General features: G+C 27.3%; 9 protein-coding genes across 14 annotated transcripts in view; 4 read left to right on the top strand and 5 right to left on the bottom strand.

The window, feature by feature from the left end:
• The first annotated feature begins 2,539 nt into the window (after nucleotides 1–2,539).
• On the top strand, nucleotides 2,540–9,040 carry M6 (neuronal membrane glycoprotein M6). 2 transcript variants are annotated; one of them, XM_011501290.1, is made up of 4 exons: nucleotides 2,540–3,131; nucleotides 7,361–7,680; nucleotides 7,955–8,105; nucleotides 8,428–9,039. In XM_011501290.1, the coding sequence occupies exons 1-4, from the start codon at nucleotides 3,128–3,130 to the stop codon at nucleotides 8,742–8,744; spliced, it is 792 nt and encodes a 263-aa protein (XP_011499592.1). In that variant the 5' UTR covers nucleotides 2,540–3,127; the 3' UTR covers nucleotides 8,745–9,039. The 2 variants fall into 2 exon arrangements, with proteins under 2 accessions (XP_011499592.1, XP_011499585.1); XM_011501283.1 differs by lacking the exon at nucleotides 2,540–3,131 and adding an exon at nucleotides 5,171–5,312 and having other exon boundaries at nucleotides 8,428–9,040.
• Nucleotides 9,041–12,440: 3,400 nt separating this feature from the next.
• Nucleotides 12,441–15,173, bottom strand: PIG-L (phosphatidylinositol glycan anchor biosynthesis class L). Its single transcript, XM_011501272.1, has 7 exons — nucleotides 14,949–15,173; nucleotides 14,366–14,526; nucleotides 13,954–14,299; nucleotides 13,797–13,878; nucleotides 13,310–13,506; nucleotides 12,906–13,036; nucleotides 12,441–12,637 (listed from the first exon to the last, which is right to left on the bottom strand). The coding sequence occupies exons 3-7, from the start codon at nucleotides 14,273–14,275 to the stop codon at nucleotides 12,494–12,496; spliced, it is 876 nt and encodes a 291-aa protein (XP_011499574.1). The 5' UTR covers nucleotides 14,276–14,299; nucleotides 14,366–14,526; nucleotides 14,949–15,173; the 3' UTR covers nucleotides 12,441–12,493.
• A 774-nt stretch (nucleotides 15,174–15,947) lies between these two features.
• On the top strand, nucleotides 15,948–21,564 carry LOC105363519 (uncharacterized). Of its 2 annotated transcripts, none has more exons than XM_011501261.1 (4): nucleotides 15,948–16,140; nucleotides 16,238–16,425; nucleotides 21,135–21,264; nucleotides 21,346–21,564. In XM_011501261.1, the coding sequence occupies exons 1-4, from the start codon at nucleotides 16,066–16,068 to the stop codon at nucleotides 21,394–21,396; spliced, it is 444 nt and encodes a 147-aa protein (XP_011499563.1). In that variant the 5' UTR covers nucleotides 15,948–16,065; the 3' UTR covers nucleotides 21,397–21,564. The 2 variants fall into 2 exon arrangements, with proteins under 2 accessions (XP_011499563.1, XP_011499555.1); XM_011501253.1 differs by having other exon boundaries at nucleotides 15,956–16,140; nucleotides 21,099–21,264; nucleotides 21,346–21,558.
• A 3,818-nt stretch (nucleotides 21,565–25,382) lies between these two features.
• Nucleotides 25,383–35,732, bottom strand: LOC105363509 (popeye domain-containing protein 3). The gene is made up of 9 exons (XM_011501241.1): nucleotides 35,713–35,732; nucleotides 34,276–34,776; nucleotides 33,440–33,801; nucleotides 32,763–32,920; nucleotides 32,469–32,571; nucleotides 32,250–32,390; nucleotides 30,562–30,727; nucleotides 27,044–27,073; nucleotides 25,383–25,699 (listed from the first exon to the last, which is right to left on the bottom strand). The coding sequence occupies exons 2-9, from the start codon at nucleotides 34,496–34,498 to the stop codon at nucleotides 25,632–25,634; spliced, it is 1,251 nt and encodes a 416-aa protein (XP_011499543.1). The 5' UTR covers nucleotides 34,499–34,776; nucleotides 35,713–35,732; the 3' UTR covers nucleotides 25,383–25,631.
• Nucleotides 35,733–41,291: 5,559 nt separating this feature from the next.
• LOC105363500 (S-phase kinase-associated protein 1-like) lies at nucleotides 41,292–41,945 on the top strand. Its single transcript, XM_011501230.1, has 2 exons — nucleotides 41,292–41,570; nucleotides 41,675–41,945. The coding sequence occupies exons 1-2, from the start codon at nucleotides 41,292–41,294 to the stop codon at nucleotides 41,882–41,884; spliced, it is 489 nt and encodes a 162-aa protein (XP_011499532.1). The 3' UTR covers nucleotides 41,885–41,945.
• A 421-nt stretch (nucleotides 41,946–42,366) lies between these two features.
• Nucleotides 42,367–53,830, bottom strand: LOC105366521 (DNA-dependent protein kinase catalytic subunit-like). The gene is made up of 9 exons (XM_011504993.1): nucleotides 53,729–53,830; nucleotides 53,411–53,664; nucleotides 52,874–53,331; nucleotides 51,297–52,816; nucleotides 50,431–50,492; nucleotides 45,491–49,574; nucleotides 43,107–45,388; nucleotides 42,528–42,751; nucleotides 42,367–42,444 (listed from the first exon to the last, which is right to left on the bottom strand). Exons 1-9 carry the CDS (start codon nucleotides 53,761–53,763, stop codon nucleotides 42,367–42,369), a joined length of 8,997 nt encoding a protein of 2,998 aa, XP_011503295.1. The 5' UTR covers nucleotides 53,764–53,830.
• A 6,259-nt stretch (nucleotides 53,831–60,089) lies between these two features.
• On the bottom strand, nucleotides 60,090–61,929 carry LOC105366514 (leptin receptor gene-related protein). The gene is made up of 6 exons (XM_011504980.1): nucleotides 61,922–61,929; nucleotides 61,788–61,805; nucleotides 61,295–61,369; nucleotides 61,027–61,222; nucleotides 60,644–60,786; nucleotides 60,090–60,416 (listed from the first exon to the last, which is right to left on the bottom strand). The coding sequence occupies exons 1-5, from the start codon at nucleotides 61,927–61,929 to the stop codon at nucleotides 60,673–60,675; spliced, it is 411 nt and encodes a 136-aa protein (XP_011503282.1). The 3' UTR covers nucleotides 60,090–60,416; nucleotides 60,644–60,672.
• Nucleotides 61,930–63,366: 1,437 nt separating this feature from the next.
• Nucleotides 63,367–67,928, top strand: TER94 (transitional endoplasmic reticulum ATPase TER94). The gene is made up of 11 exons (XM_011501218.1): nucleotides 63,367–63,567; nucleotides 64,558–64,917; nucleotides 65,007–65,199; nucleotides 65,282–65,650; nucleotides 65,720–65,968; nucleotides 66,045–66,209; nucleotides 66,283–66,405; nucleotides 66,485–67,006; nucleotides 67,090–67,251; nucleotides 67,325–67,479; nucleotides 67,594–67,928. Exons 1-11 carry the CDS (start codon nucleotides 63,551–63,553, stop codon nucleotides 67,682–67,684), a joined length of 2,406 nt encoding a protein of 801 aa, XP_011499520.1. The 5' UTR covers nucleotides 63,367–63,550; the 3' UTR covers nucleotides 67,685–67,928.
• Nucleotides 67,929–70,006: 2,078 nt separating this feature from the next.
• The window catches only part of Atg18a (Autophagy-related 18a), a 7,981-nt gene continuing 5,898 nt past the window's right edge, over nucleotides 70,007–72,089 (bottom strand). For 2 of the 4 annotated variants that reach the window (XM_011501176.1, XM_011501187.1), the window contains one exon: nucleotides 70,007–70,419. In XM_011501176.1, the coding sequence (XP_011499478.1) occupies nucleotides 70,304–70,419 (116 nt within the window). In that variant the 3' untranslated portion in view covers nucleotides 70,007–70,303. Of the gene's footprint in view, nucleotides 70,474–72,089 lie in introns of all 4 variants that reach the window. The other 2 variants (XM_011501196.1, XM_011501205.1) reach the window with 1 other exon arrangement.

Raw genomic sequence — 72,089 nt, 5'->3', positions numbered from 1 at the left:
TTTGAAAACTTTTTCCACTTATGCAACTCATTTTGTACTTTTAATTTAGAAAATGTAATATAATAAAGCACATCCTTAAGAGCTTATGCATTATAAATATTAGTATTTATTGGATACTTGAAAATTTGTAAGAGAATCGACCCATGAAAGTTAATATTTTCCGTTTTATTCATATATACATATATATATATATATATATATATATATATATATATACGTGTGTTTGCGCGCGCGTGTGTGTGTGTGCACGCGCGAGCGCGTTGAACTTGTTGCATTTCAATGCACTTAAGTTCAATTCAATATTATCTTTCTAGTTATATAGATTTTTAATTTATACTTTTTTTGAAAGATTCTTTTAAGATTCACCAACTAAGTTTACTCAAAGATTTTTACTTTCAACTTTATCTCATAAAGTACGATATATTAATATTTTATTTATTATTCCAATAGTATCTTTAATAAATTTTACTTTGTATAGTATAGTTTACAATATTACATATTTTATTATTTTTACATATTTAATTATACTAGATTTTTTACAACTTACATAAATTACAATATACTTTATGGTGTTTATTTTATTTCGTTCCACATAATTATATATAAGTAATTTATTTTTGAAGTCTAAATAAATTTTGTAAAAAATAATATAATTCCATGAATTTTAAATATTTAAAGTAATTTTTATTTTTAATTTAGATCAAATTAATAGTCTATGGACACTTTTTAAGAATTAATATTCATTAATTTACGTAAAAATAGTCACAACACCCGATATAAAATAATAATCCGAATATGTTCGTTAAATATACGTTGTTCAACGTATGCTACAATTATATCAATTATATAATACAGTTTAATACTTTATGTATACTGTTCCTTGCTCGTTACAGGCTTTTAATTAATAAAATTCACATTGTTTACATATGCTAATACTCGAAATATGTGCTTATAAATTGACAAAAATCAAGTAAATAGGAATACAAGTAAAACATTATTTTTATGTGTGTGCATACATATTTTTTTGCAGTATATTTCTTTTATTATATGATTCTTAATAGTAATAAATTTCCGCAAAAATGGTTAGCATACAATATTTCCAAGTATTAATTGTATCTACAATTTTTTGATTTATTTATATATATATATATTCATATTAATATTGAATAAAATAACCTTTTTTATACCAGTTTCGTACTTATTTCATAATCGTATGCATAATTTTCATCATCCTTTTATTTAAAGTAATAAATTGATAAATAATTTAAACAATTTTCTATAAGATAAGCTATTAAAGATTTTATGAAATATAAGAAATTATTTAAAATAATAACGATTTCAAATATTTTCTGCGCAAAGCGTTAACAAATATAACCATTTATACAATTAAACATTATTCAATTGTTTAGAAGAATTATATTAAATATTCGAACCACAATATTAATAAGAATTTGAGAAAACTTGAAATTTAATGTAAATGTAATAAAATTTTATTTTTTAATTCATGAAAATATTTTTTTGAGAATTTTTTTATATACACAATCATTTTTTATAGTCATATTTATTAACGATTAATAATTTTTTTCAGGAAGAATAGAATAATATTTTATATTAGATTACCATAACATATTCTAAATTTGCTAAGAAAATATTTCTGATTTAACAACATATATTTAATTTCCTTTTAGAAATTATTGATAATGCATAAACTCAAAACAGTAAAAAATAAAGCTTTTGTTAATAAATTAGTATATGATTTTTATTTAACATATTTATCACGAAATATAGATATAAATGGATATTATTCTTATATTAATATTACATTTAAGAGTAAAAATAAACATGGATTCTTTTCAATAATTTTTTTAATTAAGATAATTACGAAATTATAAATTACATAAGACTATCTTTTTATATACTTATAGATGATAACGAGTTTATAGAATATAGAGTGCATCTGTGCGCGCGCATAATATATAAAATAAATAATAAAAATATGTCAAAGTTGTTTTTTAAACCTATGAAGTTTTTTTTTATTATTAAAATGTAATATATTTGAACAAATTATTAAATAAACGTCATGATGTTTGGATAATTTATCATGAATCGTTTCATTGTAGTTTTGCAGTAATAATATACTTTACGGCTATTCTTGCAAAACTGTTATTGAAAAATATGAAATTAGATTTATTATTTTTGCTTATGAACCGTTTTCATTATCTTTTTGTACAGTGAATTCTGGTCTGTCATAAAACTATAACATCGGTAATGTACTTTCTCTGCACTTGAGTTCAACGCTCCACGAATAATATAACAAATAACAAAAACGAAAAAAATATCATGAAAATTAAAACTTTATGTATCAGTTAAACCTGAAATTCAGACTCAGTCTAACGGGAATAATTCAACTAGACCGGGCGAGCATGGCTTATTCTCCTAACGACACAATATCTTAACAATATTATTCCTCCTCCACTTTCATATTAAAACCCGAGCGTCTAGCTTATTTACAGGTGCACAATTACATGTGCGCTTAATATCGTTCACTCGCTCCGCTGCCATCTTGGATTCCCTCATCCGGTACCCCATGTCGTTGTGTTTGTTCTGTCCGTAAGTCAGGTCGCGCACGCACTGGCATCGCGATAAACACAAGGCTGTTCTCCACGTAAGTCGGATGCATCATGAAAGGTGCCTTTCTTTCTCGGGCTCATTGACGGCCAGCAACCCAAGAGACAAGAACCACTGAAAAGAGGAAAGTCGCCCGTTTGGAAAAGGGCATCGATTGATCATCGACGCGCGCATACGTACGTCTCTTGCTGCATATAAGCGCGCGCGCACGCACACTGGGAACATTTAGAAAGTGATACGGGAGTAGGTGCGCGCGCGCGTTCCTGGGAGAAAAAGGAAGAGGGTATAGTGGAGGGCATCGACGACGACGTTGTGCGAGGAGAGCGCGCAAGGTGTATGCCATAACACATTAACAAGTAGAATTAAACTGCTGCCAAGACTGGCTCTTATTCGTAGCCTAACCTCCGTTTCGTACGCGACTGGCCGTTGTTGTTCCTGGAGGAGGTCGACGTACGCACGCACGCACAGGAATTAAGAGCTGCTCGAGTTATCTGGAGCCATGGGTGAGTCCATGTGCCGCATATGGCTGACTATAGCACGGGATCTCGGGACTGTGTGACCTTTTTGTTTTGACTTGAGCTTCCACGCCCTTATCTTGCGATCGCTTACGCGGGTCATCCGATTTCTTGTACTTTTTTTTCATAATTATCGTCGTAGTTATCCTCGTAATCGTCATCTTGCTTTTAAATATAATTGCATTCGTTGCTATGTTAATTTCCATCTACCTCGAATCTCGTTGGATTGATTCGTTAATGATATTTCTCAAGGGCTTTATTGAAAATAAAATACATGCTTTGACGCTTTATGATTTTTTCATGATTTAGGAACCTTCACTACGATTCATCAAAAAATTCATCCATGGCTCTTTATTACATACGTTTAAATAACATTGTAAATCAATTTCTTATTCATAAGATTACTGGGGAGATATTGCCGTGACTACACTTGTAATACAATCAAAACAAAACAAAACACCAATGTCTACCCACACAACAATACGATTATTCTAACAAACAAATAATTTTTATTTTCAATGTATAAATAAGTCATTAATTATTTAATATAATTAATTTGAAATAACGTAACGAAACTGGATCTATTTAATTTTATCCATAAATTATCAATTTTTAATTTCATTTTACATCATAATGTTAATAAAAATAAATATTTAATTAATTCTTATTACTATTTATAAGTTTTGATAAAATCCCATTTTGGATAATGAATTATTATTTCTCATTTACTACCAATTATTTTGGTGAGAATTTTTTTTCTTTTAAATATATAATGTGCAAATCTTGGCCAAATCCAAATTTTATACATAATAGACACATATACAACATGTTGCATATAAACTCTTGCTAATTTCACATTTTACTGTTATTATTTTAAAAATGTTATTTTATATTTGAATTTCTTAAATACTTTAATTTGAAAATAACTAAAAATTCATTTAATTACTGTAATATTAAATTTTAATGAACCTGATGAAGACAATTTTAAATGATTTAAAAATTGATTCAGTTATTAATTTATTGTTTATAAAAAGAAAATTGAATGTAAATTGTTTAATTCCTCGATTTAAATATTTAATAAATTGTACTCTTAAATAAATTATATATGTCATTACAAAAATTCTTATAGATTTTTAATATAAAAGTATTTCATAATGTAAAATAATTTAAAGTCATAGTTTTACATTATTTGTAAAAATCTACAATCAAATTAAATAAAATGATAATTATCTAATTAATCTTCATGCATTTTATGTAAGATAATAATTCTCTATTCTAGAAATTGTTCAATAACTATGGTAACCAACTATTATATCAAACATCTGTTATCATGTACCTATATATATATATATATATATATATAACATATACAGAAATATTCATGAACAACCCGTGAGGATGTAGTTTGTTAAGAGTAGAGTTTAGTTTAACTTTCTAAACATTAAATTAGTGAAATTAAATGAATAAATTAATAATTAATAATATTTTACAAATGAAAGTATTATTATACAATTATATATTATTTACGTTTAAAAAAATATAAACAATTGATGATTAATTAATGTTATCTTTATTTAGTATTATAAATCGCTTATAAAATGTATATATATGTATATATATATATATATATATATATATATATTTTCACTTTCTAAGTCCATTGTTAAAAAATTTTTTAATTATACTCAATATATCTAGAATTTCTTTATACATACGTTGTTACAGCTTCAATAATTTGTATAAATTATTTAAATTAACAATAAATGAAATGAAAATAGATTAAATACAAACAAAATCTATATTAAAAGCTACCAGGAGATCAGAACAGTTAAAGAGGAAAGAAAATAAGTGTTTGAGTAAATCATCTAGGGAGATAACGTGTAATCTTATCAAAATTTCTGGGAACATATATAGAATTAGTCAGCAGTTAACTCTTCATTTATCGACAATCCAGTAACTTACACAAACCTCTCCAATGTCACTTTATTCATGGTAAGAGTGAATGAGTTAATCATTGGAATAAAAGAGGTTTTACTGTGATCATGGGAAGACATTCTCGTTCTAATGCTAGTGAAATTCCTTTGAGACAAAAGTGTCAAAGTGTCATTAGTGTTGATACATTTTCAGAATATGGTATACATGCAAAATATTTGAGAGATTATAAATCAAGTAAGTTATTTTATATTGAATAACAATCTATGTGATACTTTATATTATATTGTTAAAGTGATTAAATTAATGTTTCTGAAATTTTTAAATAATTTTAATAATTTTCAATATCATGTTATTCACAATGTTATTATGTTGTACAAATGCTTGTTTTATTGTTTTTAATCATTTATTTGAGGTTAGGTAACTGGAAAGTAAAGAGTAGATTTTTTATTACATCAAAATATTCCTTATTTTTAGTTTTTAATTTATTTAGTACAAAATATGATAATAAATATAAATACAATAATGCTTTTATTTCTTTTATCTGTCAAATTATAAATTAAAGTTTAATTAGAAAATCTATTCTGTTATTAAATATTTGTTTAATGCGTAGACATAGGGTTGTAGCTAATTTAAATAAATAATCCAAACATTAATAAAAAACATTTATCCAAAAAAATAATTATTCATATTTTCAAAATTTAATCACTGATATCAAAGATTAAATGAGATTGGATAAGAATGAGCTAATATTTGATAATCCAAATAAGAATTTAAAATCTAGTTTTGTATAAATGATTCTATAATATAAAATGTTAAATTTTATATATAGATAGGTGGAAGTTGAATATTTTGTAATATTTGAAAATATTGCGTGAATTAATTGATTATGTAAAAGATATATTGAGATTTAAGTGTTATAAGAATATGCTATTAAATTTTTAATTTCATAAAGAATAAAAATATTTTTCCAAGAATATTTAAAATTTTTTTGAAGAGTATTAAAAGTTTTGAAAATTTTTAACATCATTTATAGAAAATACAATATTTTAATAAATATTATCAAAATGTTTAAATGTTTAAAAATAAACGTATACATCATAACTTTATAAATTATCTATAACCTCTTGTTATTGTGAGTGGAGGGAAACTTGTTATCAGCGAAAGCAATTTATGAAAAAATCTATACATTTCATCCCAAATCAACTTAGCGGACTCAACAGATAGATTGCAGAGGTCAATATTGTCTTATGCTTTCGGAAGAAATACTAAAAAAGCTTTCTTCGTATATTTATTTTCTATTCTACCCGCTTAATGATCGATCGTCTGTGTCATACCGCATCAGCGTATGCAATTCAATTCCACACTATGTGTATATATATATATATATATACATTCACATTACGTGAAAAACTAAAATTAACTTTATTATAAATTTAGTTTAAAAAAGAATGTATGTTTAATTTTTCTAATATTTAAATTATTCTAATACTTATATTAAAACGTTTAAGTTTTAAAGACTTAATATATCGTGTATAAACATCTTATAGCTTTGAATTATATATTGCAATTAAAAAACAAATGCGTTTAAAAGTTATTAAGTGCAAAAAAAGCTTTTAAAGATAATTCATTTTAATTAATATTACTAAAATACTCAGAACTTATTCATTTTAGAGTCTTAATAACAAAATATTAAAAATTAAACATTTTAAATATATGTTTTAAATATTTATGTAATATATAGTAAATTAATGCGTGTATTAAAAATATTCGAATTAATATAAACTATGCGTAAATTAAAATTAAAAAATTATACTTGAAAAGTAAATAATTTTTTACGTTAAAAAATAATTCTTAGAGAGAACAGCAGGAGGGTAGACAGAAACTACCGATATAAGTTTACAATTGGTATCTTATTTTTGAACATTAGATATCCCTTTGAATGCTCTTGCAATTTACATCTGTGTTATGAAAGATTTAATTCCATAGCCATTTAAAGCTATAAATATTATAGTCAGTATATTTTATACTATTTTATTTATACATCTGAATTGAGCTCTTTGAGCTAGAGTAGTTCGTGGAATAAAGTGCGTAATATGATTCGTTGTATGTTGCAATACGAGCCAATGTAATTGATCGATAATTTCGAGTCTCGTAATGTCCCTCCTACCTAACTAAACGCACTTCCACGCACGACAAATCTTGTAATTATGGAATACGTTGCGCTTAAAAAACAGACACCCTGGCAAGAGTTCGATGTTAATCTATCCTGCATAATCTCGTAGGTAACATGTGTAACGACTGCATGGCTCGCGTCCCGTACGCGACGTTGATAGCGACGATAATGTGCTGTCTCGGCGTCGGCATATTCTGCGGCACAATGTATCGGGGCGCGACATTCAGCGCACTTATGATGGACCAGGTTTTCCACCTGCGGCTCACCTGGCTCGAGGCCGTGCAGATGGTCTTTGCGATCATCGGGGCAAGTATGGCCGCTCTAGGCTTTATGATATTGTGCGTCGGTTGTCTCGCAACCGGAGCCACCAGAACTAAGGTCTATCGCGCCTGGAGGACCAGAGTTGGAGGCCGCATATTTTGCGCCGTTGTAAGTTCCCTTTGCTACATATTAATTATTTTATTTTTTTGTTCCTCGACATTTCTCCTTGTGATGATGAAATGAGAATTTGAATGCTTTTCATAATGAAAATTGCTTATCTGACAATAAAATTAATTAAATTCTCAATTCATTATTGAAACTATAAATTTACCTGTGGTATTCTATAGGTCGACTATATTGCATATGTTTCAATGTAAATACATGGCATTACATTATCAGGGTAAATATAAATATTAATATATACTCGTTCTTTTCTTTACAGTTTATGACCATCACTTACATTTTGCAATTATTCTGGCTCGTAATATTTGCATTTTTAGTGGTTACTACCTTGATATTTACAGTCTTCTGGGGTTTATGCAGTAATTCAAGGGTTCAGTCTCTTGATCAATGTATTGATTTAACCCAATTTAGTAAGTTATATGAATATATATTTTTTTTGCTAATTAAAATAAATCTTCATTATTCGCGATTATTTTAATAAATTCAAATCCAACATTATAATATCATTCAATAATAAAGATATAATTTTTAACATGGCTATAACTACTCCATTTCTTTTGCACACTGATATGTTTTTACTAAACGAACAATTTTTTACTAACGTATAATATAATATGATAGTGATATACATTGCATTATATATAATAATTTTAAAAAAAACGAAACAAGAATCAATGTAGCATATAAAAACTGGGAAAAATAATTTTGAAATAATTTGTACATTGTAAACAGGTTTCATGTTCCCGAACAATACGAGAGTCGACGACATGCAAATTTGTGGCTCTCAAGAAGTGAAACTCTTTTGTAAGGACTACGTAGAAAAGGCGGAGGTGATGTTTATCTTAGCGACGATCGCCACCATCCTTGTCATTCTCAGTCTAATCCACTACCTAATGTGCTTATCGGCCAACTATGCCCATATCCGCGACCACGAGAAGTTCCAGGAACTCCAGAATCTCCAGTATCTCCAGGATCCTGGTGATCCGGATTCCCCCCAGCCATGCATGGATACACTCGGCTCGCATCACCGTAGCAAGGACAGGTTCTAGGATACAGCCCGCGAGATCTTCGCCATGAACCCCTTGTAACATCATCGCAATTCGACGCTCGCGTTCTCCAAGAGCCGATGAGTCGACGATTGCGGACCTGGGCAATGTTGAGCGCACGAGATCGAGTGTTTTTTTTTTCTTTTTTTTTGTAATTTATCATAATTCGAAGTTACATTTATAAGTTAATTGCTTTCGATTTTTACGTTTTTTGTTACCATTTAATATTTATTCTTTCGTTTGTGGTTAGCCGAATTTTTTGACGCATTGACAACTGAGCTTTTGTTAAATAAAAATATTTGTTTCTTTATTTAATTGTTTATTTTAACGTAATTAAGCAATAATTTAATATTTTTATTTTATTATTTGTCTATATAGATGAAATGACTGTATATTCTCTGTTTTACCAGCATTATATGAAAATTAAGTGATATTAGAACTATATTTTTATAATACTCTGGTGAGCACTGGCAAAATAGATAAAAGTAGTTACAGAAGCAAATGTTTTGAACATCTTTTGCAGTGAAGGGGAAGGGGATAATTCACCAGATTTATAAAGACGTGATTGAATACGAAAGTATTACATTATAATACTAACTAATAAAGAATTCAAGCAGTATCATTAATACGTTTCATACGATACACATTTTGCAATATAATATCAATCTAAAAGTCATTGGTGAGAAGTTGGAATACATTTAACCAATGCACACCTATTAAAATGAAGATAACTAATAAAATAAAAAAATTACTCAATTTGCGTAAATTGTTTTAATTGTATATACATGTAGAGCTTAGGTAAAACAGAGAAAACGTGTATACTGTACGTCCCTCTACAAAAAAAGCTTTATTCAGTCGGTATTTTAATTAAAGTATATAAGAATTCATTATCAATTTAATGTATAAAAAGTACCAAAAAAAGAAAAATGTAAATCCTGAATGCTCAGACATGCCCACGTCCGCGCGCGGGGAGAGTCAACTCGCCACTTGGCGATCGGTCGATCTAATTATGGCACTATCATTATTGTATTTCTTATTAGGGACTGGAAATGTTAACATTCCCTATCCCCTGTCGACGGTCACTAAATGTCGCAGTGCTTGTTAACCGACCGGAGGATCTTGCGGGAACACTCTATGCCGTCCATTAATTCGCGACTTAGATGGCAACAGCACTATGAATGTATTTCGAAAGCCGATTTGCATTTGAATTTAAAGTGATATAAAAGAAAGCCCTCTTACCTATTGAGTATACAATATTACATATGATAAATAAGATATATCTAATTATGGTTATTATTGTTTTTTGTTTTAATTAATCTAATTTTTATACATCATGAGATAAAATATAAAGATATTCATTTATGCATTATAATACTTCTATAAAATTTGAAGTGATCGTTCCAATATTTTCAATAAAACTTTAGAAAAAATTACTTAATTGTGTAGATATATAAACAAAATTTAAAAATCGAGTTAATTAATAAAATAATAAAATTAATTATATATTTTTTTTACTGTTACTCAATTGGTAATAAAGGACTTTTACTGTCTTCTACAGAGAAAAGTAAAAGTCATTTGTTATTAACTAAGTAAATACTATAAAAAATATAATTTTACTTATAAATATTTAATTGGATTGGCAGATATCTTTGAAAGCTTTTTAACCAATATTACATTGTTTAATGAAAAAATTAAGCGATAAATCAACGTGGTAGAATATTTATGTACAAAAATAAGATATTACAAATGCTATATTTTATAGAAAATTACTTAGTTAGTACCATTTAATTTACTAATCACATCAAGGAGGCCATTATAATTTGAAATTTTGAAAATTTAACTAAATCTGGAAAATTAAATAGCAGCTTACAAAATATGCAATTATTAGTATTAATTAAGTTTGTTAAAAATTTATTAAAATATTGATTTTCATGTAGATCTTATGAAAAATATTCTCATCGCACTGTGCTGCTGTATCTAAAAGCAAAAGTATGATATATTTTTCAAAATGTCAGAGTCTTTAACATTCTCGTATCTATTGCAATTGAATCAATTAAATTTATTAAAAATTCATTGTAGCGCGTAAAAAGTATAACATAATGCATTTATATAGATTGTAAGACCAATGTTGCACAGATTCAAGATTATTCTTATTGTTCGATAAAAATTTATTTTCTCTATCGAACAACGAATTTATATTTTTCAAATGATTTTTTGCGTATTGATCTACTATTATTATGCACAAATATAAAATAAGAGAGTGCACAAACAGCAATTAGTAAATTTTAAAAAAAGGGTTGACTGCACAAAATCGTGATTTCTGTGTTCAGTATTAATTATAAGCGTGTAAAATTCAAATATTAACGAATCTTTACACGAAACATTCCAAGTATCAGTTCTACTTTATTTTTCTACGAGTATGAGATTTATACTATTATCTATGCGATAACTCATGTAGCTATAATTTACAATTATAAAACTTGGTTGTATTTTTGATGGCAAACAAGACTTTTAAGAATATTTTAATATATTTATATTTTATACTTAGTAATTTGTTAAGTATATACAAAACTTTGTAAATTGTTCTGCATATTGTATTCCTGAAGAGGAAACTGACTAAATTTTTTCGAACATATAATTGTTCAATAAATACTGTGTTTATAAAAAAATATTTTTTTGTTTTTTCTTTAATTTAGTAAACAATTGTGATTTGAATAAGATGTGTAATTTCTTTTATTTTTGAAAATTTCTTTTGTGAATTTTAAATGTATAATAATATGTTTTCTCCTAGAGTTTTTAAAATAATTTAAGATATTTAAAGTTTTGACAATAGTAACAAATTTTATTAATCCAAAGATTTAAAATGTGCCAAATTTTAAAAAATGTCAACATCTAGAAAAAGAAAAATTAAACATGCCACTTGCTCAAAATAAAAGGCTGGAATAAAACGATCTAATCTAATGCAAGTATTATAAATCAAAAATATGTAAGTAACAATGCGACATATCGATTTTAATTTTAGAAGTATGAAATGATTAAAAATATATAAATATATTATATCTTTACTCTGTTATATATATTAGTTTAAGAAATGTCTCTATTACTTTGCTAGAGAGACATTAAATTTTATCAGTTTCAACGAGCGTTTGTCAAAATAATTGTTAATTGGATTGCAAGTATTAGAACAAATGTAAATTAGCGTTGATGGATAAATAATAAAAGAAAATTTATCTCAAATTTATATTTATTATTGATACTCTCCAGAGTTTTATTTTAATTATTACAAATGATTATTTCTTAAATAGTTTTTATTTATACGTCAAAAAATATATAAAAAATAATTCTTTTGTATACTGTTATAAAATTTAAATTAATATGTTCAATATTTAAATTTGTAAATTTATAAATTATTATTATAAGTTGTTTTAATTTAATGTTTAAATTAATACACAAAATATTACGATTATGATTTGAATGTTTTGTAAAGCTCATTTTTTTCTGTAATAATAGAAAGATGTTATACATTTTAGTGCATTTATTTATGAAGAAATAAAAGGCAAATTAATTAAATTACGAATAATAAGAATTAATCTTTATTTAAAAAATGATCAAAAATATTTTAAATTGTTTATAAATATTTGATAACTATTATATTAACACTTAGTACAAACATAAAAACTGAAATTATTAATGCTTTGGTAAAGAAAGATTAATTATTTACAATATGACTTGTTCAACATAACTGTATAGCTTTAATCATCTTGTTCCAATTCTAGATCTAATTCAAGATCAAGTATATTAATTTCTTGAAGAGTATTAATTAAAGTATATCGAGAAAACATCATATATAATTTTCGGTACCATACATATTGTGATTTGTGTATCTTCATTGCATTCTGTAATTTATAAAAATATAGTTTTTTAATTCAGAAAATCACATAAAGTAATTGAACATGTACACAAGTGAATACGTTAGAAGAACATAAATAATTTTGTAATTTAATATTATAGAAAATGTATCATAGACATATAGTTTAAATAGTCATAGATAAAGCAAATATTCTCATCTAAAATTTATAATCTTCGATAATTTATAAAAAAAATAATAATGTAATAAGTAAATGAAAAAGCATTTTTTCTAATTTAATTTCGACAACTACTTACTCGAATATAATGTCGCTGTTGGTACGTAATCAAATACCAATACGAAGATGTTAGTAGACTGATCGGTAAATCCAAAAGTTGTGTATATTTTCGCAATATATTTACAGATTCGAGTGCATACAATTTACAATCTGAAATCAATTTTAACCATGTACTTGAAATTAAGTTTCGTTTCCTGGAAAAAAAGTTTTATAGTAATAAACTACATGTAAATTATACATAATGCACTAAAGCAAATTTCTCTATTTTCAACATAAAATTTTCATTTGTCTCAAAACACAAAATCTATTTACTAATCAATCTTTATTATTTTAATTAATTAAGAACTAATATAATATAAAAAGAACAACTTATGCATGCAAAATTTGATTTGGCAACTTAAAATTTATATATGGACTGCTTACAAGAAGGAACTTTCTTTTCTATACATAATGAAGCGATTGCATAGAAAAGAGAAATGTGATTTTTATGTCTACTAACTCCGTGCTTATCAAAGGTAACCACAGCATTAATTTTGTGGCTTTCTATATGTTGTAGGACACTCGTAGCCACTATTTCTTCTGGCCATTGTACTTTTGGATTATCAGGTAAATCTGTACACCTAGAAATTGTATTAGATCAAAATCTTATTCCAATATAAATTCTTTTTATTTTGCAATAAGTTTCATAATATGACGAAAACTTAGAAAAACCCAATATTACGTCAAATTTAAATGTAAAATTTAAATAAAACTTGAAATGTAAAAAGAATATATAAATTTATAATTTTAACCAAAATAGAATAGAAAAAATTAAATAATGAATTGAAAAATTGAAGATGAAAATACTTTTGAAACATTTATATTACTTAAATATTCTAATAAATATTTTATTTAAAATTCATATACATACATTATGATAGTAACGTTTGCTTCAGGTATACCCAATTCTTTTGCACACCCCCAAAGTTCTTCCTTTCTTTGCTTATTTCCACCTTTAAAAATAATAAAAATATTATATTTAAAACATTATCAAATCTCATTTAGCAGAAATATAATTATTAATTAACCCATTGTTAAACACAGAAGGTAAATCTGACTAGAATATGTACGTGACATCGAATAAATCATTGGCCCAAAGAACATGACTTCATCATCTGGATGGGCTGTTACTACAAGTAACCTGGATGGTGGTCCAGGCAATTGCCAAGCTTGTTGATTCACTCGCTTCAAAATAATATAAAGGAAGACACATGTACAAATATAAGCGATTATGGATATTAAAAACTGATGTGATATTTCTGTCATATACCACGACCACCAATAAGCAATATCATTTATTACTATATTTACATACTCATTTATCAAGTTTAAATTAACTATGCCTGACATATCTTATGCCTGAAAATTCTTTACCTTAAAACAAAAACTTAATAACAATCATATTTTATAAAAAAAATTAAATATGATAAAATTCATTACCTTGTAATTGGTCAATTAAATCGAACACATATGTCAAGATATAAATTTGGTACCAGTTTTCAGGATGATTCCATAATCCAGTCATTCTTAGATTTCTGTATGAATGAAAAATTAATTTCAAATCTATCTGATGTTAACATTTTATAATGATCCATTTGTTCCTTTAATACAAACAGTTTTTTAAATATTCACTTTAAAATTTGTTACATAGATTTCTAATAAAGTACAATTAAAATTATTTTTTTTTTTTTATTTTCATCAAGACAAATATAATATTACACTTACGCTAGTATTTTATGAATTTACTATTTAACATTTTATCAAAATATGAATTTTTAATATATAAATTTTTACTATTAATAATATTATTTTTTACAATACCAGATTTTTAATTAATCACTATTTTTATTTGAATCGTATTAAACTATAATTATGGCAATATACAAATTATTATTAAATTTTATATTAAAATAGAAACTATTAATTTGTTTTATCGAATTTCTGAATTATATAGGTTAGATGTTGCAGCTGCGCAATAAAATAGGAGTGTCTAATGAAATTACAATTAAATAGAGAATAATACCTCTCCGATTACTATTTCGATACGTCTAATAACTATCTATGATCAGATGTCAAAAACTTTCAACATTTTTGTATAGATTTATACTCTATTTAAAAGTAATGTGTTTATCTTGTATTAAAACTTTATCCTAAATAAAAAATTTTACACTTGTGATTATACCAGCGCAGATTTATACACAAATATGGAAGAAAAGTTGAATAACAACTACTGTTCCATATTAAAATAAAAAATTTTCGTAGAATAAAATTTAAAAATAAGATATTTATATTTATTTTCTTTATAAATCTTTAGATTATATCATTATACGGTAATATATACAGGCATATACAATAATAATATTGTTCGCCCTCTACAGTCACAATACGCAATCAAATTATCTAGTATATTCATTTGTTTTTTATGAATAAATTAAAAATTTTTGAACAATGAACATTTAACATTTCTATGAAAAATGTATAAATATTTCATTGTTCTAAATAGATACCATGATCTATTATTCATTAAATATATATTGAATAATAGAACATAAAATAGACAAAATCATCTAAAGATTACTAAATTTTTAAATTGTTTAATAAATATTTACAATGTTTAATATTTTTTTTATATTGTGATACATCAGTTTTTGTAAATTCAATCAAATCTTGAAACTTATTGTTAGATTTCAAATAAAATATTATAATTCAAATACTTAATTAATGTGTGAAGTATTAATATTTTGTATAATAATAAACGGTCTCGATCAAACAAAATATTTGGATGTTTAGTTTTCTTTTCTAGAAAGTATTTAAGATTATCAGCGGCTATTTTAATTGTAATCAGAATACTAAAGTTGAATTTTGTTTACCAAAGACAACAAATGATAATTATAAAGCATAATTACGAACTTTTAATACAATTTAGAATGAAATCATATTACATGATAATAATTATTTAACAACCATATTACTATAAATCTTTTTTAACTTTGTAGGTTAAAACATCTCAAGCTCTACTTAACGAATCTTTACTTATTTCGAACAATGTGTTTATTTAGTTAATGTATATAGTATTTTGGTTTAAATTTATCAATTACTAAATTTAAACAAATTTAATATAATTTTTTAAAGGCATTTAAATGTTTTTGAATTATCAGGACTTATTACATCCAGAATTCTTAACTGAATGGACACTACGTGAAATTTTGAAAAGCGTAAGTAAGAGGTTAATTTGCGATTCAAAACAATTAATGTTGCTATCTTTGTATGTTGTGTTTATATTTTATATAGAATGTTATTTTATTTTTCTAGAAATGTATCGATACATCAAATATTTTTAATATGGAAAAAGCAGATTTGATAGAAATGTTTAAAAGAGTAGCATTGCCAATGCCACAAAGACAATGCAATGAGGGAAGGCCTTTAGGAAAGAAACTTAATGATCTAAGGATCTCCAGAAACATTGATATTGCTACAAGTGAAGAACATATTTTATACGATTAAGTATCTCAATTTTTTAAATACTTTTCTTTAACAAAAAAGATATTATTCAAATAAATTTTTATTCAAAATATGAATAGGATAATATTGTAAATAGTAATATTCTTATTACACTAATATTTAAATTAAAAAAATGAATATTAGTTTTATATATTATTTTATATATTGATAACGATTATTAATTTAAACGTTATTATATGATTTTTCTTAAATATAAAAGATATTTTGCTACACTATCAATTTAGGAATCTTATGAATTTATTTTTTGAAAGTTCTATTGTCATACAGTCATTTTAAATTTGTTGTAAGTTATTATAATTGTGGGATTATATTTATTAATATTACATTATATTTTTAAATGATTTTACTAATTTTAGCATCAAGTTATTTTACCGCTTGAAAACCAAACAATATTTGGTATTGCAAATATACAAATAGCTAAAATATTCATTTGAACATTCTAAAAAACAAATTATAAATTATTAAAAATCAGATTTTATCAATGAAAAAAGTATACTAATACTATGTCTTTTTCAAAATTCTAACATAGTACATTTCATATATTTAAATTTGTTATAAATATTATATTGATCTATTTTTTTCATTATTATAATATTCAACAATTTAATAATTGATAAAAAAAATATCATTCAATTATTTCGAAATAAAAATAGTTACAGAAGTAAAATAAAATTCTAAAGTTTGAAAGACTAATGTGTTTAAAATGTCATAAGCAGATTATTAAGGGCTTTTTATTTATTTACTTTTAATTAAATCATTGGAATCTAATATTTCAATTCCTCTAGATTATACAAATCGTGTTTTTAAAACATTGATTCAGTATAATATCGTTAATTCTGCAATATAAATTGTATCAATAATTTTAAATTTCAAAGTAAAAAAATAATTACAATTAAATAAAAATTTAATTATGTATTTTTCTAAACCAAATATAAAAGCTTGTTTAAATTATGAGATTGAAGTAGTAAATACTATATCTAAGAATATATTAAAATATGTTTATGATAATATTAAAAAATTAGTATCATATTTTATATATAGCCTGTGAAATTTATAAAATTGTTTCATTGTTTTATTACAAACTTATTACAGATTTCATTCGACTTTTATAAAATACCTGATTTTATATTAAACAGAAAGATTAAAAATGATTTGACAAATTTTAGGCAATTTTAAATATTATAGTACTTCAATTTTTTATTATTTTAGATTATCTATAGTATTTATATAATCTATTTATATAATATCTATAGTTTTTAAAACTCTCTCCTTAATAGAAATATTAAACTATGAAATAAAAAGTGTCTTCCATTGATTCGTTGATTTTAAGGCTTTCAATAAGTTAATTAATATAGAAGAAATACAATTTTTCATTTAAAAATGTGTTATTTTATTATTACAATTTTAATTGTTCTATTTTTCTTTATTATTAACTTATTAATATATATGTTTTAAAATCCTATGTGTGTTATGTTTAAACAATATTTTTATGAAATTCAGCTCAAATGCACATTGTATTTTCATTGATTTTACTATTTACTTTTAATAAATTCAGGCAGCTTCAATTAAAATTTAACATATTAAATGAATATCTATAAGACAATTAATATTGAATCTTATAAAGATATGAATATTATTATATGTAATTTTGTTCATTCATCTTTTGATTAATATATAATAATTTGTGTAAATTAATTATATACATAAAACTGCCTGAATAAATATGAAATTTTATTCAAAATGGTGTAGTTTTTCTTAATAACTATACTAAATTATAAATTAAATATTTTCAACTGCAAATAAAATTATTTATAAAATTTAATAAAATCTTGTAGTACATTTAATATTAAAATTTCAATATTTATACAAATTTACATTCTCTTTAAAAATTCATTTGATTTTCTTATAAAAAATTTCATAGTATTATATTAATTGAATTTTTACATATAATCTGTACGTTTTTGTATATTCAATTTGTAAAATCGAACTGTTTGTAAAGAAAATTATCTACTTGTTAAAACTAATCAATATACTATTGTTCATATAAAGTTTAAATTTGATTTCATTAAAGTATATGTTGTTAAAATTTCAATTCTATCATAAAATCATAAATAATATTTTTATAACACACTATTAATAGTAAGCAAATATCTCATAATCTATATATGGTAATAAAATTATGAACAGTTTTATTCATTTGCGTTTATTTTTACTGATGAAAATTGAAGGAAGATATTAAATATTTATTGATATTAGTTGATTGAATTTTGGATTTCAAATTAATCTCAAATTCAAATAACTCGTACTTTTCGTATTAGTATATTGATATTATATTTTTTTTAATTTACCCAAATATAAATTTCACTATATTTATAATGGAATTAATTAAAAAGATAACTTTGAATAAAACAATACTATTGAATATTTATTTTTGTAAATTTATTTGTTGTATTGTCATTCATTAATATAAACATGTTTATTATTTAAAAAGTAAGAATATTTGTATTAATTCAACTTGCATAATATCATAAAACGTATCCATAAAAGTTGTATAATTGGTAAGAAAAAGTAAAATTACTTAGGATTAAATACTCCCTACTAATAACTTCATAATTAATATTCCATAAAAAAATAATACGTTTTGCAATATCCGACTTCATTTAATCATAATTTTATTATTTAATTATTTATTAATTGATGCATTTAATATTTAAATAATAAAAAGCAATTATTCTAATTTAAAGTTCGAACCGTTTAATCATAGTGGGAATTTGAGGTATATTTGTGTTAAAAATAGTTTGTTTCGCTAAATGCATGTGTTGTATTTAAACTTATCTCAGTATTCTTTCTATATGTCCTTTTTTGCTATATGCAAGAAACATGGTTGAAAAAACTACTAACAAAATATGGCTGTTAATTACACTTTTTTCTTATCGTAAAGTGTAATAACTGTGTATTCGAGAATTTCTGGAATGTTATCATTTCTGGGAAAACCTCCAACGGTCGTTGGACATCTGGAAAAAGTCGTTACACCCGAAAAAAACAAGTGCACAATAACATTCATTGTTCTAGCACCACAATCGCCTCCATTATTAGCCGCTAATAAAGCTACCACGTGGATATTTAAGGCAAGCGCACCACGAGATAGGCAATATTTAGCCAAGAGCTAGTTACTCAGGAGCTACTCACGCAATTACTGTCTCTCTCTCTCTCTCTCTCTCTCTCTCTCTCTCTCTCTTTCTCTCTCAGCATAAAACTTCACGCATAGTGCCAGAGCGCACGAAGCGGTTGCAAGTAAACTCTCAGCATAAAATCTGATGCATACTGCCAGAGCGTACGAAGCGGTTGCAGGTAGAGATCAGCAAGCGTTCGCTTCCACAAGTCAGTGCAAGCAAACATCACTTAACGCCACTTCAAAGAAGAGACCAGCAATCAGGTGATCACCACGTGGCACTACACTAAGAAGTATCCACAGATTTACGACCGTCCACTTCTCTGTGTAGTAATCCACCATCAAGCGCACCGCATGAAGAGGATCCGGAGATTTACCACCTCCTACCTCTACAAGTAGTGCATGCTGACACCACGTGGCAACAACCAAGGAACGGCAAGATCTCAGCGAATCTCATAGACAGCGTAGAATCGTATAGTGTAGTTGTGAATAAAATGCAATAAACAAGCACGAAAAGCTGATGTGTTAAATACTGAATTGAAGCGCTACCCCTTCCACTTATCCCCACTTGGAAATTGGCTAATTCTAAACGGTGTAAATATAAAGATAAGAGATAAAGTTTATTCAGAATATAATAATTTATAAATAGTAAATAGCTTCCATAAGAGACAGTCCTTAAGTAACTTCATAATACTGAAGTTTATAATTCTTTTAAATAAAAAAAATTTTTCTGAATAGCTTATATAGAGTTATCGCTTCCAATAGTGAAGGTACATAACCGAATTTTGTGTAAATAAAAAATTGATACAGAGTAGGAAGTTTAATACTTTATAATTTATTATAAAAACCGTTTTTAGGTGAAACAAGAATCCGTTGCAACACATTTTTTAAAAGGTTAACAAACATTGGGTTAATAGAAAATAAAAATTTTATCTAATATAGTATATTATTTAATTTAATCATTATATAATAGGAATAATTGATATGAAGTTTTTTCTATTAAAAGCCTGATTTCCAAATTTATTACACTTATAATATATAAAATAAAATAAAATTTTTATAATGTCATGAATATTAGTTTATACAATACAACATTCTTTTTTTTAATTAATTTACTAATTTATTACTAATAATGAATTATTATAAAAGAAATTCAATAAATCAATAATTCATATTAAACTTAAGTAAATTTTAGTTCCTGATTAAATTTTAAGAATTTTAAGTAATAATATTCATTCTGTTACAATTATTGAACATTAATCCTATAGATATAAATATTTTAATATTCCATAATTTTAATTCCGGGATCTAAGCTATGAAGTTCCGAATTACAATATAAGACATAGAAAAAAAGTCATTTTCTTCTATACTTCTATACATTTATATTCATAATAATACATATATCTTCAACTATTCATATATTTTTAAAAGTATTTTAATCCTATTGTTTTATTTTAATTCTCAATATTTAATCTACAGAACTGCATTGTATAATAATAAACTTACTGACAAAAGGTGGAGCCGTAAAAAACCGATGCAATGTCTCGAAGATTCAACGCCAAAAAAAATGCATTTTTCCAACTGCCGATTTGAAACAACTGGCTCTCTAGAAAATGATGCTAAACGAAAAATAAATAAACAAGAAGTTAGTATTTTTTTCTTTTAATCAATTATATTTCCATATTTATTTTTTAAATAAATACATTAAGAATGACATCGATTTCAGGTTACAGCACAGACAGAAATCAGCAAACGCCAGAAAATTTCATGGCCGTAATGAGTTCTTATTTTATACTTTAACATAATTCTATTAAACTCAAGGACGAATTTTTATACCACTTTGATATTTAACAAATTAAGCAACAAATTTTTTACAAACACTTTGTGCAACTATCAAAGAATTGTGATTGACATATTTTCGAAATAGTGTAAATATTGTTACATATAATTATTTAAGTTATTTTTTAATTTCAAAGCTAGTAAATGCGCTAGTATAGTATAATAAAAAATATAAAGTTTTTTTTAATATAAAAATACGTTTTTTTTTATTAAAAAATTTTATTTAAAAAATTATACAATTATCTCAAGAAAAACAATGACAAATAAAAATGTATTTCGAATTATATGAGAAAATGACATGTATTAAAAATTTTTTATAGCGTTAATTACGATTTCTACGACTTATTATTTTTTTTTATTTATATTTTTTTTCCTTCAAGATTGAATTCTGTATATAGTTGACAATCTATGTCAAATATAAAATGAAATTTAAAGTTTGTTTTTTGCTGCAATTTTGAAATTTAACTGAATGAACAAGTGCATTTTTACCTATAATAAATTGTTACTTTAAAGCATTTTCACAATTCACTTTTCTACGTTTATATATTACAGTAGTCTAATGTTGTTTAATTACAAGAATGAAAAGTTGTAATTAATTATTATGTGCTATAAAATAAATACAAATAGTTAAATTATTACCCATATGATGAATTCTTATTTTAACAAATTAAAACGTCATTTATAAAATATTTATTCATCCTTTTTCAATAATTCATTTGTATATAATAAATTTAATAAAAATACTGATTGTTTAATGTATTAATTAAAAAACAATAATAAACAAATAATAATGTGAATATTAGTTACATTACTGAAAATTTATAGTTTAGTGAATTATACAAAAATAAGATGTTTTTAAATATATATCATTTAAAGGATAATTCTGTTAAAAATAGTAATATAAAATTTATAATTACAAATAATATTTGATTTTTATTATTTTCTATATTACTGTATAAAAATATCATTAAAATATTCATAAAAATAAATTATTTATAATTACTTATATATATATAATATTAATACTGTTAATAAAAACATATTAGATTTATAATTAAAAAGTGTAAAACAACAAAATTCGGTGAGATTTTGTATAATCATAAAAATGATAAAATACTTCTATTGATAGAAAGAGATAATGCAACGTATTTATAAGGTATAACTTTATTGCTGATGAGTAAAGTTTTTACATAAAGTATTTGAAAAATATCATGACATAGAAAGTTAAATAGTCTCTTGTTTTACATGTTAAAGTGATGTTAGTAAATGTATATCTTTATACACAGATTTGAGATGCAACGTTAATTAATATACGGAATTCTTTGTAATCAACTAAAATTTCTATTGGATTTGAATATTTTAATTTGTTTGAATAGAGATTTTTATATAACAAGATATTTATCTTACTGAATATTATCTTTTCTTTATAATTAGTTTTAATGAAGTTTACAACTTTATTTAACAATAGACTGCCTCGTAAGGCAAAAAACATACAAAAATTATTGCGAATAAAAGATTTTCAGGAATTTTTATCACTTTATGTACTTATAAAAATAAAAAACTTTTGTTTCAAACAGAAATTATTTATATCAAATAATAATTATAAAAAAATTGAGTGCTTACAATTTTGCATACTTGGATTGAAATATAAATGAAATAGATATATATATAAATAAATTTCTTTTTTTGATTACCATAAAAAAATATAATATTATGAAGTGCACTAGTTAAAAAATATTTTTAATTATGTTAAAAAAAGGCACTAGTTTTAGAAAACCCATATTTTTCTCTTTTCTACTCGTTCTACTCATGCCAAGTTACCGCTAAAATAATTTTAAACGAACAGCTTATAGAGGTAAAACTTTTCATCGACAACTGCTGATTATACACGTAACCTGCCAATAAATAATCTAAATTTTATTAATTTCTGTTATATTTATTATATATACATATAACCCTTACATACTCATTTAAATTTGTTTATATGCAGTGATCATGTAAATGACTGAAAAACAATTAATTGAAAATGCGTGAAAACTTAATAAACCAAGATAAACAGTAATTGATAAATAATATGACATAGAAAAAGAAAATTTTTCTGTTAAATTTTCCTGTTATATCAAATATAGGATAATTTTCAAATCTAATAACAACATATTTGTACACATCGTCTGACGTTTTATATTTAGAAATTTTCTATTATGTGTTGAATTTTTTCTGATTTTGTTTCATAAACTTAATAGAGTTTCAGTTTCAAACTGCTTAAAGTAGTATTTAAATTAAAGTGTGCATCATCAATCCACGTAAAAAAATGTATTTGAATAACTGCTCAAGCGAGATTTATTATATCAAACATAATTTTCTTAAGACAGAAATATATGACTCCAAAACTTATTATGATTTTCAATTACGGTTGCACATATATGTTCATATAAATAAATAAAATTCAACGTAAATAAAAAATATCTTCCTCAAATTGTTTAAAGACATTCAACACTGCTTCGACAATAAACAATTTCTGCAAGTGTATTTGCAAGATTAATATTTTCATCTCTTAATAATTACATGTTTAATTGGTTTCAGAGGGAAAAATACACGTGCAATCGTCATATAAAGACGAGTCCACATAACAATCATATACAATCAATTGAGAGAAAGTTACTAAGTTCACCTTCTCTTATTCTATATCTTACTTTTTCTCGAAATATCTTTCACTTTATATTATTCATATTCTTAACACATGTTTAGATTTAAATTTGTGCCTGCTTTGGTGGCATAGAATAATATTTTTATTAATCATATGAACACCGTACAAATAATTCGAATATTTATTTTGAATTATTTATTTTGAAATACTGACAAAATTTGTTAATGGGTAAAAACTCAATGGGTTGTGTTAAAAACTAAATTTGATTACTTATAAAAAAACATACTATTATAATTGGTATGAAATTAATATTTATAAAAGAATCCTTCTATATTAATTCTAATATTTCTTCCATATAAAAATATATTGTTCTTATATTGTTAAAATTTTTATAAAAATAATCAATTCTTATTAGCTATATGAAAAAGACTACTTTAATATAATTATAATAAAAAGTAATTAAAAAAAAGCTTTTTATAATTAGACAGATATAACTTACCTTAATTATTACTAATTTATAATTTTAATTATAAACACATTTAAAATTAATATAAATGATTTCTCTACATTTTTTCTAATGTTTTTTTTCAAATCCAAGGAACTTTGGCTCATTTTTTTTTTTATTATATTTGCTATTATAAACAATGAAATATTTATTAATGAACCACTATATAGTCTTATGTAAGGAGCAGCATCATACTGGGATCATATAATATAAAAAGCTATAGATAATTAATCAAGATATTTACGTAACGTTAACTTTATTTGTATTATTTTATCTACCACATTAAATAATGTAGTAAAAGTAATTTCGATTATATCCATTGATACTAACTTGATATTATACTCAATGATTTGTATAGAACCGTTTGTATAATTTGATGTTTCTACGCATAATTACAAATAAAATTTACCTTATTTAAATATGGGAATTTTTACGTAGTTTTCATGTTTTCTTTTATACCGTTTTTCTCGGCAGTTGAATTTAATAATGTAATTAAATAATGAAATGTGAAAACAAAAGAAAACAAAAAAATTAAAAAATTAAAAAATCATTTCCAATTACAATCGCGAAGAAAAATATTCCTCACATACACATACATTATTCATTGTCATTCGACTTATCATTTAATTAGTTTTACTATTATATATTTTCATTTTTTGTACGTAAGGCTATGAATTTCCAAATTATACATTAAAAATAAGTCTTTTTCACAATAAATTCTACTCAGTCGTTGAATCGCACAGAAAACCGGAAAAAATGGAATAAAAGTCCTGCTAGTAAAACAAAAATTGATTGAATAAGAGTCAAATCATCGAATTATCCGAACGGTGTTGATAGTTGGGCATTCACTAACGACTCTTTGAATACATTTTTCCACCGTATATTTGCTTTCTTTTCGCTTTACGTTGGTTTACTCTATTTTAACGTGTTTGCTCGCCATCGGCTCGCTAAGGACATCACCGAGATTCCTTATTGAGCTCGCAAAGAATTACGGGAGTATACATTATCTGATTTGTTAATTTCAAACAGGTGTTTCGTGATCAGTTTCTTCAATCCTTCCCAAGCGCCAAGCATTTGGATCGCCCGAAGCTGCAATTATATCAACAGTTTATATTAATTAGCATGCCAAGAATCGATACTTCGCAACGAATGTAATTGATTTAATGATGATAGGAATGATGCAATGACCGATTTGAATTTTGGGTGACTTATGACTCGCACAAAAGAGCAAAATAATATGAAATATAGTAATATGATTTTTTTAAAGCAAATACAAAATTCGAATTATTCTTTAAATTAGCAGAAAACGTATCATTTTCAATAATTAATTTTAATAATTTCTTATAATACCGACATTATTTTATAGGAATGATTTTTCTGTATTGATCGTAGCACTAGAAAGACTAAATTATTAAAAGCATAACGAAGACAACAATGCATTCAAATAAAATCTACTTGTGCTTAATATAATTGTTTTATCGTGATTAATTAAATGTAAATTCTTTGGTTAATAATATTATCATAAAATTTAAAGGGAAAATTTTAAAATCTTATACAATTTCATATACTCGATAGTATTATATTATTTTTATATAGCATTATATAAAAAAGTTCGTTTGGTATTAATTTAATATTTTACATTTGCCTATATTAAAGACTAAATAGTTCATTAATATAAGAACGTTACTATACAAACAATAACATATTTATCGAATTATTTTTAAATTTTATAATAATATGAACTAATTGTTTTGATTATTTTAATATTAATAGAATTAAGAAACATATAAAAATAATTTTTTTATATAAGCAATAAAAATGTTGCATTACTTATTAATAGGCTTAGACCGGAGGACAAAAACTATGAGATTGATACAAAAAATAAATTAACATGCAGTGAAATGGTGAAATGAATCAAATTCAACTATAGGTAAATAAATTATTAAATAAAAGTTTTAATTCCGTGTAACTTTGTATATATATATATAAATATATATATATAAATATATATATATATATATATACATACATACATACATATTATATTTCTATTGTTCTATCTATACACTTCAACCAACTTTTCATTATAAATTTAAAATAAAAATATTAGAATAATACAGGTGTACATACACGCGGGTATTTATACATACATACATTACGAAATGTATTTATCATTTTCATTACGAAATTTATTATTATTATTTTTTAAATATGTATTTTTATATAATTACGAACATTTATTTATAATCGATTTATAAACGTTTATCTATAATTTACAAATATAATTTCATAATTGTATAAATTCAATTTGTATTTACAATTTACCAGTTTTTAGTTCACTAAAAATGATTTAAAACTTATAAATTGATAAAATGCCCAAGTTAATGAGATGCTGATAATGAAGAATATCGTCCATTTATACATTAAACTTACCACAGTAATAATATTTAATCCTAGGCAAACCTAAGTATAAAAAAGAAATTCAAGTCAGTAAAATTATATTTTTCTGTCTAAAATTTATTAATATTTGTAATTTTTTGTAACTAAGCTGTAAGATAAAAATTAAATAAAAAACAATTTATTTGTTATACATTTATTTATTACATATAAATATTTATAATAATTTAGCATTCATATATTTCATTAATTATAATTTATTACAAAAAATAAAAATACTGATAAAAAATATTTCTTCACGATTGATAATTTTAAGTTATTTCGAGTGTTTGTGTATTATGTCGAGTGTTCGTATTCAACCTTACAAATAGATTTCAATACTAAAATATCATAGATATCATTACTGACTGGGAAATGTTGAGCATTACAATTCTAGTAATTAACATTGAAATAACGTCAACGTAGAATAATTTTTCGTTTTTTCGTTTAAATTACTCGCTTTAAAAATATCTATATAAAATTATTATAATAAAAATACGACTGCATTTTACATCCGTTATTTATCAAAATAATAAAATATCAAATTATGACTTCCTCGAGTAGTAAATAAGTTATTAATTAATGAATTTAACAATTCATAATACTGACTAGATATAATTATGTATATGTCAATTGTTTCTTATTTTGATTTAGAATAATTTAATTTCGTACAATAAAATTTAATGATAATAAGCTCTAGAAAATTTATTAATTGTAAATAATAAAAAAATTTGTATGATTCTTTATATTCAATTTGGAAAACACATACTTGCTTTATACAAGATTCCAAATAGGTATTATCCCTTTATTCAAAAATAATAATGGTAAGAAAACGATAAAATAATAAATAAAACCTTTGTCGATATATACGTATAACAACACTTCACAAAGTCTTTTCGCATAACGATATAAAGAGATACTAAATATCACAATGGTACTCTTTGACATTTTTAACAAAGAACATCAATATATAAATTGTAAGTGGAATGATTAAAAAGAAATCTTTGTATTAAAACACAACTTACATTCAAAAATTGGGGAATGAGAGGGGGCGGGGTGTAACAAGCAATTATCTTAGCTATATCAGGACGTAAATATGTAAAACTTACTTTCAAAATAAAATTGAGGTCGCTGCTGCCTCGATAACTAGATATAAATAATCAGTGACAAGAACTTATGGAAATTCACACGTTAAAGAGAGAAGCGAGCGGATAATTTTAAATTACATTCACGTAGGCTCCTTACCTGAGAGGTTGACAAATGAGTATGAGATCACACGTAATCTTATGATGATCAACATATAACCACAGGTACAGCCCTTTTTGGAGATTAGTTGGGAATCTGCTATTGGAAATATTAATTGCCAAGAAATAAAATTATCCGATTATAAAGATGTTAATATCTTATTATTAAGGAATAGTAAGTATTGCACATTCGTTATGACATAGCGAGGATAATAACAATTGACCGAAGAAGGTCTGCATCGTTACACATTGCGCTATACTTAACATAATTAGCATCTATTGCATAATCTTCAGTTATTTGTTCTTGGATGATAAAAAACTACAGACAATACACTTAATATATTTTCGCACATAGTATTACAATATCTACGAAGTAATAAAAATACATTCATCAAATTTGAACGTTTCTCATCGGTAAATAAACTTGCGAGATTATCAAGTTTTTATGTGAATTTAAAATGCCACTGTTTATTATATTAATATTTTCAAATAAAATCAATCCGCTTTGTTACGATATTATAAAAAAGCGATTGAACTAATAAAAGTTAAGGTATTCTAAAATCTATACGTGCTCTATTAATTTCTATATAACTAACACTACTTAAATATTTGGCCGTAGCAATACTATTTACGCGCGTCCTTTAAAAAAATCCTCGATTTAAGTTCTCGTTCGCCGAAGAAAAACACTCAATAATACTCGGTAATTCTGATACTTTTGGGCGAATTCTTGCGGCTAAAATGAAAATACGATGTAAAAACTCACCTTCTTACGTATACAGGATAAGAAGTAACTCTTTCCACTTTAGATTATGAGAATGGCTCTGGGATTATTGGTCTTTCTTTTTTGTCCGTGCATTTATAAATATTCTTTCGCTCTTTTTTATTTATATTTTGCAAAATTCTGTTTTTTTTTTTTGGTAATGTATCGGTTATCGGAGCGAACGCACGTTGTTGTGCAGGGGCGGATACGAGGGGAGTAGATAGGGCGCACGACTAGTAGGCGATTGTAGGTCGGGATGACGATGTAAGGCGTTGCTGAGGACGTCGGAACTCGAGTACAGCAGTGGCACATGCTCCTCTGATTCGGATCGGGCGCCGGCAGACACGGGGAAGGTAGAGCAAGACAAGATACGAAAACAAAGGAAAGAACAGGTGCAAAAATTATATTTCATCGATGAGCACTTCATTAAACACGAGATAAGATATCCCCCCTCTCTCTCTCTCTCTCTATCTCTCTCTCTCTCTCTTTCTCTCTCTCTCTCTCTCTCTCTCTCTCTCTGTCTCTGTAGTGTACGCGCACACGTACGTGTATAAATAAATATGTATAATGTGAAACACGTGCAAATCCTTTATTTACTTTGGTTTCTCTTTCATGTTTGCTTTGAAGATTGTGCAAGACAGTGAGTAATAATGCTTTCTAGACTAAGTGATCTTTCTCTGCGTTTAAGACTGAAAGTGCCATTTTCGATGAATTCATTAAATATTCATTATTTACATTATATATTTTATTTCATGTCCAGTATGGTGTAGTACTTTTGTTTAAATACTCTTAATGAAAATTTGCAAAATTGTATTTTTTTTTAAATATTAAATTATCGATGTTAAATTATTTAGAAACAAACAAACAAACAAACAAACAAAGCAAAAAGCGTATTACTTAAAGTAGTAAATCTATGATTAAATCAATAAATAAAAATAAGATTGTCATTAGTTTATCAGTATTTTTTGACTGGCTGCTGCATGATTTTATGACATGCTTCAGATTTTTATTCAACAAAATTTTGTTAAAATAATATCTTAAAATAACTGTTGAACTTTCAAACTGTTAAAAGTCTTAAAAATTGTAAAATATTTATTAAATAAGAGACAGTAATATTAGAAAGTAATATTTGTTAAGTAATAAACAGCAATTATTATTTAAATATATTATTAAAATTTAACTTTTCACTGGACACAATTGATTAAAGGTTATAAAAAAATCACTTCATCCAGGTAAATACGCAACATTTTTACGAAACGATACATAAATTTTATACAGTAAGATAAAAAAATTCATACACTATTTAATTGGATTCAAGAATAAGCAAGGAAGTGTCAATTACGAATAACTTTTTTTTTAGGTGTGTAGATATTATATACATTACGCGACGTATTAATGACATATATATAGCCATACACATGTATAAATAACTCGACCTACGTATATATAACCACATGCGACGTAATGCATGCCAAATTAGACAAAGTTATGCCAGCTCTAATTACACTTACCTTGCATCTGGCGGCTTATCAGGGCGGTGATGCCTTGATTCTCGCTCGTCTTCTTTACAACAAACATCTTCGCGTCCAATTCGCTATCCTGATTAACTATATCGTTAAGGCCGATTACTTGGCCATTCTGATGTTGATGACTGCTGGCCGCCATAGTTTCGCTAACCTATGAGTTAATAAATATTATACTATTAACACTTATTGTAACTATGATATCCAACGAAAATTCGCACGGACGCACATTAAAAAAGCCACTCCACTTTGGTTCTTCATGCATGGTTAATAATAATTTCATAATTCCACTCTTTCGTGCTTTGATCTTACGATATATATATTTTTTCTTTATACAATCATAAATATCGTGCAGTAAGTATTGTTCCAACTTTTTTTTTCTATTTGATTTTTTTTTATCACGTGTAAATATTTTAACACTAAAAATTAATGCTTAGTTGTATTTTATATTGAACAATGAATGAATAATATTATTAGTAATTGCAAATAATTGTGGAGACCATCAAAATCATATTTCAATTAATTTTTAAATGGTACACTGAATTACTTTACAAATAAATTTATAAATAAATATATTTTGATAATTTATAAATTAAAAATCATATTGTATTATTATAAAGTAATAAAGTTATAAATATTAAAGAATTATATGCATTTTAGATATGTATATTGCTATCATAGAGTTTATATCTATTTTTATTTACATTTGACAATTTCTGTTATCAACTCGAAATCTAATGTATTGTAATGTTAGTATGATTCAAAACCTTAATTCTATCGTGCTTGTTATAAAATTGAATTTATATAAATTAATCGTTCCATATAATTTGCAACTCTAGTGTTGAATATAAAATGTCATGAAAAATGAATTTTACAAAAATAATTATCATCAATGTGATTAGCTGATTCTGTAAAATAAAATTACTTAATTTAATATTTTATTTGTCGATATTAGCTTAATTTTAATAAAAACTACTAGATTTGTTTACAAAAATAATTTAGAATTAAAAGAAGGTTCTTACAGTTTATGCAAAAAAAAAAATCATTACGACACAATTTATACAAAACTAGTTATTCATATTTATTGCGTCTATTTCAGTTTAGTATTTCAATACTATAATCTGTCCTTGTATCAATCTTTCGTTATCAATGATAAACTGACATTTAAAGTATGAATAATTAACAAATGTAGTATTTAAATAAATATCAAAAGGAAAACGAATTTATATTTAATTTATCTTATATAATATACGGGCAGTAAAAAATAAATAATGAGAAAAATCAATTGCTTTTTGCAAATTTGTTTGAAACAAAGCTTTTCTGATTCCTTTAATTTTTGTCAATGTTTCAATGAAATATTTCAATTATAATATTAAAAAATTCGATTGTATATGAAAAAGAGACACTTACTTATTTACAAATAGTAAACATTCCAATAAATAATCATTAAATATATATGTAACGTATTTCACGCCACTGTTGATCATTCCAGACAGTATCTTACGTGAATGGTGATAGAGAAAAAATAAACAGGCGATATAGTTTTCAGCTCAGCGACTCATGTCGTACTTTCTCATCAAACACAAAAAGTAAGCATCGAATCAAATTTAAGAGATATACAATCGATTTTCTTCGAATGAAAAATTAATATTGAAAAATTTTATAAGTCGATGTACCTGCATGAGTTTTTTTACAACATCTCGGCCGAGAATATGATCGAAAATCGCTTGAAGAAATTGATCCGTTATTATACTCAATTTTAATTTGTCACGATGCCATAATAATACTCGTGATTCTTCCATGGCGGTTATCGAAACCTAAATATAAACGTAAATATGTTAAGAGATAAACTTTTCAAACATTTACTAACATTTTTTAATCAAATTGAATCATGCCTGGAAAAATTCATCAGTAGATACACCGAACCATTCAGGCGAATCCAAGAATTGATGTGGAAAAACTATATGAAGTGCTTTTCCATTTTGTGATACTACCAATCTAACAATAATAATAATAATAATAATAAATGATTTATTAGTTTAAAAGCTATTCTTACTACTAAAAATTAAATAGATTGATGTATAAGTATTAATTCTAGATTCTAGATTAAAAGAGTCATAAAAAATATTAAATATTACACATTGCCATGTTATCTATTTTAAATTAATGATGTTTAACAATGCACTCACTTTCCTGAAAGTACCAAAGAAAGCGAGTCAACTTTGGTAACTTTTTCTTGAGCATAAAGTTCTTGATATTTCAGCTGCTTAATAATCTTCATACAATTTAATACTTTTTTAAACTGCGATCTAGATACTCGTAGCGGTTGAAAAACTGCAATGTACACCTGTAAAATAATAATGTTATTCGTTATTCTTATCTTAACGAAAAATAGTAAAATAATTAATTGAAATTATGTGAAATTATATGAAAGAACGGTATAAATTCATAAAATATAAATAATTGACATGAAAAAGTTGTCTATTAAATTATAAATGTTTCAAGATTGTTGAAAACCTTAAGACATGAAATATAAAATACATCGAATAATTTCTCATAAAAATATGAATAAATTTTATCTTATTTTAAGTAATAACAATAAATCTTTAACGACAGTGCAATATTAAAGAGCATCCTTAAATTGGCTTTAAATGAATAATAATGCATTTTCCCCTTATTTAAGAACGACGAAAAAAATTAATGTAAACAATGTCCTGAATTTTCCATAAATTCTACAGTATCAGGTTTCATAAAATAAAATAAATGTTTATTAAGGATTTGTAATATTATATAGCCGGTGCAGCTTATAAATATCGTAAAAAATTTTACTTATCGGATAGACCAAATGCCAAATCGTTGAACCAACCTCTTCGATTTCCTTGGAGAACTTGACGGGTCTGAGCCTGTAGAGCAGCGTGCAAACATGAACGAAGTTGATGGTGACGAAGAGTCCGTTCCAGAGCGCCGCGTCGACCCAGCAGACAACAGTCCAAGCCCAGAGCGTGAGGAAGGCACAGCCGACGAGGAGCGTGCACCTGAGGTACAAGACGCCGTGGAGGCCGCTCGAAGCCAGATGCGAGAGAAGGAAGAAGGCGTTGGCCAATTGGAAGTAGATGTGGTTAACATGTATACCTTGATAAGGCTGGCAAGTAAGAACTCCGTTGAGAAAACTTGGAGGCACTATTGGCAAGTTAGGTCCGGACGGGTTAATCACCGGCAATCTCGAATCTAGGAGTAACAGCACAAAAGACTCGCTTTACTCTTGTTCACAGAAAGTATTTTCAATTATCAATATCATATATATATATATATATATATATATATATATATATATATATATATATTATATAATTTTATGCCACAGTAATCAATCGATCGACTTCCATAATATAGCAGAGGGCTATTTTTATTTTATCGCGAGACTTACACTTACGGCATCTAAATTTTATAGTTCGTTTTATATTTCGACTGTATCATATCGTTTATAAAGCAACTCAATAAAAATCTCAAAATCTTAAATTTTTGTATATATTGACATTTATTAATCAAATACGAAGAGCGTTTTTATGACTAGGGTATCAAACGAACGAAAACCTATTGATTTACATAAGTTATAATTTAGTCGCTCAACATGGTCTAAAAATCATGTCTATATATTCACAAAATTTTTATCGAGAAAGCGCATTAATTTTCGAGACTCACCCACTTTGTTACTAGCACGAGTCAGGTTTTTACATTCGACGGTGATCGAATTCTGTGTCGGTAACATGATTTCCGATGGCAAGACGCCTTGAACCGGCGAGCCCCTCGTCGTTCTAACATCAGCATCGGCAACTTCGCGACACCAACATAAAAGGGAGATTAACAAAAGGGAAGTTGCCCAGCTGCCCACTCGGACTCTTATATGGTTGCAACAGATCCACATCCCCGCATCACCACCAACCACGGTTTAGCTGTTTGTTCAATGCAGTGCACCGAGTTTATCCTAAAGTTAGCACGCTACGACTTGCGGAGGCTTATTTTCCACACCTTCTTAAGCTTGCACGAAAATTGTGTATCACTTCATTTGGTGAAGTTTATGATTTTAACTTCACTGCTGAAAGATAGTTGCTTCAATTGCTTATTTCGTACAATGGTGCCATTAGTTTTATGCTACTGTTAGCTATTGTTAAGACTATAATTTCTGTATAAAATTGACAGGCACTGTGATGGTTCAGTAGAAATGAAAAGAAAGGCAAAAAAAGGCAAAAGCGATGGATAAAGTATTTAAATAATTATTTTCGTTAATGTGAAAGTAATAACGAAATGTATAAATTTATGATATAGAGATTCTGACAGAGTACACTAGAATATTTTGGAGCTTGACAATTTGTTTTAAAAATCTTGATTAGGATCTCACAATGTTCATTATAGTTTTCAACTAATGCTTATTTTCAAAGCTACGATAACCTGAGAATCGTTTAGAAATTTTTTAATCCTTTAATCAAATTTTTTAATTTTTAATCAAATATAAAGTGATTCTTATCAAATCCATAAATTAAAATTCCTTTTAAAAATTTAATTTTTAAGATAAATGAATTGCTTTTAGATAATATTGAAAATCATTGCAATTGGTTGAATAATTTGTAATACAAGCAAAGAGAACTAAACTCAACAAAAACTACAATCGACTGTTTTGCAAATTACTCGACAACACTTAAAATATGAAGTATATATTATTTTCTCTGAAATGATTTACCGAATACTTTAGATAAATTTGTATTTTATGCACAATGCATAAGACATATATTCTCAATTATTTATTTCAAATGTTTTTTTAAAGTAAGAATATATCGATAAGAATATCTTTAAAAATTATACTATTCTTAAAGATTTCTGAAAAGCATTTTCACAATTATTTATTGGAATATATTTTACTTATTGTCCTCTTAGGTAATTCTACATTAAATCCAAAGAAGTGTCGTAAAACATATTATAATGATAAAAAGTGACAATAAAATTTCATTAAAAAAATATTAAATTTAATTATCTTTCAAATTAATTTAATATTTAATCACTAAATTCTTTTATAATTTTTGACAAATAGAGATACTAGTTTTAAATAATATGAAAGATTTAATATAAATAAATTAAAAATACTTTTTAAAACACAGTTCTGCAAACCACAATTTCACAAATGTTAATTTAGGGCACATTCAAATGGTTACACAATTTAATGCAATCACTTAAAAATCACAGTCCCTCTATATGGTTAAAGATGTTCGTTCCTTGTGCAGCAGTTGCTTTTGCATTTCTATGATTTAATTTGTCAATTGCATGCTTCTCTGCAAACCAATGGATTGAAGAACAGTTCTTTCTCCCTCACTTAATCCAGGCCTGAGAAAGAATTAACTGAATGTAGCATTTGTCTAGTGTAGTATAATATATGTAAGTGGGAGGATATCTCTAACTTTCAAACACCCACAAGAAGAGTCAATTTATATTAAAAGAGAAAGTAAGCTATGTAGAGCAAAATTATTATACTTTAGTAAAATCATGAATAAATATTAATATTTAAAAAGTTTTTAATATAAAAAAAAAAAAAAGAAGAATTTGTGAAATTGTGGTTTGCAGATCTGTGTTTTAAAAAGTATTTTTAATTTATTTATATTAAATCTTTCATATTATTTAAAACTGGTATCTCTATTTGTCAAAAATTATAAATGATTTTAGTGATTAAAATATAAAATTAATATGAAAGATAATTAAATTTAATATTTTGTTAATGAAATTTTATTGTCACTTTTTATCATTATAATATGTTTTACGACACTTGTTTGGATTAAATTAGTTTAAATTTAATGGTATAAATTACATTATTATTGTTAGAAAATTGTTCTTAGGAAATCTAAAATATTTATTGTATTATTATGAAATTTTTTCCAATATGATATACACTACAACAAAATATATTTTTTATTAATGCAGAAAACTTTTGATACTCAATTAAATTTAAATTTAATTTGTTTGACATTAAAAAAATTACAAAATTAATGTTATTGCAAGATGGATTTGTTAAATAAATGCATTTCGAAAAATGAAATAATTAAATGCTGATTGTACTTAAATTTATATAAACTTTCATACAGAGAGAGAGAGAGAGAGAGAGAGAGCGAGAGAGAGAGAGAGAGAGAAAGAGAGAAAAACACATAACTTTCATTTTCTTGTCATTAATGTAGGCTATGATGTACAGGTGTTGAAATTTTATATTTATTTTCTAACTAAGAAATTTAAGAGATTTAAATTTTGTATTTTTTTCAGAGAATTAGACAAATTCATTTGTTCTAAGATTTAATAATAATTAAGTTTTTGTCTACTCAAACTACTATGTGGAAATTAAAGTTTCTTAATTTATAATTAACATTTAATGCATCACGAATGCAAGAGATTGTATATTTATTTAGATTATAAAATTATAAATATATGTAGAATTTGAACATACAAATTAATAAGACACCTATTAACTATTCCTTGAATTAAAATCGTAATTGATAAGTAAAAAATAAAAAATAATAAAAAGAAAAACACGTCAATCCAACAATAATATTAATTTAAAGAAAAACGAACTAACAACGCGAACAATATCTATCTAGCAGGCCCACTCTTCGAATTAAAGAAAAATTAAAAATGCATCGACAAAAATACTCGACTACTAATTAATAAAATAAAAATGCTGCACCGCCTTTGTATTACTTGACAAGTGTCGCTTCTTCCACGCATCACGGCATTCGTAAAAAAACAGTTGTTCCACTTTATTGTTTATTCCAGATGATGTCGACTACAAAAGTAGTAACTACAGAACATAAAATCAATGACAACAGCTCGCATACATTACTTGCCCGTGGGCCAATAATGCCAAGGGAAAGCTTACTACCGACAACGAGAACACTACAAGCTAAAGACAAAAGACGCACAGAACCGAAGAATGTCGGAAGTTATGTCGGAGGACAGTAGAGACATGGAAGAGGTGAAAAGCTGCGTGTCAAACTGTACACGCGCATCAATCAACGCAAGTGTGCAATCACGCAACATGCTTTCTAGTATTTTCTTCTCGGTCTTTGTAAGTCGGCAACTCTCACCCTCTCGAAGGTACGAAGAAACAAAAAAAGAATAGAAAAGAAAATAACAAAGAATGAAAGAAAGAAAGAGACAACGAGCGCGAAAGAAGAATGTCAAGGACAGTAGCTACGCCTTATGCATTGTACTGCATAAGCTGGGCGAATGTGCTAGCCAATTTCTTCGTACTTACCACTTAAATACAATCGACGTTTCCCACGACTTGGCGACACGGGGAGCTTTTTCCGCCAAGGCTCGCGCGCGCACAAACCCCGTGTCTGTACCGCCGCGAGTATTAATAGTAATCATCCCCCGTAATCTTACTTATGACAAATAGCGCACAGGTAGCTGCACATCCGTTGTCCGGAATCTAACTCATCTCCACTTTACGTTGATGTATTGTATCACGGGGTGAGATCCCGACATACGCACACCGCCGTCTACTGGAGCCGCGTGTAGGTGGCGACGTCATCGTTCTTACAAAATCATGACGTTCGATGTATGCTCGAATATTGGTGCGCAGCTTCGGGACGGAGACGTATAAGTGCTCATGTCGGCTGTATCCTGGAGACTTGGACGTAATCGGTTGCGTGCCCTAAGCGCTGATGATATAATACTCACCGGCTAAAAGCACGAATAATCGTAGGTTATGCAGTTGGACTGCTGTTGGGCTCATTGCATCGCGTGCCGGGATTTCCATAAGTGCGCATTCAGTTTTCACGGATATTCGTTGTAAGGTATATTCGGCAAATTTAGATAGTAAAAAATATTAAAATGATCGTTACGAAACTTTTTCTATAGTTGTACGTGGGCGAGAAGCAATGTGGTAGCCTGATTCGTGCCCAACAAAATTTACTATAAAGAATTTTTACAATTCTATTATTATAGCGTGTGCTCACAAATTTTTTTTTCATTATATATATCGATTAATAGTAAAATTTGTAATTGATATGAAATTTTCTTATAGTCACGTTCTCGTTGGTAATAAATATTTTAATTGTGCGATCGATGCTTATCGTTACATTATTATTTATATTATACAAATGTAATTATCTATAAAAATTCGATAACGTATGGTGGAAATTAGTGGCAAATTCTGCTGAGATATAATGTCATTGTAATAAATATAATTCAAGCACAGTATCCTCTTAATACGGATTTATTATGTCTTAATATACATTAGCTTTATAGCAAATCGGCCGTTTGATGATTTAATGTACATTTAATCATTGAGAACATATTCCCGAACTTTCGTTGCTTAAATAATACGTACAATTATCGAGAATGTCATCATTTTTTTAAATTCTTGAAAGTTTACATATTATCCCATGCCGTAGCGTTTTTACTGTACTTTAACGAATAATAAATTTTATGGAAAAAAAATTCGAACGGATTCATCGTTATATATCCACGGATTGCATACAACAATAAGAGAAGGGACGAAAAAGATAAGCTTAATAAAAAAATGTACATTACTATATGTTGTATAGAAGGCAAACAAATATAATAAAAAATCAATAGAAATTGGATACAACTTTTAATTGTATATTCGAATGTTTACGTATTTTGAAGAAATTCTTAATACATCTAAATAATACATTATTGAATGTAATTTGGACTTTTATTTAAAAGATTTATAAAGTATCAAGTAAGATAAAAACAATTTTCCTTTTTCTTTCATTATAAAATACCAATTATATGTAAGCAGAAGCTATTTTCAAATTACACACATAAATAAATGTAACTGTCATAATACATTTTTATTAATTCATAGAAATTATATATTTCCCAAAAATAGTCTCTAAGAACAAATTAAGAAATAAGTATTATTAAAACTATCTAATTACATTCGATTTTCGTGTTTCTTTGATTTGTGTTTTGTTTTTAAATGAAAACTCATTTAATGCAAAGACTATTGTATAAATGATATAAAGAATTGAGCAATTAAGTAATGGAAATCTGATTTTACTGCCGATAAAAAAGAAATAAAAAAATTATTATATTCGCACATAAAATGTATGGTCAATTTAAAAAAAAAAAAAAAAATTCACAAGAATATGAGTAAATTTATTTACATTCAATTCTGAGTAACTTTTGTAAGCACTATCTTTCATAATGCATAATCAGTAGGTTTATAATATAATAACATCTGATTATCTTTGTTATTTTAATTAGCTTTAAATATTTCAAACAAATTAATACAAAAAATAAGTCTATTCTTTTTTAAGCACTCAAATTCAATTGATAATCTGTGAAATCATAAAAAGTGCAGTTGCAAAAATCTAAAACTTTCTATGTCTGGCCAATAATGCTCAATAATCATAAGTTTAAAAATTACTAGATATAGAGGTACAATATCAAATTTTAAAAATCTTTCAGATTCTTGCCTCATTACACTGAAATCCTTTAATCTCTATTATTTCTAGATAAAATCGCCCCTCTCTCAACGTTATCCTCATTACTGAGAAAACAATGACGCCCTCTGTATTCAGAAACTCCAAAACATAATACGGAAAACGAGAATCGTGTTGATAGTGAATCGGCACGCGTCATCGATAACATCTACGCGCTTTGATCGTTGTTTTCTTCGGGTCCCGGCGTTTACGATTCCATTTGTTAGTTCGGCTGAGCACAGAAGATCCACGCCAGTATTATTTTCCTGATTATTACGGTTTTGAATCAACCGAAGGTCATCTCCCTACTTTTGCAGTGCAAAATTGTAGTTTATCGAAAAACGAGGAACACGCTTGAAAAAAGTAACCTAAACTAATTCATATATCGAAGGTAAGTTTTGCGTCTATTATTTTCTTTCTTTCTCTTGGTCTATTAGTCTCCAGATGATTGCTTAAGTAATTGAAGAAACGCAATCAGGGAAGCAATTTTAGTAGGATCGATATGTTTCTAACGATATCTCGACTCGAAGTTCTCTGATATACATTACGCCTTTTTGGGAAATTCTGCATCGACGCTTATTTGTATTAAAATTATCTGTAAATTGCAGTACTAATACGAATATAGGATTTTTCAATGCCAATTGAAAACACCGGTTACGTTATAAATAAATTATGTTATTCAGTGTAGCAAAAGAAAAACAAATGCCAAGTGCATTATGGGATTTTACGGGACATGATTAAACCGACATAGAATATTTTCATGTCTGATTTTCCTCATTAGAAGTCACGAATTTTTAAGTATGCTTGATTATTAATATTTTTAAATTGTTTTATTGCGAATAATCTGTCAAAACTTATACTTATATATATTATAGATATATTTAGATAAAACAATTTTTATTTTTCAATGTTATTTGTATGAAATGAAAAACAATCTCCTGTTTCTATTTAACATATTTATATTATTATGGTTTTATTTATATTGTATATTTATATTGTATTTATATTAATCGATGTTTTTTCTTATTATACTTATGTATATCGCGTATACACAGATATGTATTAAATTTAAATAAAAAAAAAGCATATTTCCGAACAACTTAGGTAATATATTTATTTCTAAGAACGATAGTAATTTTTTATAATATTCCTTTACAATACACGTACTTATATTATGTAATAACTAATATTTTCTATGATAAATAATTTTATTTTTACTAATAATTTTAGATGACAAATATCAAACTTAAAAGCAGTGATGATCAAGTGTTTGATGTTGATGTCAAAGTAGCTCAATGTTCTATAACTATAAAAACAATGTTGGAGGACTTGGGGATGCCAGAAGAGGAAGAAGATGAACCTATTCCGTTACCAAATGTCAGTGGCTCAGTTTTAAAAAAGGTTCTTGAATGGGCAAATTATCACAAAGATGATCCACCAATAAACGAAGATGAAAATCCTGAAAAAAGAACAGATGATATTTGCGAATGGGATATGGAATTTCTTAAAGTAATTTTTTTTTTATTTAAATTAATTATAAAAAAAGTTTGAATACTGTTATCGCATGTAGAATCCTTTTTGTTTTTAAATAATTTATATGTATTCATTTATAGGTTGATCAAGGAACACTTTTTGAACTAATATTATCTGCGAATTATCTTGATATCAAAGGGCTTTTGGATGTTACATGTAAAACTGTAGCTAATATGATTAAGGGTAAAACACCAGAAGAAATCCGCAAAACCTTTAACATTAAAAATGATTTTTCACCCATAGAAGAAGATCAGGTTCGGAAAGAAAATGAATGGTGTGAAGAGAAATAACATAAAATATCCTTCATAATTTGACGAAGTTATTTATTTCATAGGTTTCTAAGTTCTTTTTTTCTCCATGCAAACGACTTAAGTTATACAAATAAAAGATTTTCAAACAGTTCAACTCTATTTTTGTATTCAATACTGTTTTAAACGTTACTGTATTATAAGATTAAAGAGTTTAAGCTGATAAAAGTAATTATAAATATAGTTTTAAGGATTGTAAAATATTAGGACCAAATAAAAATATGTTTTTTTAATAAGACTTTTATTTTATCATACCTTTATAATAATAGATTATCGTATAATTATAAAATTATATACATATATGTACAATTTTTCCTAGTAATATGTTGGATTTTCATTCTGGATTCTATTTAACGTTTTTCTACAATTTCAATAATAAAAGTATTTACAATTATAAAATAATCACATTACAATAAAAGTTTACAAAAATTTGTTGTTTATACACTTGACACAAAAAATCACATTTAAACATAAGGAGCCCATCCAACCCACATGCGTCCTAAAATATTTAAATCTGTAGCCTGTTCCACCAAACATTGTACCTATTATAAAATTAAAATATAATTTAAAGATCATATAATTTATATTTTCAAAAGTACACATTTGCAACATAATTTAATCAAACCTGTTTTTCTGATGTAAGAAATTCAGTTTTCATTCTTGATCTTTTCCTTATATGCTTAGAATCAGTTCCATTAATAATGTGTGTGTACTTATAAAGAGTTCCTTCAAATAAATTTTCATCATCGTGCATGATGGATAATTCTTCCACCATTATTTTAGATGGATTACCTCCATTTAGTTTTTTTTCTATAATTTCAATTTTCTTTCGTGGTAACCATTTAAAATCTAGAAATAATTTTATTTTAAAAATCATGTTAATAGTAAAATTTCGTAGAATACATTTTTGTGATGTTTAAACGACGATATTTCTAAAACTACCAAGGGCAATTTTTTATTTAATCTTATCGATATTTACAAAAATTTGTTATATGTTACAATAATCAATGAATTGGTATATTAATAAAAAATTATTTAAATTAAAACTATTCATAATATAAATATATTCAACTCATTTAATAAATAAAATGCTGAATTTTTGTGTTTCAAGAGAAAAAAATTATTCCATTTATAATTATTCTTTATTCGGTTTGTTTAATTTATTATGTTAATCTTATATTAGATGAAAACAGCTAAAAAATACCTTTCTCCTGCTCATCATTTAGATGTTTATTTGCGTGTTTACTCCAGTCCAAAGGTTCCTGAATAAATATATCTAAACAGGCCACCATAGGACCTTGTTCGATTCGCAAAGCGTTTAATACATGAGTCATCGTAATTCCAAATAAGTCTTCCTCGGTAAAAGGCTTGAACAAGCCTAAAATCTGTGCTGTTAGCCTAAATGGAACCAATTCTGGAATTGATTGATCGATGCCAGTGCCAAAAGCTAAGCCAAAGTCAATGCCATAACACTTTCCACTTTTCACTTCGATTAACAAATTTTCCAAATGCCGATCTCCGACTCCAGTGATCCAATGAATTGTGCACATTGTTGCATAACTCGTGATGAAATTTTGTCGCAACGATACGAAACATTCCAAAGAGGGGCTCAGCATTACAAAAGTCTTTCTCAAACAATCCGGATTAATAACATTAATGAGCTCTTTCATTTTAGATATCACTTCCTTCGGGTGATATTTCGTCACAGCTCTTTTATATGCACTACTTAATCCGTCTGATCTCCCTGCCTTTTTAATCCAACTTTGATATTTTAATGACACGGTTTCGATTATTGTCTTGTCGGCCATTGAAAATTGAACAAATTCTTTGAGTGACTTTGTTTCGTCAACCCATTGAATAAGTCCCAACGAACTCGATAGCGCAATAACATTGTAAGTATTTATCGACAAGTGCCTCTTCTTACAATTTATATCAGCCTTTAAGGTTTTGTTAGTTATATTGAAAATCTGTTGTAACCGCTGATCCAATCTAAGATCTTCACCAAACTTAGTAAGGAAATCATAAGTCAATGCATCATTTCCAATCATTCTGATCTTGATAGGGTTGCATTTGGAATCCATTACTCTGACGAAACGATGAAACTTTAAGATTTTAATATGATAATGAGGCATTGGCTTTACATTATCTCGATATTGTCCTGGTATCTCAAGTTCAATGTCTTCGCCTGAAAAATTACTTAAATATGGACTATAATCCTTGATTTGCAAAGCTTGCCTATTTACATTTGCCAATCTTTTTTTCATTGATTCATATAAATCAATGGCAATATTTCGCAAATGTTTTTTAGCATTTTCACAATCCATCTCTTTTACTTCGTTTAGTCGACGTTTATACTTGTCTAGAACTCTATAGATCAATCCTTGCAATGAGTTATCTTGTACTTGTTGTATAAAAATATTGTCAATCAAAGTATCGATAGAATTAGATAAATTACCATCGGATTCGAAAATTTTCAACAAATAATGTCTCGTATAATGTTCTGGTTGACAAACTCGATGCATCGCTTTAAAAAATGTATCAATTTTTGGATTACTGAAAAGTGATTCATACATACTCTGGATTTTACAATTTATTCTTAATGAAGGTAAAGCCTCGTAAATATGACGGAAATTATACATTATACCATATGGATAATCGCTTACTAGTCTGTACAGAATTGGAATTAGGAGCTTAGCAATTGGTTTATTTAAATACGCTAAAATTTGTGCCTGCCAGGATAGAAACATCCAGCTCGGTACATTTTTACTTTTAGAAATGAAAAGTTGCACCGATTGCTCGTTTTCATAAAACTCTTCTTTTAAAAGACAAGGAAAATAATGAGCAGCCTCCAGTGAGCCTAAGGACATGCCAATTAATATAGAGGAGATGAACTGATCGGAAATGGTCGAGTCGCGTTGATAGATTCCATATAAGAAAGTGTAGCAATACTTTCCAAATTTTGTATAGCTCTTAGCCATCACTGTATCATTAGACGATTCGCATACATTCTTTAAAATATTAAAACTATATGCTTTAAAAGCGTCTAAAATATTAGCACCATCTGGCTTATCCATTTCTTTGAAAATATTAGTTTGCATAAGGAGATGTAAAAATTCTGGATTTTTTTCTGCTGAACTCTTTAAAGCTAAAGCTAAATCAAAGAGATGGTGCTTGGCATTGATTTTCGTCACGAGATCGGCATTATTATCCTTTATTATTTGATCTGTTATTTGCCACGAACAGAGATAATATTTAAATTTTTTTGCAGTGTTAGTAAAACGTTGACCACAAAAAAATTTATACTTTGAAGCTGTCAAAGTAAAATCATGTTTCAATTTCAAATAATCGTTTCCGTCGAGTTGATTTAACATTATCTCGCATCTTAGTACATGCTTTTTAGCTATTACATAATTTTTATGTTTCATTGCTAATTCAGTTATTTTTAATCGTTGTCGAATGCTCGCTGCTATTATTTCTTTGAAGGCCCTAAATAATTTAATGATTGAGTGCGTTTGCAAATCTACATATACATTGAAAATAATTTTGTAAGCAAATAAATAGAACAATTAAGTTCAAAGTAATACTTACATGGATTCTGCTCCGTTTTCAAATAGTTTTCTATGTAATATATTTGCTAAAGTTAATCTATACGATACGTGAATATTCCAAATTGAAAGCTCGTCGTTCGGAGAGGGCACGTGCTGATCCCAGTAACGAATTATACTTTTTGACGCTTCAACAATGTCCGTAGACCTGAGTAGCTCGATATAATTGTTGATATTATAAATTGCTCGAAGTTTCATCAGAATCTGCGTCTTCAATATCTCAGACAAGGGACTCAAACGCGTCCATTGCTCTCTTAGATAATCAAGGTGACATTTGACAGAATGCCTGGAAATTTCGTCGGTTTCCTGACCACAGATGTAAAACATTGCCATCTCCTCGCCGTAAGTCTTTTTCATAAACGATTCCTTGCTCTGTATCCAACTGTCGAAATTAGCAATGAAGTTGGCATTTTCCAGCTCTTTGCCGTCGTTGAAAACCTCGAGAGATTGTTGTAGTTGTCCCCGAAGTATCCAGGGAAGAAGCAGCTGTCGTTTTGGAGACTCCCAGACTGAATTATAATTACCGTCAAGAATAATATCGGTTTTCTTAGTAATCTCGCCCCAGGAACTAAGTTCGTAAAAGCACTCGAACATATTTTCAAGGCAGAAGTCCTTTTCGGGACTAAATGTTACTTCATAGGCGATTTCGTAAAGATCTTTCGCCTCGAGCCATTCGGTGTTAGCATGGGCCATTGCGGCCTCTCTCATTTCCTTAATAAACACGTTAGGGCGTTTAAAAATACTTTTCACAAGGTCACCCTTGCCTATTGATTTAAATAACGTTGCCAATTTCATCCAATTGCCTTTTTCCTCCAAATCATCCGTCTTCGCTCTCTTCTTCGGCGGAGGGTCCTCCTCACTCTCCTCATTTATGTTTTGTTCCAATAAAAGTATCCCTAGAGCATTGAGACTCGGTGTCTTACAGACCTTTCCTATAGTCTCGGCGTTTACCCTCATTACTTTCGAGCGCAATGCGATCTCCAAGATCACTGCCAAGAAATCACTGTCTTCTTCTTGCTGCGCCTGTAAAGCTCTGTCAAAACTTGCAGTCAAATTATTTACAAAGTCATCGTATTTCTCGGCGCCGCGTAGACGCTCGATCAATTGGCACACAAGTGCCACGGCAAAGTCCTTGCAGAACATCGTGTCCTGGGCGAGAAGCCGTTTCACACTCTCGACAAAACCTTGCTGCGTAACGTTAGACTTCTCATAATCGTCTGTTACAAAACGCCTCCTATAACTCCCGTGGCGTTTGCTAGCAGCGCTAAGCTCACGCGAATTCGGACGCCAGGACAATTCATTTTGCGAGGGGTCGGGCATTCGCTTGGGTACGGATTGATCTGCGTCTAGCCAAGATCCAGGCATGTTAAGCCGACTGACCAATGACGGGACGAAAAGCGGCGCGTGAGTACCCAAACTGGCAAATTTCCAGCTCGTCGGTACGTTATTGTCTAGTATGTCTAAGAGCAGGCGCTCACCATCCTGAGCATTCGCCGCCAGGTCCAACATCGACAAACAAAGAAAATGGGCGAAAACGGATTCCAACTCAGGCATATACAAATCGAGAATAAATAATAGGCGTTCGCTGCTTGTTTTTGGCATAGAGATGCGATTACGCCAGAACTCGAGTACCTCTTCGTGTACCTTCTCCGACGGGTCGTTCAAGCCCCGTACGAGCCACCGTAAGTAAAACGCGTCCTTGTAGTGCAGATATGCTTCAGCTAGCGCCGCGTATCCTAGCCACCTCTGTTCTGGAGTACCCGCTGGACCTGTAAGCCTAACTGCCAAGAGTAAGAGAGGTCGCAACTCTGGCTCCGCGAGTCGCGGTACCAAAGCCGCGAGAATACGCAGGGCGGGTCCTGCGCAGGTGGGTGAGCGCTCGCGAAGGTACATGGACAGATCTAAAAGCAAAAACTCCGTGTGCAGTCGATCGGGTTGCAGATGAGGTAGTCGTCTGAGGAAAAGGTCAAGGGCCTCGGGCCAGGCGTGCTCAGGCAGGCGTTTAAGCTCAATAAGGGTAGGCCCCGATTGGGCCTGGAGTCCCCAACCACGATGAAGCGCGAACAAACAACGAGCCCAGCGATCTTGATTCTTAGCTTCGATATTGCTAAGGAGAGCTGTTATCTCGGGAGTCCCAATATGACTACAGTTCTTGTCACGAAGGCGCATTATCCAGCCGAGTGCCTCGAAACGTGCGAGAACTTTAGACTCCTCTTCTGTCCAATGCTGCATCGCGGACCAGACGTGATTGCAAATTAGACCGCAGTCGGTGATCCCGCGCAAACCAGCGTGAAGGAGGGCCAATGATGCTTTCACGAGCAAGTCGCAGTCCAAATTAACCTTGTTCTCGAGTATTTTAGGCCAGTGAAGCTGCTCGATCCAAAGTCTTGTGAGATTTTCGATTAAATCGAGGTTGTAACGGAAAAAACGAGGGGAATGATCAGGAGCGACTTCAATTAGCCGTTCGATAAGTTTCTGGGCGTCTTTTATCTCGCCCTCGCCAATGGGCTTGTACCTGGATTGAATGAGAATAACGAGGATGTCTCTGACGATGTAGTTGAGCGGGTTGCTTGCAAGATAACGGTCGATGGTGCCTAAAAGGGGTTGGAAGAAGGCCTTGATGCACGGTACGAAGGCGTTCTTGGCATTTCCGATAATCTTCATCAGGAAGAGTCTGACGTTGTCGTGACGCGTGGCGAATGAGTTACGAAAATACTTTAAACATCGGGGCAACTGGTCGGTGCCGATCTGACCTTCGGGCATCGCGTATATTTCGTTGTTAAACATATGCACGAGGACGCCAGATATCATGGGCATGCACTCGTGTTCGTTGAGTTCGTCGCTCTCAAAACTCATGCTCAATCGGCGCTCCACTTCTACATTTGTCTCGACTTGCGTCAGGATTTTATAATCGTTGAGATCGAACGCGTGAACATCCTCAAAGTAGGTTAAAGAGGCTAGACTATAATGATGATAGTATGAGTCAGCCGTTTCTCTTGGATTTTCCTCGTTATTATAATTATTCCTGCGAATGTTTATTAATGTTTTTATATCTTTCTTTACGGATGACGTCGTTTCATTGAAATTGTATTTTCTGTCGCAGTCGACGATCCTTTCCCAGATGAGTGCGTTTGTCTTTTTATCTTCATAAAATATCAACGGATAAAATACTTCATCCTTCTTCATACTGATCAATGTAGTGCAACAGTTGAAACCTGCACAGTGCAACAGCCTTGTCATTTCCTTTTCTTCGGCATTTTTCGTAATTAAAGAACGCAAGTCCATGGCTTGTCGTACTAAAATTTGATTAATTGATTTTTCAATATGCGTAGTGGAATCTACAACTGTCATAAATTTCAATTCAAATTTGGCAAAAAGAAGCTCAAATATGTTATACGAGCCTATCTTTGAAATAATTAGTTTAATTCTATCTTCGGTACTACTTAAAACGTCACTAATTTTTCTTATTACGTATGAAATAATTTCCTTATAATTTTCAACGTAAAACCTTTCAATGATTGAAGTCTTATTTGATTCAATAGATGGCAATAGAAAGTACTTGAGAACGTCGAGTCTTTCAACGCTTAAATTGAACTCCATGAACATTTTGTAAGCAATTTCTAATGATTTTAATGCATTTACATCTGATAAATTAGCAAAATATAAATTTAAATATTCTTTTATATTTTCTTTAAATAAAAAATTGTACATTCCGGCTGTGTATTTAATAAGACCTTGATATAATGTTAAAGATTTCGTAATGACAAGCATTTTTAATAACATTTGGAAGCATGATATAGCTTGAAATCGTAGTGTATCGTCCGATTCGAATTTTTTCAAACAAACACTGGTATCTTCATCTCTCAATTGTCGGAAAACTATGAACAATTCTGGATTAATGATCGTCGACTCTTCGTCAACCAAGCATATTAAAAAGTGTTGTAAGAATATTGTTTTCTTTTCAAGATTATTTGACGTAAAAAGCTCTTCTAAGATCCATGAATACAATGCATTTGGAGATCCATTTTTTCTTATTGCTTCTATTGGTTTCTTTTTTAAACTTACGGCTATTTTGTTAATATTCAGAAAATTTAGTTTTCTGTGCGCAACCCCATTAATTTCTCTTTCAAAAAGTCTGCACCTATCAATAACCGCATCTGCCAATATTTCTGATTCTGATCTTTTATTAATTTTGATAAACATTAATAATTCTTCAATTATAAAAAATATTTTATCTGTGTATTCATCGAGAAATTTGTCAAATATTTTCATTGTTTGAAATACATTTTTCAGCATGTAATCAAACACTGGTTTTTTGAATACTTCTAAAAAATATTTACCATGCGAAATTGTACATCCAGTCGAATTTATAAGTTGATTGTCAATTATAATTAATCTTATTATATATTCTATTATTGTTGGCTGGAATATTGTAATGAATTAATCATTAAATTATATGTAAATACATATGATCATTTTACTTTTAATTTGATATTACTTTGTTACCTGGTAATCTTGAAATAAAAATTTCATCAATTCTTCCAAATATTCTTTAACATCTTCATCAAGTATTTTACATACATCATTGCTCATTATTACAATTTTTAATACATTATAAATATTTAATATAATATCCATTGAATAACTGATTGTAAAATTATACTGAAATAAGAAATGAAATGTATGACTTTTGTTTTTTATATAAAAATATATTAATAAATAACGAATCCATATATACATGTTCAAAATCGATGAATTTAGTCTTTTTTAAAATAATCAATCCTTTTATAAGCTGCTTGAGAGTATAAATATTTGTTCTATGATTAACTACATCGTTAATTTTTTTAATTTGTAAAAAATCATTCCTTAACTTATTTACAAAATATTTTTGACATTTGAAGAAAGATTCTTGTGATAAAATACTCTTTATTAATGTTAACAGTATTTTCAACTTCTCAGGCAATTTTTCAATTACTGTTAAACTTCTGGAAGAGACACCAATTTTATGAGGTGATAACGTGCAAAGCATAATTAACAAATTTAAATCGTCATTCCAATATTTATTTTTTAAGTCGTTTTCCTGTAAACAAATTTATAATTAAAAATATACAATAGTTTAATTTAAATATAAACCTCTTGACTATATAAAAAAAAATTGTCTTGTACTATTAAGACAATGCAGTATAAGCAAAGACAAATTAAAAATATTTTAAAAATAAGAAATTTAAATTTATATTTCAAGAAAAAATTTACACTATAAGAAAATATTCATAATATAATTATTAAATGCTTATACAAAATTTTATTGTATACTATATTATTATTCATTTATTAAATTTATTTTTTACAGCTTTTACTTCATTTTTAAATTCCAATTAAGTACTGAGGTAAATAATGATCATATGAAAGCTGTTAAATGTATTGTTAATTTTATAATTATAAAATTTATTATTTCTTCTAAATATTTTACTAATTAAATTATTTCTCATAAATAAATACTTTTCAATTAAACTTTTTAACAAAAATAAAGAAAATTTTAATACTTTGATTTTATGATACAAGAAAATTTCTTAAAGATTCTTACAAGTAATATTGTTGATATAAACTCTAAAGTCTTCAAAATAATATTATTTTTTAAATTACTAAGTTCTTCTTTCTCCATTAATGTATTTAAATAATCTTTATCTAAAATTTGTATATTTTGGTTTATAATTATAGAAATGAATTTGTTAAAACATTTAAAAAATATATGTCCATTTGTAAAAGAATCCTCAAATCTTTTAAAAAACTCAAGAGGTAAAAATTTTCTTTTTAGAATCCAAATATAAAAATCTAAACTTCGTAGCATAGCCTTTGAATTATTAATTGTAATATACTCAAAGTCTTCTTCCAAATTTTTTAATACAATTTCATTAACTTTATCCATAAGAACACTTTTGATAACATCATATTCAGATGTCAATGGCAAAAAATGTTCAAAAAGTTCTCTACTTTTGCATCTACACTTTATATTCAAAGAAGCACAGTAATTAAAAAGCCATATCAATACACCTTTTAAAGTTACATCTGGAAAGCCTGGAGGCCTTCTTCTATCAGAACTTTCAATATTAAATATAGTTGCATTGTTTCTTATCACTTTCTCTATGCGATTAATAGCGCAAATAATTTGTATATCATCGCTATCTTCCAAACATTTTACAAAAGCATATAAAAATTCTAGCCAGTATATGTTAAGAATACTTGAATTTTCTTGAAGAATCGAAAACAGATGATTGAATGCAATTGCAGCAGCTAGATGTTTTTTATTCGATGGATAAAGGGCTGAATTCGTTATTCGATGAACAATGTTTCTCATTTTCAATAAACTTGCAAATTCACTTTCATTCGATTGTTTTACTGACCACTCTACAAATTCCTTTAAATACAAACCACAACAATCTCGTATACATGTATTGAATTCTTCGGTCAAACCTTCAAACAACGAGTCTATAAAATCCTGAGGTATTCTTGATTCTTTCATTAAATTAGAGCTCAAATAATGAGTCAATTGTATTACCAATGGATAATATAAATTTCTGATTGTGTCATTTGAATCGCTAGCAAGTCTTAGAACTGTGTAACACATTGGTTTATTAAAACATTGATCCATTAATTTCTTCTCTACAATAACTATTATTAAAGTATGTAATAATTCACATGCTGAAATTTTTGTTTTGTTATTAACACTTTTTGTCAATTCAATTATTCTTGGAATAAATTTATCAAAGTAAATAACTAAACGAATATCTGGAAAAAGTAATTCATGTTGAAAAAGATTTTTCTTGTTCCATGTTGCATTTGTTTGAATAGATTTTTCGTGAATAAAATCTAATAAAATATTCAAACCAAGCGAACCATAAAAAAGTAATATTTTTTTTTGTAACTGTTCGAGACTTTCATCATCATTCATATTAGTAATATTTTGTAAGGATTCCTTTTTATCTTTAATAGTAAATGCAGATATATTTAAGCTGCCATATTCACATGAAAGATATGGATCTATATAATGAATTGCACTCATCACAAAATCTCTTGAACATTGAATTTCTGGATTATTTATTAAATTCTCCAACATTTTTAATGCGTAAAATGCTAAAGAAAGATCGTTTAAGCCAATATTAAAAGCAATTTTGAAAACTGAACTAATTTGACTCATTAAATCTTTTATGAAATGTAATGGAATGCTAAAAATTAAATAAATACATGATACTTGTAATTCACCAGAAAATCCAGGAATAAGCTTGATAACATTACATATATATTGAGAAATTAATTCACAAGTAGATTCATTGAAACATATTTCATTACAGGAAAAAGCAAAAATAACTTTAATTAGTTTATAAAAACCAGAAATCAATGAATACTTATATGAGTATTTTATAAAATATATTATAAGTTTTTCAATCCAATTTTTCAATAAAATGCTGTTGACATTTTCAAAAACATCTATATATAAATCAACAAGATTAATAAAAAACCGGAAATCTGTTTTATTTTCAACTTTCAATAAAGAAAATGTGTCACTATACAAATTATCATCTTGAAAGTTTACATTAAAATTCAGATTATCCACAAATAAAATTAAAACTGAAATAAATTCATTAAAAATTTGTAAAATAAAGTGTCGAGGAAATTGATTTTCACTCTCTATCTTAAATAATGATTGCCAAAGAGGTAAATAGTTTTTATAACAAATTGGATACTCTGGAAGACTTTGCATTTGTTGCTGTAGTTCTACATCAATAAATAATCTATGAGAACAAGAGTTCAATATTCCTTCACGAACTACAAATTAATCGTATTAAAATGTGAAATTAAATTGATATTAGAAATAATGTCTGTACAAGGTATTAATTAGACTTACAAAAACATTTAAAGTATTGAGATTGAACATTTTTTTCGAGACAAATAATATTTAGAAATGTACTTTTTAATGCATTCACAATATAATCTCTATTTTTTCTATTTGTATTTGGAAATTTTTTAATAAAAAGTATACTTAATTCTATTACTACATTGATGTGATATTGTGAAATATTTGGTATATGTTGTAAAATTTGTGATAAAGTTCTTAAGTAATCTGATAATGTATTAAAGTTTGTATCCATTTCATATTTCCTTTAAAAAATAAATTTATAAATTTTCAATTGAAACAGATACAAGAAAAACTAGGAAATCTTACTCTATATAAAAAGGCTGTGTTCGAAGAGCAATCATTTGAAAAACTTCAGTAATCTCAGTTGGTAAGTATTTTGCATAAGCAACAGAAAATTCACCTAATCCATTTATAACCAAACCTAATTTATTAATTGGCAAATCTTTATTACGCAAATTAGATATTAAATCATTTTTCAAATACTAAAAAAGAAAAATATATTATAATTATGAGAATTGCAATCATTTATTAAAATAAAAATGATCTACTTACTAAAAATATTTCATTATTATTTTCATTTAAAATATACAAGGCCATAATTTTATAAAAAGCTATTAAAGCTGATGCAGTGTATTTGTCATCTGTATTATTATTTAATAATGTGTGCCACTTTTTATAATCTCGAGATATAAAATTTGAAAAATGTATTATATAAGTAGTAAGAAAATAAATTGATTTGTTTTTAATTACTTTGTCAGTATTATTTTCACATAATTTTAAAAGGCAACCATATAATTTTTCTAAATAAATTAATTTTTTAGAATGTCCTTCAAATGGTATAAAATTTGTAAACATATCCCAGTAGCAGTCTAAATAAATTTTTATTTCTTGTGGTTGTTTTTCATCGCTAGGTTTAAGCTATAACAAATACTTGATTATACACATTTCTCTAATATATAAAATATTATGTTTTGTTACCTGATTCTTTAAATCATTTTCTAAGTTATAAAATATTGTATCAACAAATTGACCCATATTTGTTGTTTTAGGACAATATCTTGCAATTGCTCCTAAAACAATGTACAATATACTCCCATCTATAAAAGAAAATTCCAATTAATAAATTTCTTCAATAAGCAGATCTTTTTATTTAAATAATTTTACTGTATTAATTTTATATAATTTAAAAATTAATTTTCATTGCGAAAGTAATATTAAATTAATTAATATTAAAATAATACAATCAATTTCTTTACAATTGTGATTTAGAATACTATTCAATAGCAATTATAGTTTTTATAAAATTCAGACTCCTTATTTTATGTATGTATATTTTAAATAAGCCATTGTCTTTGAAATTAAATAATTATTTATGATGCTACAGAATGAATATATCATTTTGAATAGTTCAAACAAAAAAATTTTAGTGAGACTACCAATTAGGATTAAGTTGTAAGGTACATTAATTAAATTATAATGAATTACCTTTTCGTAAGTATAGTCTTAAATAACATTTAATATAATGTTCAATAATATTATCTAACTGTAATTCAGAATCCATAAATAATTTTATCAATTTTCGTAATGTTTCAGCAGCAGATTTTCTTATATAAAACCAGCAGAATGTTTTAATATAACAAAAACAGATATTCTAAAATTATTAGAATAAAAATTAATTTACATATTTAATATAAATGATAATATTGGAAAAAAATTTTTTTTTTAAATTACAGTTGTATTGAAGATATAAACTTTATATTCCTGATTACATAATTCCATAATAAATTGCAGAGCATTAAAAGACTCTTGTATCGACATTTTAAAATTTACTATATCGTTATTATGTAATACGAATTGCATAAATTTAAACAATCCTTTTTGTTCGTCAAATAAACTATCCAAAGCTATTGCTGTAAAGAAATATGATGTAAAATTGCATTTGATAAAATAAGCTGATTATGAAAACATAAGCATGTATTGTAGAATATCAATCTAAAATACTTTTTAATATTTCTATATTTAATCAAGGGAATTAACATATTCTATGTTTGCAATTAATAGTATTGTTTGTTTATTTAATATAGATATTAACATATTTGCCTTTAGATATGTCTTACCACGATGAGCGTCATTGTTTTTATTTTTCCATGATTTGTTGAAATTTTCAATAAAAATTTGAATGGCATCCATTTTTACATTATTTTATTTGTAGCTGTGTACGAATTTAAAAAGATATATATATATATATATATATATCAATACTGGTTAGTATTTGTTACATTTTATTTTGCCATGTTTTATACAATAATTATAAGATTTGTCTTAGGTTAGGAGCAGTTTATTCTTCAACTTAGCCATATTTTCTAAAATCAAATATCATCCATCGTTAAATTACATGTATCGACCATTATAGAATGATAATTAATGGCTTCATATATATACAGATTTAGATTTAAATTTATATAATTTATATTTGGATAATATATGTATCTAATTGCCAAAATTAAATTACAATGTTCAGTGTTTTTAAAATCTATTCACATTATTTTTTTACGCGAAGCTCCTTTATTTATTATTAAAATGAATTGAAATATATAATGTATTGCAACAAGCTTTCAATTCATTAATGACTAAATCTGTTTTCTAATTTCTAAGAAACACATTAAAGGATTATACCCAAGACTCTAATCCGATTCTTCGCATCATTCGGCTGTCCGTCTAACCAATTTTCTTTTACTGACACATAATTATGTTTTTGTTTCGATTCATAGAATGTTGTAGTTTATACTTTAAAACATATTTTTGTAAAAAAATTAAACAATTTTTACAAAGAATGCGTCATAATTACTTTTTTATTTCTATTAAATTAAAACGTAGGATATCTTTAAAATCAGAAATTTATAATCGTTTATAAAATTATTATAAATCGATGATTTTCTTTACTATAGCTCGGTATTGAATGATTATAGAGTATAGAGTAATTAGATTTCCAGTAGTTACTATTTATTTGAATAAGCACAAACATAAGCAAATTCTCATTTTTATGATAGTATATTCATTATTTATAATGTACTTATAATCGAAATTTCAATTATCTTAGTAATAAAAATCATTTACATCATTATGCTTTTTTCCACTTATAAAAAATATTAAACTCTGGTCACATATGACTCAATTTATTCTTAATGTAAATAAAAATATAATACTTGCAAATATCAAAGAAAATAATATATTCCTATTTATTTTACCTACATTTTAAAAAGTAATTAAAACAAAATTATACTAATGTTATAAATGCTTGTCAAAACGAATAAGTAGTTCTGCTAATTATCTCGAATCTTGTTTGAAGTTTGTTATTTAATTGCAAAATTATGACTAAAAATACCAAAAAAAATTAAAGAATATTGTATAAACTTGTAACAGTTCCTAATAAATAAAATCCAAATTTAAGGATTTACATAAAATATGAGATATAACCTATTTATAATAACTTGAAATAAACAAATTTTCAATAATCTCTTACAAGTTTAGATAATTTATATTAATTTTCCAACGATGAATTTTTCGTTAAAAGCAAATTACTTAAAAAGCTATTAATTCTAAAGTCTATAAATTCTTTTAACTACAATGGTTATTTTAATAGTCTAATTAATTGCATTATCATTTATTATAAAAATGAACGATTAAGTAATATTGAATTATCAATCGATTAAAAAAGATCATGTTTATTATAAATTTATGGTATTTACTTTATTATATTCACCTATACTCTGCACAACTTCTAAAAGTCGTGTATTATTTAAAAAATTCAAATGTTTTACAATCTTTTAATATCTAATGACTTTTTATATTTATTTCTGCATATTTACGCACTTTAAAAAATTTGCGAATTACTTCGAATAGTGAAATAATTTCAAATACCAGGCCAGTAGATATTAAGGACGACAAGTTGTAACATGTTTCTACTATCGTTAGTCTATCCTAGAAAAGTCCAAGAAGTATATTAAAATGGGAATGTACCTATTTAAATACCTAAGTACCTGAAACATATCATAAATCGAAAATAGCTACCGTTTACAATTACTACTTATATTTAATTACCTATAAGAAAATGCAAATTTCCAGAATCATAATAGAAGTAGTAATTGAAATTTTTTCATTTGCCCCTTTATATTTGCTGGATAGATGTCATTATGAAAGATTTCTTTGAACGGTGTATTTATAATTGTCTGAAATTTTTCATTGAAATAAATTCACAACCAATTAGGTATACAATTTTACATTGAAATTTTACATCGGGATATATATATTATTTTGCACTTAACTAGGTAGGTATACAGCTGCAGTTATAAACATCCTAAGTTTTATAGATACAATGGTGTATATATTCAAAAATAAAGTTTCTTTACATTGTAACATAGTAATTTGAAAATCATTTAGATTTTAATATGATTTATTTTTCTTCCAGAGAATTTTGAACTTCACATTATATGAAATTTACATTACATTTGAACTTTTTAAAATAAGAAAAACGTATTCGTAGTTTTAAATTAACTTAATTTTTTCTAAATTAATTTAAAATAATCTAAATTTAAATTAAAATAATTTTAATTACTTCATAATTACATATTATTTCATAGTTATTTGAATTGTTTTTGTAACATTAAACTTATAATTCATTTTTATGTTATATAAAAATATTAATCAGTTCATTTATAAAATGTTTATATTATTTATAAAATAAAAAATAATTAGTTATAAATAACCCAAATAACTAATATTATAAAATATTATCATAACACTGGCCTTAATTTCTATTACTATTTTAATGTGATATAATAGTGTACAATGAAAAACGATATTTACTAGTATTGTTTAAAATGAAATTTTGTTGGAATCAATTTGGAAAAACAATTGAAATACGTTTTAAATCATTAAGTATACTACTAATATCTTAATAAGAATGTATTTTCATTAGTTATAAATAAATCGCAGTTACAAAATTCATTAAGTATAAGTTTTTAATATTATTTCTGATCATTACCTTTTGTTTTCTTTTTTTTTTTAAATAATCTACAAAAAGTCTGTAATTAATACTTCTAAACCGTTTGTTTTTAAATTGTTATTCACAATGCCCTATCTTCTCTAACTTATATTGAAAATTATGCTTTTCTTATAATTAATTATGTAATTATGGAAAATTATAATGCCAAAATCAGGTATTAAATAGGTGATTACTTAAAGGCTTCAGAACAAAAACATTTTAATAATATGATTGCCATTGCAGAAAACTATATTAGTGAAGCAAGTTTTTATAATTTAATAATTATCAATGTGGCTTGATCGTTTTTATTTTAATATAATGTTAATAAGTCTATTAATTGCAAAAATATCATTAATAATATTTTATAATTTTGATTTCTACACAAATAGGTGAAAGTTAACTAATATTTTGTAGTACCGACATAGTATTTATAGTTTAAATAAGGTCCAATATTTAATGACTAGTCAGTTTGCGAATAATTTTAGTTTATACATTTATTACTATAAATAAAATTTGTACTACTATTATTATACATAATTTATGTCATAATTTTGAAAAAAAAATAATAAATTAAAAATACGTGTTCTTAAATTATATCGTTATCAAAGAGAGAAAAATATGATCAGAATTACTCAACTTAAATAAAATGACTAAAATATTTAATTTCATTATCTTTAGATCGCTTAATTTTACATGTTCTAAATAAATAATATTGTTAAAAGTATACGTTCTTTGTTGTACTGTAAGACTCACGCGTTTTTTCTACTAACTCAAAATATTTAAAAATATTTGTAAAATTCATTATTTTATATTTATTTAAGTCAATACTCTTATTCTCCATAAAAGACTAAGCATATTATTAATTCAATATATTGATAAAATGGACAGTTGCTATACTTTAATATAAAGATTAATTAAAATTTGAATATATTTTATCAAATCATTGTTTTATTATTATATTATGTGAATTTATTATAGCATCTACTTCAATGATGATTTTCATATATTATTCAATATATCTTCATAATATATTTCAGTAAAGAAGTATTCTTTATTAGTTACATAAAGCTTTAATAATATAACTAATTGTATATTTAAATTTTTATTGGGTTAAAGTATAAATATAGTCAAGAATAATTAATGGTAATTCAATGCATTAAATATATTATAATATGAAAAATCGAGATTTATCAAGTTATAAGGTGTATATAAGGAAACGATAAGTAAACTTGAATATTTATGTGAATCACAATTTTTAATATTATAATAAAGTAATTTAATTATGTTACATATATTTATATCGCAAAAAGAAATAGTATTTTTGAAATAGTAAAATATAAATAAATCTAAGTAAATTTTCTGTTTCATTGTATTCTAGTTGCTAAATTTGCTAACTATTTAGATTTAAATATATTTTATTTGAAAATTTTAAAATTATTCTTATATACCAATACTATGATTGTATGTTAATAAGGGACATAAAAATGTTATTATTTATGAAGTAAAAATATTGATGTTGAATTATTTTCCTTGTTTAATTGTTATAAATTTAATAAATAATTTACATTGACACATATTTCATGTATGAATTGATATATATGACGAATAATATTAAACATAATCTCTTTAATATATCTAAATTTAATTTTCTTATCAATGATTTATCAGTTGTCATTGATACATTATATAAAGATGATAAAAGAATGAAAATTATTAAAGCTGCCAGTTTAATTTACGAATATGTTACAAATATTTCATATAACTTGTAGATCTATATGTTTTGTTCAAATTGATATTATCATACAAATAAACTTCAGTTTTCAAGTTTAGTCTTTTCAGCTTGTACAAATTAGCAGTGTACAATGACTTATATGCATTTATCATAGAAAGCATAATAATCAGTCAGTTAACAACTCACACATTCACTCTTCATAAATCTTGTACATAAATCTAGAAATGAAAAATAAGTCTTTTTATATATGAAATATATCAGTGTATACTTTAGTAAATAAATATGGAAAGAGCCTACAGTTTTATTTCAACAAATATTTAATTTATAATTACATTTTATAAGTGCTTCTTCAATATTAATTATATTAATTATATATAATAAATCAGCAGAAAGAAAAAGATTAAAATAAACCGTGGCTTTTCCATAAATTGTAATAAAATTTTACCATAAGGGATAAGTACATATGCTAACACATCACCACATGCTGTATTCAGTATCTTCTTGCTCAAATGCTGTGAAGAATCCAATAATAGTTAAATATACCACAACATTACCTGTTAATATTAGGTAACACGCTCCCCATTGAATCTAATAAATTAATTCATAAATTATTTTAATTTAATATTTAATTTAGGTGATACAGAATATTTAAATTACCACAAATAGTTTACAAGCACTTGCACTGAATTAAATAAATTGAATTTTTACAGGTTTATAACACCTGTGTATACAAACGTACACATCATTCACACAAACACATAGGTTTATATTTTTTATAAATATTTTTATATTATATAGGATTTTTTACTCTTAAAAAATGATACTCACAACAGGATCATTTATTGGAGATCTTGCCAATACAATAGGAAGACCAAAGGAGGATACTACAAATCCCATGGTAACAAATATTGCTAATTCTAAATATGATTTATTTACAGTTCCTGATTCACTATAACGCCTTGCTAATAATGTAGGAATTGGCGATAATATATAAAAGAGTACTACAAAAAATGGCCACCATACTCTAAAGAACAAAGAGAATTATATTTTTACATCGGTAGATATATAAAGTGTTTTGATAACAAATTATAATTACTTGTATGCTGGCAATGCACAACCAAGTATAACAAATGTCATACCAATTGAACCAGCAAAAGCCAAAGTAATTAATCTAAAGTGTAAAAAATACATATAATATTTAAAAATAAAATTTGAAGTCACAACATAATCTTATGATCAAATAAAAGAGTTCTTACGCTATATGTAGAAACCAACAAGGTCATCAACATGGAACAATAATAATAAAATGTAATTAAAATCCCTTATTAAAAAAATATTTAATATTAAATTTAGTAAGTCAAAACACATTTAATGAACAATAATTTTTAAAAATAACGATTGGCTCGATCGACATGCTTTAATTTGTGAATTTATTCGTGTCATAATAAATACTTAAGGTTAAGAAAGAATCATAATTCTTCTTTCCTATATCTGCCAAATGTCATGTTAGTCAAACGCGCTAATGTCATTTGACAATAAGAAGCAGAGTACATAATTAAGAATTCTATAAGAATAATTATCAAAGTAACCTTTGATTCCGGCCATCGCTGAATTCGATGTTTTTGACGATGTATAATTATTGGATTTTCCTTTTTTCTTTCTTTTATTTACTCTTTTGTTTTATATTTTTAGTACTTTTTCTGTAAACAAACTTACTTGTTACAGTGCCATTTCCAATAACAACTAATTTAATATGCAAGTTTTATATTAAAAAAAAAAAACACTGGTATATTTGCGTATATTATGATTTTATCTTTTATAAAGAAAAATCTACTTTAACGACAGTCGTGCGCTTTTTCTCACCTATGACCCCATCTAACCTTAAAGTTTTCCAGAAGATAGCTTGTAAAGGGAAAAATATGTATAGACATTTAGAAAATTGCATTTCAAGATAGAATGATTCGATATATAGTATTGGTTACCAAAATCAGGAGGATAAGAAATTTTTTAATTGTTAAGCCCTTTCCTTTTATTTTTTATACTTCGTACTATTTGTTACTTGCGTTTTTTACTGTATCAAGAATAAACATTTAATTGAAAATAGAGGAACATTCAGAATTTCATTTTTGACATTTTTAAAGTTAATGTTATTAATTAATTTTATACATAATAATATAGTGTAAGGTGTCGGACCGATGTAATATATTTGCTTAAAAAATTAATGTTAGCCGTTATTTTCTAAAGTTAGAAATTTTTTTTTATTTTTCAATAACATCTTTGTATTTGAATATTTTTTATCCACGGCTAAGCCTAAAATTTACCCGATATATTTGATTAGTGACTTATAAATATGTAATTCCAAGCATTCTTAATCATAGTCTTATATTACATTTATCTTATATATATATATATATATATATATATAACTTATAAATATACATATGAGTTTGGTTAAAAATTTATTATACATCAAAAGTATATATAAAATAAAATTAATTCATCGACGTAATTCATTACTAAATTTGAATTCAGATTACGGTACAATCATTAGCCAATCATATTTTATGAGGAGCCAGAAATAAGATGATTCATACTTGCATTCCGTTTCTCTCGCATGTGTATTTTGCCTATTGGACATTATCAACAAAATTACGCCTCAAAGCGTCCAATAATTATTTTCATAATATCAAAATAATTAATAACAGTTATAAAATATTAATTTTAATATCGACGATATTTACTAATTTTGAAAACGCGACATTGGATTCAGAGTACCGATTATAAGATATGTAAAAATAGCGCCACGATTAACAATTGCAGAGGCGAAAATAAGAGACAATTGGTCCTGAAAAATAAAATAATTATGAGATTAATACAGTGCTAGATGCAATGGTTATAATTGCAAATAATAAAATTAAAGGTATAATCGTTCTATCTAGGTTCTCGTCGCCGCCGTTGTGAACATGACCGGACGTCGCGGATGTGACAGCGCTGATGTCCATTGCCTAGGTAGGAAGGAACGACAAAGACAGTCGGAGCAAGCTGCATACGCATGTGCGTATATATATATGCATGCATATTTATGTGTGGCATATGCAATACATATACATATTATATATATATATATATATATATATATATATATTATATATAAAATAGGAACAGCAGTCGGCATTGGCCAATCAGGACGAAAACGACGATCTGCCGAGCTGCGTTGCAGCTGTATAAGTGCTGTGGTTGCTGGATTGTCGGCATCGGCGATTCGTGGGATATTCAGGCAGGCGTTGCGTATATACGCGTACATTTTATGAGTAAATCGTCTACTTGAAAGGAACTGTGAAAAAGAAAAACAATGGGCGACTCAAAGAGGTGCGTAGCATTATCTTACTGTAATAATTAAATACGTTATGTGAGGAGTTGTGGGCTTAAGTATAGCCTAACACTCGATATAAGTACGGGGCTTTCTCGTTTTCTTGTACGACACGACTCCACCATCAATTTCACCTTGTCATCATGTCGACGGATCGCCGCTTGTTTTGGCAGCTCTTCCGTCATCATTATCCGCGGATCTTCTAATCTACTTCCTAGACCCGGGAAGTTCGCGCGTCAATGTCTCCGAATGACAAAAATTTGTAGGTCCTATTCCGACCGACCTTTGTGTGTTTGTTTTACGTCTAAACGCACGAGTAATCGTTTCGCGACACAGATCATGGCCGACCAACGGTAACGTGACAAAGGCATTTTCCATGTCTCATAGCCAAACTGCCTACACATCGCGTTCATATTGTTAATACTTTAACGTCTTGGATTATCATTTATATAACCAATTTCTGTTTATTTTACTTTCAAGCCCACCATAAACTTTTTTTCGATGACTTGTACAGTTGATATTATTAAATTTTATAAAATCAAACAATATAATATTGTTAGTATTCTTTTGTTTGACTTCTCAAGGATCGGAATGATTAATCATTAAAATAATTTTCCGTAATAGTGATTGTCCACAAAAGTCATTAATGTATTTTTAACTGTTTTCGTTATCTTGATTATCAATTCCATTATTCTTATTGACATTCAATTTTAATCACTATTATTTAAATATAAAATAAATTATTTTGATTAAAGAAATCTCTTTCTTAGATTGTTTATAAAATATAAACATAGATCAAATAAATTATTACATCAAATACATCAAATAAATAATTCATTATTGAATAAAGTACTAAATTGCAAGCCTATGAGCTATATATTAATTATGGATGATATTTTCTTTTGAATAACATAGATAATGAATTACAAATTACTATTTGCATAAATCAAACAAAAATTTTATAAACTATAATTGTTTATCTTTAATAGTGGAGAATATTTAGCTACCGCTATCCTGCGTAAGAAAGATAAGCCTAATAGACTTTTAGTCTCTGAAGCAAGAAACGATGATAATTCGGTTGTTGCACTTTCTCAAGCAAAGATGGATGAGTTGCAGCTTTTCCGTGGTGACACAGTTTTTCTTAAGGGAAAACGACGCAAGAAAACGGTATGCATAGTTTTATCGGATTCTTCTTGCCCAGACGAAAAGATTCTAATGAATCGAGTAGTGAGGAATAATTTAAGAGTTCGCTTAAGCGATGTTGTATCAATACAGTCTTGTCCAGACATTAAATATGGAAAGCGCATTCATGTATTACCTATTGATGATACAGTTGAAGGTATTACAGGGTATGTATAGGAATTCTAAAGTTTCATATGATAAATTAACATAATTTTAGAAAATTAATAAAAAAAAAATTGGTATTTTCCTTAAACAGAAATCTCTTTGAAATTTATTTGAAACCATATTTCTTGGAAGCTTATCGTCCAATATATAAAGGCGATATATTTATTGTACGTGGTGGTATGCATGCAGTAGAGTTCAAAGTTGTTGAAACTGATCCAGGACCTTATTGTATTGTATCTCCAGAAACTGTAATTCATTGTGAAGGAGATCCTGTTAAAAGAGAGGTATTTTATAAAAAAATTCATGCATAAAGTTTGTTTTTGTTAGTCGTATATCTATTGGTTTCTAAATAATTAATTTTTTTAGGAGGAGGAGGAATCACTAAATGCAGTAGGATATGATGATATTGGTGGTGTGCGAAAACAATTAGCTCAAATTAAAGAAATGGTAGAATTACCATTACGTCATCCATCTCTTTTTAAAGCGATTGGAGTTAAACCACCCCGTGGTATTTTGTTGTATGGTCCACCAGGAACTGGAAAAACTCTTATTGCACGAGCCGTTGCTAATGAAACTGGGGCCTTCTTTTTCTTGATCAATGGCCCCGAAATTATGAGTAAGCTTGCTGGAGAATCTGAAAGTAATTTACGTAAAGCTTTTGAAGAAGCTGAGAAAAATGCTCCAGCTATTATTTTTATCGATGAGCTTGATGCAATTGCACCAAAAAGAGAAAAGGTAAATATTTTATAATTTATACTGTAATCATACACTAATTAAAATAACGCTAACTATAATAATTCACAGACACATGGTGAAGTAGAAAGACGTATCGTTTCGCAATTATTAACCCTAATGGATGGTATGAAACAAAGTTCTCATGTTATTGTAATGGCTGCAACAAATCGTCCTAATAGTATTGATGGAGCACTTCGACGTTTTGGCCGTTTCGATAGAGAAATTGATATTGGTATTCCAGACGCTACCGGTCGCTTAGAAATTTTACGCATCCACACAAAAAATATGAAATTAGGAGACGATGTAGAATTGGAAGAAGTAAGAACTTTTCTTTTTAATTTACAAATCATTTTTATTATACAGATTTAACAGTGTTCAGTATCTGTATCTTTAGATTGCTGCGGAAACACACGGTCACGTTGGTGCTGATTTAGCATCATTATGCTCAGAGGCAGCTTTACAACAAATTCGAGAGAAAATGGATTTAATAGATCTTGAAGATGAACAAATTGACGCTGACGTTCTAGTGTCTCTTGCCGTCACAATGGAAAACTTCAAGGTAAAGTTGATTGCAGAACATTAAAAACTCAATATACATCGTGTAATTATAATAATTAAATTATTTTATTTAGTATGCTATGAGTAAAAGCAGTCCTAGCGCACTTCGTGAAACTATCGTGGAAGTTCCTACTGTTACTTGGGAGGACATCGGAGGGTTACAAAACGTCAAGAAGGAGCTACAAGAATTGGTGCAGGTAAGAAAATCCAGCAATATGTCAATACGATTGCCAATAACCGAGATAAAATAAAAGAATTTTACTCGTTTAATTTTAGTACCCAGTCGAACATCCAGACAAGTTTTTGAAATTTGGCATGCAACCATCGCGCGGTGTCTTGTTTTACGGACCTCCTGGTTGTGGTAAGACACTACTTGCCAAAGCCATCGCCAATGAATGTCAGGCGAACTTTATTTCGGTGAAAGGCCCGGAGCTATTGACGATGTGGTTCGGTGAATCCGAGGCGAACGTGCGGGACGTGTTCGATAAGGCGAGATCCGCAGCACCTTGTGTCCTCTTCTTTGATGAGCTTGACTCGATTGCTAAGTCGCGAGGCGGCACAGTAGGGGACGCAGGTGGCGCCGCCGACCGCGTCATCAATCAGATTCTTACGGAGATGGATGGTATGGGGGCCAAAAAGAACGTTTTTATTATCGGCGCCACGAATCGGCCAGATATCATTGATCCAGCTATCTTGAGACCTGGAAGACTCGATCAGCTTATTTATATTCCATTGCCCGATGAGAAATCACGAGAGTCTATTTTTAAAGCGAATTTGCGAAAGTCACCTGTTGCTAAGGTGAATTAATATCGACTAATTTATTTAATTAATTTAAATTTACTTGTAATCAACGCAACTACATTTATCATTTTCATTTTTAGGACGTCGATTTGAATTTCATAGCCAAAGTAACACATGGATTCTCTGGAGCTGATATCACGGAAATCTGCCAGCGCGCTTGTAAGTTGGCAATCCGGCAGTGCATCGAATCTGAAATAAGCAGAGCCAGGGAACGAGCTGCTAATCCCACAGCCTCTATGGACGTGAGTTTATTATTTTGATTAAAAGAAAAAGAAATGTAATGCCCAAGTTACGAAATTTTGTAAACATTTCTAGACGGATGAAGAAGACCCTGTACCTGAAATTACACGGGCTCACTTTGAAGAAGCCATGAGGTTTGCTCGACGATCAGTATCAGACAATGACATTCGCAAATACGAAATGTTTGCCCAAACTCTCCAACAATCGCGAGGGTTCGGTACGAATTTCAGGTAAATTTTAAGCAAACGTTTAAAAGTAAATTATGAAACTTTAGCGCAATAATACTGTTTCAATAAATTTATAAAATAACACCTTTGTTACAAAATTCGATGTTATGCTTCTAGATTTCCCCAAAGTGGACCAGGTGGTGCTCAGGATACGACACAAGGGGACCAGCCTTTCCAAGATGATGGTGATGATGATCTCTACAGTTAAATTTATTTTCTCCACATAGTTCGTATTTTTGTTTGCAGTGAGCATATAACAAAAGGGCCTGTCTATTACCGTGTACATTTTACACTAGAACCATAATTTTTAATGGTTTCTATAAATCTGAATAAACTAATTAATTCAAGGTTTTATATGAAGTACGTATTGTGTGTACTGTATAGTGGTAAGACTGTTAATAAACTAAGATTTTCGCTTCTCCAGCTTTTGATGAAAGCGGATTAAAAAAAAATTTTGTTCACGTCAATATTGTTTTATTTTATTTTTTATTTTATTTTTTTTTTTTTTTAATTGGTGCTCATTAAGAATTTTTTAGCCGAATTTAGTTGTAGATGAACTATAGATGTAACAGTAAGTAGTTAACAAAAACGAATGATTAATTCATTCTTATAATAATGTTGAAATAAATCACCTTGTACTGAAATTCTTTGTGATATGAAAAGAAGAATAAGTGCGAGATTATATATGTAAAGTAAGAAATGATATTCAAATGAAGATATAAAAGTCACACTAATGTGAATGTTACAAAGCACAAGTTGCTTGAAAAAATAGACGAATTTCTGTGTAAAGGAAAACTAAGCCTTTTTAACTGTTAAAATACTACATGTCATTTTTTATAAATATTTGACATTGATAATTTTTACAATTTCTAATTCATCTTATTATGCATAATCTAAACATTCATTATATATTACATTTTATTTTATAAGATGCTGTCTCTAAGTTAGAATTATTAAATGAAATATGTGAATTGGTCAAAGATAGACCCTTTTGATAATGGCTACAGCTTCACTGCATTCTTATACTTGTTATCATTACACTTCCATCAAAATCCTATCGTTTACTTTCTGAATTTTGATTGAAGATAAAAGAAATGAGAAAGAAATATAATAAAGTCGCGATTAGACATTATACTGTTTTTATATTTAATAATATATCCATAACCAAACATTTGAGAGGGGGTGGGAGTGAAAAGATTAGACAGATATTTTTTAATCATCACATGTATTAATAAGAAATCTGACATAGATAGTAACGTTAATGCATAAATCTTTAAAAATATTTACAATCGCTAACGAAATTAGCTCTTCACACACATTATAAACGCATTGTCTATTTGCCGATTTTGTATTTTTTGATGTATAATATAAAAGTAAAATTATTTACTAAACAAGATCCAGTACAAAATTGACTAATGACATTCTTCATTCTAAGACACTTGACCCTTAAGTTTGCCATGTCAGTAAATTTAAGCATTCATTCGTTTGATTAAGTGTTACACAAATACGAACTACATACATATACGACGAAATACGTGTGCTTTTTTCTAGTTAATGTACAGATTAAGCATTACGTAGCACTCGTGCCAAAAACATTAATTTTTCTGTTTTTTTTTTTTTGCAAAAGGAATGATAATAAATTTATAATTAAAGAGCGAAAATAGCAATTCTAGATTTTACATAATTATATACAATTATTCTATTAAATTGCATTCCTATTAAATTTATCAGAAATTAACAAAAATAATATAAATTATGTATTACAATATTTATGTACAAATAGCTATGCAAATGCATTTTATTAATTAAAAGTTGTTTTTACTTTTGTTTTCAAAGTTAAAACGAAAGTGAAACTTCTCCGCTACGCAAATTTGATTATATATATATATATATATATATATATATATATTTTTTTTAATTTTGAGCGTAATTCTTAGTTTCATAATCTGTATATAAATTTTGATATCAGTTTAATACAGCGAGTATGAGATAGTAAAATGCAGTTTTGAAATTTCTCGAAAATTGTCAAAAATATATCCAAAAATGATTATCACTAGAAATTTTTCTTATCAAATATCCGTTTGCATATTGGCACTAACGATAAATAATTACAATCACAATCGTAAACTTGTTGAATTAAATTTTGTCGGAAGATTAAAAAAAAAAAAAGTAAAAATATTATCACGTACATACCTAATTTATGTAGATATGCTGAAAAACAATTGTTTAAATCGAAGACTTCGTTGGATTCGTTAAATATTTGAACGATACAAATGAACAGTTTGACAAAATTCATATAGCCAAATAAGGGAATTTTGAAAATAAGATGTCGATATTATAAAAGTGATAGGGGTCAAGAGAGGGGGGGGGTACATCGCAAATATATCGTGTACCTTTGTATCGGTTACATGCTGAAACGAAATTAATTTCGCCATTAATTATCGAAGCGTGAAATATATGGCAATTAAACGCTCTGTATTATTTATTTGGATACGAGTATCCGTGTACTTTGGGGCGAGACAAAAAAGAAAACAATAGGCTATTACGCAAATATAACAACGCTGCGTACTTTGTAACGGAATACCAAACACATTGGTAAATGAATGAAGATAAAAGGTGATGCAGCGTTGATATAAGAGAACAAATAATCGAAGGAATTGAAGGGAAAGGTATTAGATAGTAAAGATGGTGTAGATGCGTGGTTGCTCCGCTTTTCTCAGCAAAACTTCATTCCTCGCTTTTTGTGTCGCACATTGCTATTGCTGCTGCTGGTGATGTTATTGATATGTGACTGCTGCTGTCGTTGCGGCACTTTCTGTTATTGTACTCAGTCAGCCCTTTGGCTCACTGGCGGGAAGTCATCGTCATCATCGAGGCAGAATGCTCCATCGCTCTTAGGTGGGCTCTCAGTCGCTGCTATTATCTCATGGTATTTTTCCGACTCTACGTGCAGCAAAGCAGATTTAAGCCCGTATTAGCTGGTTTCTTGGTTTGGCGCTAAAAGAACCAGGGAAAAAATAGCCAACTGTGATTTTACATCGCTAAGTGGCTCATTGACGGGACGAACATTTGCCCGTCACTCGATTAGCTTATAGCACACACATTAACAATATCAAGAATGCACAATGCACTATCACAATTTGTCGATTTTTCCCCCTGATATGTTGTTGATTGAATAGTGAAGGGGGTGGGGCAAATGTTTGTAGTGGTAGTGCCAGTTGTATTATTATTGTTTTTGTTGTTTTTATTATTCAATGCTATGGAATTTAATAGTCGAATTATGAGATGGTTGAATAAACTCTGCATTGTATTTAGTATGATTTCGAGGGACTTACTCTTAGATTGTGCTCATAATGTCATCGATCGGTTTCTTTTTGTTTTCATTTATGATTGTTGATTATTTATTGGTGCATAAGTAGTCCCCCGAATTTTAATACTACGATTTTCATTTATCCCAAAAATGACAGTTGTTAGTTCATGCGATTTTTAAATTAATAAATGTGTGAGACACTCTTGTCGACCGAGTAATGCAGCCACGAATTTTAAATCTCATTTGTGCTTCATTCTTTGTTTCATTTTAGATATAACTATTATTACACTGTTACTTGAAAGTTCAATCGAGCGCTCATTACTATTATGATTTACCAAGTTATGCCACGATAAGCTACAGCGATATTGCGAGAATGAGGCAACGACTCGGCTCCTCCGTCGATATGTACGAAAATATGTTCAAAAAACGGAGGAAATATGCGCTCAAAAATTGCGATAACGCTGTGTTTTCGTATTATAGATGTATTGTTAATATATACTAATTAATTATGTATTGGCATTATATAGTTTTTTATACAAAAAAAAATGAGCGAAAGAGAGAGAGAGAGCAAGAAGCAACTATATAAGAAATTACGATAACTAAATAATAATAATTAAATAATTTTTTTTTAATGAAAAGTATTAAAATACTGATAGAAAAAAAAGCTTGACAGAAAAGTGGAGAACGAATATGCCTAGTGACCTTTTTTTAATAATAATTATGTAATATTTATTAATTTCGAAATTTCGTGCCTTACGTCAGGTTACTAAGATCCGTCGACTTGTAATTGCTCGCCAACGACCGATATTATAGTTGTGTTTATTTGTTCCAAATGCGTACTTTTTTCCTTTTTTTTAATACATACAATGCAATTGACTGACGCGACAACTAAACGATGTAACGTTAATATCTATTACCTTACACTTTCACGTTTTCAATAAGATGTATTTGCTTCGAATACAGATAAAATAATATCGCTGAGTTATAGTTCGTAACTAAAACATCAATTAATACTTTATCTTATATCTTTGTGGGATAACGTACTACACAAACTCTAGATAAAAGATCCCACGAAATAATTTAACATTATAAATTTAAAATCGCCGAATGGATATAATTTACAATTAATCAGCAGCATTATTTACTTTTTTAGTGGTCAGTAATTATATTTGTAAATCTATAAATATAAAGCAGAAAAAAGTGCATAAGTTTGAAAAATGAGTTGAGGTGCATTTATAGGTTTATAGATTAATAGAAAAGTGCTTGAGCTTAGGTAGTATTTGAAGGCGCTGCACCATATGTA

This window comes from Ceratosolen solmsi, unplaced genomic scaffold, assembly GCF_000503995.2.
Source record: "Ceratosolen solmsi marchali unplaced genomic scaffold, CerSol_1.0 scaffold10, whole genome shotgun sequence".
NCBI classification, from domain to species: Eukaryota; Metazoa; Arthropoda; class Insecta; order Hymenoptera; family Agaonidae; genus Ceratosolen; species Ceratosolen solmsi.
This window is presented reverse-complemented; position numbering and strand designations above follow the sequence as displayed.

Bases quoted from the DNA above. Each gene is read 5' to 3' on its own strand.
- M6 (XM_011501283.1), top strand. From the start codon at position 5,186: ATGGGAAGACATTCTCGTTCTAATGCTAGTGAAATTCCTTTGAGACAA. The intron at 5,313-7,360 runs GTAAGTTATTTT...ATAATCTCGTAG, and splicing joins TTTGAGAGATTATAAATCAA to GTAACATGTGTAACGACTGC. The intron at 7,681-7,954 runs GTAAGTTCCCTT...TTTTCTTTACAG, and splicing joins GCCGCATATTTTGCGCCGTT to TTTATGACCATCACTTACAT.
- PIG-L (XM_011501272.1), bottom strand. From the start codon at position 14,275: ATGTCAGGCATAGTTAATTTAAACTTGATAAATGAGTATGTAAATATA. The intron at 13,507-13,796 runs GTATGTATATGA...TACAATTTCTAG, and splicing joins GCAAACGTTACTATCATAAT to GTGTACAGATTTACCTGATA. The intron at 12,638-12,905 runs GTAAGTAGTTGT...TATAAATTACAG, and splicing joins AACAGCGACATTATATTCGA to AATGCAATGAAGATACACAA.
- LOC105363519 (XM_011501253.1), top strand. From the start codon at position 16,066: ATGTTTTTGAATTATCAGGACTTATTACATCCAGAATTCTTAACTGAA. The intron at 16,141-16,237 runs GTAAGTAAGAGG...TTATTTTTCTAG, and splicing joins TACGTGAAATTTTGAAAAGC to AAATGTATCGATACATCAAA. The intron at 21,265-21,345 runs GTTAGTATTTTT...CATCGATTTCAG, and splicing joins GAAAAATAAATAAACAAGAA to GTTACAGCACAGACAGAAAT.
- LOC105363509 (XM_011501241.1), bottom strand. From the start codon at position 34,498: ATGTGGATCTGTTGCAACCATATAAGAGTCCGAGTGGGCAGCTGGGCA. The intron at 30,728-32,249 runs GTACATCGACTT...ATTAACTCATAG, and splicing joins TTGTAAAAAAACTCATGCAG to GTTAGCGAAACTATGGCGGC. The intron at 25,700-27,043 runs GTAAGTTTAATG...ATATAATTGCAG, and splicing joins GATTAAATATTATTACTGTG to CTTCGGGCGATCCAAATGCT.
- LOC105363500 (XM_011501230.1), top strand. From the start codon at position 41,292: ATGACAAATATCAAACTTAAAAGCAGTGATGATCAAGTGTTTGATGTT. The intron at 41,571-41,674 runs GTAATTTTTTTT...ATTCATTTATAG, and splicing joins GGGATATGGAATTTCTTAAA to GTTGATCAAGGAACACTTTT.
- LOC105366521 (XM_011504993.1), bottom strand. From the start codon at position 53,763: ATGATTGCTCTTCGAACACAGCCTTTTTATATAGA. The intron at 53,332-53,410 runs GTAAGTCTAATT...ATTAATTTGTAG, and splicing joins TCAATACTTTAAATGTTTTT to TTCGTGAAGGAATATTGAAC. The intron at 50,493-51,296 runs GTTTTTTAAAAG...TGTCTCTTCCAG, and splicing joins AGAAAATTTTTACCTCTTGA to AAGTTTAACAGTAATTGAAA.
- LOC105366514 (XM_011504980.1), bottom strand. The intron at 61,223-61,294 runs GTAATTATAATT...TTTGTTCTTTAG, and splicing joins TGTGCATTGCCAGCATACAA to AGTATGGTGGCCATTTTTTG. The intron at 60,787-61,026 runs GTGAGTATCATT...TTAATTTATTAG, and splicing joins CTCCAATAAATGATCCTGTT to ATTCAATGGGGAGCGTGTTA.
- TER94 (XM_011501218.1), top strand. The intron at 64,918-65,006 runs GTATGTATAGGA...TTCCTTAAACAG, and splicing joins ACAGTTGAAGGTATTACAGG to AAATCTCTTTGAAATTTATT. The intron at 66,406-66,484 runs GTAAGAAAATCC...GTTTAATTTTAG, and splicing joins AGCTACAAGAATTGGTGCAG to TACCCAGTCGAACATCCAGA.